The sequence below is a fragment of the Phocoena phocoena genome, chromosome 8 (genome assembly GCF_963924675.1).
Source record: "Phocoena phocoena chromosome 8, mPhoPho1.1, whole genome shotgun sequence".
Taxonomy (NCBI): Eukaryota; Metazoa; Chordata; class Mammalia; order Artiodactyla; family Phocoenidae; genus Phocoena; species Phocoena phocoena.
This window is the reverse complement of record NC_089226.1, coordinates 14,839,665-14,910,408: the sequence shown is the minus strand read 5'-3', so window position 1 is coordinate 14,910,408 and position 70,744 is coordinate 14,839,665. Positions and strand designations below refer to the sequence as shown.

Here is a 70,744-nt window from a genome sequence, read left to right as displayed (position 1 = left end):
TCATGTCCACTTCACTTCTGAAGGCAAAGTGGACTGCTCTTACCATGAAGCTCAGAGATAACACCCCGGGTCCAGGATCCCCTGCCACTGTCAACAACTGCTGATACTTACTCAGCAATTACTATGTGCCAGGCACATTTAACCTTCACATCCATGCTATGAGTGGTGTACTGTAATACCTCCCTATTACAGACACGGCAACTGACCATAGACAGGTTAGGTGACTCACCCAAGGCCAAAAAAAAAAAAAAGAGACATTTCTAGCATCCCAAAGCCCCAAAGCAAGAAAGTCCTTCCTTACATCCTTAAGCAGCAGGGTTTGCCCACCTGCTGGGTTCCAATTAGTGCTGAGAGGTCATTTCAATTAGCCTTCATTCTTTGATCAGCTCCTCTGTGCCAGGAATTGTTCTAGAGCAGTGGCTTTCAAATTCACAGAGCATCAGAATCACCTGGAGGGCAATTACAGCTAGCTCTGCTGGGGAGTTACTGATCTAGCACGTAGAATGGAGCCTGGAAATTTGCATTTCTAAGAAGGTCCCAGGGAATGCTGTGGTCAGGGATGACCCTTTGAGAACCACTGTGCAAGAGGATTGCTACCTGTTAACTCCAAGTTTTATTAGAATGCCAAAAGGTAGGTATCATTTTTCTTATTTCACAGGCAATGAAACTGAGGCTCAGAGAGGTTAAGTCACTTGCCTAGGGCCACATAATAAGTGGTGAATCTGAGTTGAGCACCTATTATAAAATAGGACAGGCATTTTACATGCACTGTCCCATTTAATCCTCATAATAATCCTATGAGGTAGTTAGTTATTATTTTTATCTCCAATATTCAAAATGAAGAAAAGAGGCTGAGAGATTAACTGCTCAAGGCCACACACTGGTGAGTGGGATAAGAAGTGTACCGACGGCACTCTGCTGTCCACCCCCTTGTGACGGTGCCTCTCCAAGAGAACAGTGCCGTCAGGGCCAAGCTCTCCTTAGCACTCTTGGTTTTCTTTTTATGTCTCCCCTCCCCCAACCCCCTGCCCCAGAGGTCTAGGGATGGGAGCCAGACATGAGATTCCACCCTCCAGCCTAGAAGATGGCCTTCTGATCGGAGACCCCAGCTTTGCTTCTCACCCCCTACCGCCCCCGCAAACCAAGGAACAGGGTGCAGAGCTGTGACAGGGAAGCTCTCGGGAGAAGGCAGCTTCCTGATGGCTACAGTGCTCCCTTGGGGCCTGAGCACGTGCTCCAAGGATCACCACACCGCCAGCCTCCAGCATTCGGGATCCTGGGGAAGGTGGCAGGGAATGCAAGTCAGGGGCCAAATCCCTCTCCCCAACCTCAGCCAGAATGGGCTCTCCAAGAGCACCAAAGATACACATCAAAAGTGAAATTATTTGACTGCTTTAAATAGAAGCAAAAAAAAAAAAAAAGTCCAGAACAGAGGAGAAAAGTATTTCTTTAAGGTCTGGCTGACGACAGTGCACATTTCTGCCTGATTAGTGTGTGCCTATGTGGATGACTTAACTCTAATACAATCGGGACTCCCCGACTCTCAGAGTGAAGCATTGCCATTTCCATCGTAGCCCGGAGGGGACAAAGGAAAGGCAGAGACGTTTCCGCGGAGAAGTTCAGAGCCCTGCCCGAGTTGCATCAGAGAGGCCAAACAAGCCTGGTTTCTCCACAGCACGCCCTCCCAGCAGGCAAAAGTCCTGCTGGCTGTGTCTGGGAGACTCCTGCACAGGAAAGCCCAGGGGCCTGCCTCTTGTACCTTCTCCCCTGTGAGCCTGCGCTGCAGGGAGAGGAGGGAGCAGGGGCAGGTATAAATCCACTAGAGGACCCCGAGAGGTACTTCAGCCAGGGTGGATGGGTCAGCAGACACAAGGCAGGCCCCACTCTGCCTGCTGACCTTGAGAAAGTCAGAGGTGCCATAGCCCCAAACCAGGGATGGCTGTCTCTCCTACCTTCTGAGCTTGGTATAAAGCTAAAACATGAGCTCATAAAACACGAGAAGGGGGCTTCCCTGGTGGCGCAGTGGTTGAGAGTCCGCCTGCCGATGCAGGGGACGCAGGTTCATGCCCCGGTCCGGGAGGATCCCACATGCCGCGGAGCGGCTGGGCCCGTGAGCCATGGCCGCTGAGCCTGCGCGTCCAGAGCCTGTGCTCCGCAACGGGAGAGGCCACAACAGTGAGAGGCCTGCGTACCGCAAAAAAAAAAAAAAAAAACACAAGAAGAGTATCAGTGAGTCCATCCTCTGGCCTGGGCACTCTGCAGGTGGAGGATAGTGTTTAAAGGGAGGGAGACAGAGGTGGCCCCCATCACAGGTCTAGATGTAACCAAGGCACCCCAACTCAATGACCAGTGTCAGTCAACAATATCTCCAGGCCATTCACACGCTGTTTTATACTTTCACCTTGTATTACTTCTTGGAGGTAATTATTTCCATGTGGTTATTTCCTTAGATAAAGAAGGGCTTCCTTTGCTTTGTCCCAAACTAAACTCTTTAGAATTTCTTGAGTATGTTTCAGATTGAGGGCCTCTTTCTGGCATCGTGGGATTGATGAACAAGTCCTCCTACTCATGATCTTGTGGAATTCAATCCTAAGCCCCTAAGCCTTGCCTTTACTCACTGAAAGACCCTAACCATGGAGCCACTCTCAGAGCAGCCATTTCCTTTGCTATTTACTGATCGGCCCCCTCCTATATCATCTGGGTGCTGCGGTTTTGTCTAAGGATTGACTCAGGCCTCCCATTTAAAGTAAAAATGTGTTGGGTACATGCAAATGTTATCATTAAATACACCAGCAGGGATCTCAGGGCTACCATCAGACCTTCCAAGGCAAATGCCAAGGCGGAAACATTCTGCCACCTTTTCCCACATCCGGGGACAGTGACACCCACCTTGGGGTGGAGGGAGGAAAGAGGGGCAGCGTGGTGCCCTCTCTAAGTTTAGCTCCCAGGGCTCTCCTGGCAGGGCAGGCGGAATCACAGCTGACTTTAATAAGGAAGCTGATACACTCTGGCCCCCAGGGGAGTCAGACAGGCTCAAAGTTAGAGCTGGGAGGCAGAAAGTGGGCCGAGGTCAGCAGGACAAGACCCCTCCTGGGGTGCAGGCCCTGGGGGCCGTGGGGGGGGCAAGGCTGAGCCAGGAAGGCCCCTGGGCCCAGAGACAGAGGAAAGATTTCAGCTCCCTCACCATAGGCAAACTGTCTCCTTCCGGCCCACACCGAGGGGCTTTGCCGAGATAGAAACATGCCCCTGAGACAACACTGGATGCTCAACAAAACCAGCTCTGCAAACAAGTCCAAGCAGAGTGCCCATCCCTCCTCTTGCAGGCCACGGAACGGGTGCATTGGTGCAGCCAGCCCGTGGCTTATGCAGAGAGCCCTACACCCACAGCAACAGGGCAAAGTGGGAGGATCTGTACCGGGGGGATCTGTACCTGGGGTCTACCTAGCATGCTGGTCCCACCAGCCACGGCAGGCATTAGGGCTTGGGAGACCCCACAGGCCTGCATCTCCAGAAGAAGAATAAATCCCCCGTTCCAGATTCAAACCTGGGGTCTTTCTCCATTTCCCCCCTTTCCCATCCTCTTCTCCATGAACTCCTTACTTACCCTTTCCTTTTCCTTCCTCTGAGTGGGACTCAGCACCCTCTCCTTAATTGCCTTCTCATCAAACAAGCCCTTAATAAACACATACCAAGGGAAAGAGGGTGGGGCAACATAGCACCCTCACAAGTGATAATTACACAGAGATCACAGTAATTAAGCAAATCAGGGAACAGGAAGGGGTGGGTAGGACACATACATTACCAGTTACATGCTTAGGAAGGGACTGGCAACCATTTTACTCTCAACTTCGCAGTTGAGGATAAAACGGCCATGGCCACAGTGGGAACTCGGGCTGATCAGGGATGGGGTGAGGGGCAGCTAGCGTAGAGTGGCACTGTGCCTGGCCCATGAAGAGGAGCCTCAGTCCTACAGAGGCCCACTTCCTAGGGTCACTGTGAAACCAGCACATCTGTGCCTAAGGTACAAGAGAGAACACCAGTGACTTCTATCCAGCTGTGGGGATGTAATAAAATCAGTGGCTCCTGGGTGCAAGACATACTCTATCCCCCTCCTCCACCAGGTGCCCACGCGACAGGTCTGCACACAGTTTACATTTGCAGAAGCAGCAGTGACCGCCCTTAAAGGCTTCTGTCTCCCTGTTTTCAGCCCAAATGCCTGCATGGTGTGCCTGACCCGATGAGGGGGGAGCTGCCAAAAGCCAAATGTGACTAATATAAACAGGAAGCGGTGCAGGTGCCGGAGATGGAGTCGGCTTACATTGAAATCCAGCTATGATTTATGAGGCGATTACATTCTGGCCTTAATAAATATCATCCCCCAATCTGTTGGAGTTTGACGCTCGAAACTATCGCGTGCATACTAATAGATAATAATCTGTTCCTTCTGTGTCCTCTGGATGTGCCCCCTCCGTCTTCATACTCATCCCAAAAATGAAGAGCCAGGAGCAGGCTAAACAGGTTCCCCCACACCCCCATGGAATCTTTACCTAAGAAGAGAGATAAGATCCTTCCTAAAAGGGGGCTTGGGGAATTCCCTGGCGGTCCAGTGGTTACAACTCCGACTCCGCGCTTTCTCTGCCGAGGGCGCGGGTTCAATCCCTGGTCCGGGAAATAAGATCCCGCAAGGAGGCGCGGGCCAGAAACAACTAAATAAATAAATAGGGGCTTGAACTGTCCTCCAAGTCCCTTCAACCCCATCCAGTCTGCAGGGAAGGCAATGGGCACTGGGGGAAGTAGAGAGTAGAGGAGTCAAACAGAAAAAGGACCAGGAGGAAGGGGAGCTCCCCCCACCCCCAACTGGTGCACGCTACTGCCTGGGCAACAAGCATCCAAGTTGCAAACGGCTCTGGGCAGAGGTAGAAATCAGCACCCGAACAATCACACGTTGGGATGCAGACCCACCTGGCGTCCCCTAACCCAAGGCAAAGACACCCTCCCCCAGCACGCTTAAACCTCCGAACTCTGGGCCCCAAGATTCAGCTTTAGAAGCCCGGGGCTGAAGGCACCACAGACAGCAAAGAGCTAATCTCGGGGCTGGCTGGCCGGATGGGGCAGGGGACGGCGCACGGTCCCCAGGGAGCTCAGCAGTCCAAGCCCGCGTCCGGCAAGAAGCGGTAGCCGCGATGCTCAGTCCGTGCCGCACTCCAAAGCCCACCCCGTCCAAGGCGCTGCTCTTCTAAGTGTCTCCTCCTCTGGGGGAAGGTGGGGGAAGGGTGGGGGAAAGAGGCAGAAGAAACCAAGCCGGGGCTGCCTTACCCAAAAGCCCAGTGCCCAGCCATCTCGCCCGGGCTGCGCCTCGGTGCCCAGCCCCGGGCATCGTGCTGTTCTCTGCCGAGCGCACCAGGGGCGCGGGGACAGGATACACAGGTCACAGCCGCGCTCGCAGCCCTCGGTCTGCAGTCGGCCCCGAGGCTGCCGGGGAGCTGTGCGCCGCCGGCCGGGGCTCGGGAAAGTTGGCGCGGAAAGGGCGAAGAGGGGGAGGGAGGGAGAGGAGGAGCCGGCTGCGGGAGCAGCCGCGGAGGGCAAGGGGAGGAGAAGGAGGGGCCCGAGGAGGAGGACCCGGAGCAAGCAGGACCTCCGAGCTAGTGCAGACGCGAGCGACGCTGCTCCTCTGCCTTGGAAGCGCTCCAGCCGCAGGAGGGGCGGTGGCCGCCGCGGAGCTCCGGGCGCCCCCGCCTCGTGGTCCCCGAGCCCCGGGAGCCAGCCGTACCGGCCCCACCACCACCACCCCTGCTTCCGCTCCGGCTCGGGCTGGGCGGCTGCGGCTTCGCACTGCAGGGCCGCCCTCAGCCGCGCGCATCATCCCGTGCGCTGAGCTGCCATTAGGAGGATAGTTTGGGGACGAGTAGAGATGGAGCTTTTCGGCTGTTGGAAGGCTGTGATGTTCTGCTTTGAGGAACACGAGTAGGGTAGCGGCTCCCTCTCCCGGGGCCGCGAAGGGACCGCTCGGATGCCCGCAGCCAGCACTGCAGCAGCCGGCGGGCGTGTGCGGGCTTGCCCGCCGCGGCCGCCGACCCGCGAGTGTGCAACCTCGCGGAGCCCCGCTGTGCAGGGTCCCGGGAACCCGGCTTCCAACTGTAAACTACCCCCGTCGCCGCCCACCATCCTCTCCCACTGCTTCATGGGCTCCTCGAAAATCATGACGCTCCTAGTTAGGGAATCGGCCAGACACCATCGGGTCCAAGCCCCGCTTCACCCTCCCGCGGCGCCCCTACTTCTCATTTCTCCCACCTAGGCCGCCCCCCTCAGACCCTCTCCTTTTACCCCCCTCCAAGGGTGTCCTGAGTCCTTCAGAATCCTGGAGGACTCCCTGGGCCTCGCCTCCCTTTTGGGGCGGGGGTCGAGGAGCCCAGGGCAGATGTCCGGGCTTGGTGGGGGTCGCAGCCAGGTCAGAGGGCTTTTTCCCAGACCCTCTTGAGTTACAAGTGACTAGTGCTACTTGGGGTGGTTTGGTGACTCCTGTCTGCTATCCTTCTCAGCAGCCCCCTCCCGCCACCACAGGGCCTGTCTGAGGTCCTGACCCTCCAACCTTTGCCTGTCTGGAGACGGGTTCAGACCTGGAAACCTGCTCCCACTTCATGGCCTGACCTCTGCTACTGCCCCCGCACCGCCCACCTTCTTAACCTGGGGTCCCTGGGGGGCTTCAGAGATCATGGACCCCTTGAGGTTGTACTGGAAATACTGGAGAGAGGCTTGCTCAGTATAGCTGTGATAGTGGTATAGGGGCTCTGGAGTTAGGCACTGGGGAATCAAGTCCCAGCTCCAGCATATGTTGTCGTATGACCTTGAGCAAGTTATGCAACCTTCTGCAGCCGCTTCATCTGTAATATGGTGAAAAGGACGATATTCACCTCATGCAATTGTTAAGAGCAATGCCACCCTTAGACCTGGGCAACAGGGGCCTCAGCCCTGGGCTCCTGAGTTTGGAGGGCCTCACTCTGGCCCTCCTCTGGCCCTACGCCTCCTCACTGGAAAAGTGGTTCCTGGGACAGAAGGGAGGGTAGTCTATACACCTCCTCTTCCAGACCACGCTCCGAACATCCGGGACCCTGGAATTCCCTGTTCACGTGACCCGATTCCAAGCAGGCCTCTTCCCCGGGTCAATCCTCTCAGGAGCTGCCCATGCCGGATATGCACCCACAGGCCGGGGCAAAGGGCAGCTGTTTACAGAGGGTGGGAAGTGGATGGAACTTGACATGCAGATGGAGGGTTCCCAGGCATGCGTGAGAGACCCTGTCCCAGCAAGACCAGGGAAGAGTGGACCAGGGAATGGCTTTTGGGCCTGGCCTTAAAGTTAAGACTGAGGAGACTTCATCAAAGGTGGAGGATAATAGATGAGTTTTAACACTTTGTTATCTTGATTCATAACTTATATTTAGACATATATGTAATTATCATTTGTGCAGTTGCCCCAGGCCTCACAAACATCAGATGTGGACCTATGAAGACTGGATGAGATATTATCATACGTAAAAGTGCTAACAGAGTTCTAGGCATAGGGTCAGCCCGCAGTACATTTTAGCTCTCATCATTCTCAAAGAGGTCTGTGGCCCTAAAAAGGCTAAGACTCTTCCTGTCTCCAAGTTTGCACGTTTACCCCCTCCTTCTCCAGGAGCTTCCAGACACTAGGTCCACAGGGCCAGACATCCACACTGCCCACTTTATTTTTACAGCAGGGGTCAAGTTTCCCAGAGCCGGAGGCTGATTTGAGACAGGAGGTGAGCCAAAGGGAAGGAAAGTGACCCCTGCCCAGAGAAAGGGGAAGGGAGGGGACAGCACTCCCTGGATATCTTTAGACCCTGGGGACACGGAAAGGTGCCAGCTTCCTCCGCGCCCTCCACCTTCTCAGCTGCCTCGCTGCTCACCAACTCTTAGAGCTGGAAGGGTCCTTACGAAACCCACACGCCTCCCAAATGAAGAAACAGGCCCGGAGAGGTAGAATGTGTGGCCCAAGGTCACAGAGAAAGTGATTCTTAAAGTCAGAATTAGAACTTGCCCCATTATTTGATTCCCTCCCTCCACACCCCCAGCTTTCCTCTAGAGAGCAGGAGGGCTCCACAACTGGGCAGAAAAAGTGCTTGAAAGATGCATTAGCGGCTAGAGGAATTTTACATTTAGAGAGCACTTTCCTCAAAAATTCTCAAAACCCTTGTGCATCCATCAGATGGATGGGCACTTTGGCCCTTTCTGTGCCTCCGGCTGCAAGTCCCTAGAGGGCAGGATAGTGGTTTGGACACAGGCCCCCGCTGTGCCCAGCAGGCTGGCTTCGTGGTGGTGGGGTCCTGCACACTCAGGTCCTGGGCAGCCTGGCTCAGAAATACCTCGAAGAGCAAGTTTTCAGGCATGCAGAGACGGACTGGACCCTGAGCCAAGGAGCTGCCAGGAAGCTGTTCTCAGGTGGGAGGAGATGGGGCGTAGATTTAAGGGGAAAGGAGATTTTTCCAGGGGCGTGGGTGTGCGGGGGAGGGCTCAGGGTCTTTGAAGCAGTTAGTCCAACAGTCCTCTCTGAGACCAGGCAAGCCTCTGGGTTCCTGCCCTCCGCCTCCACCTCAGGGCCAGGATGGGAGCTAGGAAGCAGCGCAGGTATGAGGTTCAGTGTGTGGTGGGGAAGTGACACGGGCAGAAATGCTCCGGCTCCCAGCCTCCGGGAGATGCTTTTACCCAGGCAGGTACTCGACCCTGGGGGTGGTCCCACCTCCCACCTACACTGGGGCGGGTAGGTGGAAGATTCCATCTCTGTCAATTCTCAGAAAGCTAGCCAAGACCCCGGCAGCGGAGGAAGGGAGAGCTCCAGTGAGGCCTCCAGAGCTATTTTGGGAGGAGTTCCTTCTAAGTAATAAGAGCCTGGCAGGGAGCCTCCTCCCCCTCTGGCTCCCCTATTGCCCTTGCCCTTGCCTGCCTCTCCCCCTCCCGCGTAAGCCCTCTCGGCCCCTGTCGGGGCATTGCAGGTAACGGAGCTGGACGGCAGCCACGCTGACCCGGCTCAGAGAGGCAGAGAAGAGGGAGCTCTGCAGGGATCCACCCCTCCCCCGCAATGCCCCCACCTCCCAGCCCCTCTCCCTCTGACCTCAGATCACTCAGATCGACACCAGGAGCTTATAGCCCAGTTATCAACAGGGCCCCAACCTCAGGACAGTGGAACTGCAGGAGCCGGGATGCTCTGCATACAGTAACTTAAAGTTGAATGCTCCCAAATCCTTCTGCCTCTGGGGTTGGGGCTGGGTGGATGCTACCTGGCCAGGCGTTTGGGTGTCTCCTTCTAACGCACCTACGTCTGTTCCCTGCCCATCCCGACTCACCATTCCTGCCCTCCAGCTCAGTGCTCACTTGCCTCAGCCACAGTCTCAGCATCCACTGAAGTTTGGCAGGTGCTGAAGGGGTTAACAGGACAGCAGGCACCAAACCAACCCGCAGGCACGTGGCTCAGCAGCCCAGCAAGGAACCAGTACTGGCCCCCTCGCCGCGGCTCCCCAGCCCACCTCGAATCCGACTTGGAGCAGCGATGAGCTCTTCCTGAGCTCTCCTCACCCATCTCCACTTTCTCTAAGGGCTCTGGGCGCACGCACCTCCTCCATCCCTCCCTTCCTCTTTTTCTGTTTTCTGCCAGGTTCTTTCCAAACATCCCTTCAGGCAAAGGGGGGTGGGGAGCCCCAGACAGATGAGCTCATTGAGAGGAGGAGGGCAGAGGGAGGAGGGAGCTAAAACATCCTGACCAGGGAGATGCTCACTGGACAGTCCCAAGCTGGAGAGGGGCATGTGCCCCCTTGCAGGAGCAGGCGTCTGCTTCCCTCACTGCAGCTCAGAGATGGGGTGAGTCCTGGGCATCCCTTTATTCTGGGCCACTTTGGGGTAGGGCGTGAAGCCCCATGGCAGGGTCTCAGCCACCCTACCCAGCACCCCAGAGCTGTGTTTACCTCTGTGTTTCATGGATTACCATGCCCCACTGCTTGTCCATCATGGGAGGATGGGGGGCTCAGGAGGGCTGGGGGTCGGAGGCATTGGGAAGGTTTGTCATTCATTGTAGGGGGACTGCCTAGTCAGCTGAATGGCTAGATGTCCTCCTGGAACCATAGACCTGGTCCTGCCGCTGAACTGGGCGCTGGGACAGACTGACCAAACCAGAAGCGTAAAAAGGTGCAGAGCGCCAGGCAGGGCTCCCCTAGTGTTCTGGTCCCATCTGCTATGAATATTTTAGTGTGAGAGCAGTGGATCTTGCAAAGTGAGAGGAGAGAGGATGTGGAGTAGAAGAGGAGATATGGCAGGGGCGGAAGGTCAGGAGAGATGGCCGAGAGGAAGGGAAGAAGCATGGGAGCAGGGGAGAGTCTGCCTGGAATGAAGGGGAACCGGGGGAAGTTGGAGTGAGACACAGGCCGAGGAGGAGGGGTAGGGATGGAGACAACTGGTCAGCAGGTGAAGAAAAGATTTTATAGGTTTTCAGAAACCAGGAGAGGAGAGGGTGGCCAGCGGGAGCCAGAGCTGTTTGCACAGAGCTGTGGGGTCAGGTGCCAGGCCAGGCAGGAGGTGGGATGTTAGAGACCCACTGGGAAGCCTTTGCCTCTGCTTCCAAACACTTTTGCCCATCTCTGGCTGTCCACGGTTATTTTGAGATTGGCTCCCAGTCACCCTTCCCCCACCCACTCCTAGGTCTCTGGGCTGCAAGAGGCCAGTCCACTGCCCTTTCCCAATCACAGCCTGATGTGATTGATGGCTTTGGCATCGCTCCACCCTGGGTTTGAATTCTCTGCTATTTTCTGTGTCACCTTGAGTGTACCCATAACTTAGTATAACAGGTCTCCTCATCTGTAAAAGTGAGACAAGAATGCATATTTGGGGAGTTGTCCTGAGTACTGTCAGCTGACACACATAGAATATTGAGCTCAGGGCAGGCACAGAGTAGCTACTCAGTAAATGGTGTTCATCCTGATTAGTCTAGCCAGCTGTCACTCACCCTGCTCCCACCCCGGCCCCACCCTCCAAACCCTTTGAGGCTGGATATGAGCCCGCCCATCCCACAGCCCTTCCCAAGAGCATCAGCTCCTGTGGAGAGCCCACAGGGTGTGAGCCTGCTATGGGACAAGGATGGGAAGGCTGAAGACTTTGACAAAGCTGGGAGGGTGAAGGGAGGAGAAGGCTGAAAAGATTGTCACCATTTTCTACAGTCTTGATTGAAGGACAGGGGAAGATTTGCCCCAGCTGGAGGGCCAAAGATACAAGTTAGACTTGGCCTGATCTTTGGAAAGAAGTTCCTGAGGGTTCCTAACCCCAAATTTCCACCCTCTTCCGGCCTATTTCTCACTGTGAATAGGGACTCGCCACCTGCCCTCTCCCCACCACCATTGCTAAGTCGGGTAAAGATGAATAGGGCAAGCAGGTAGAAGAGTGCAGAGGCAGCCTGGGGTAGAGCGTGACTGAGTAACAAGGCAGAGGGACAGGAGTTTGCCCATTCATGTGTCCTGTTTATCTTCAGGCAAGCAAGAGTTAATCCTACTTCTATCATTTGAATCCTAAAATGAGGGCTGCAGAGGGCCATTGTCAGTAAATTTAGACAGCGTCTAAAAGTATGCCCTGACATATGAATCTCCTCGACAACACCCCCAAGCTATGCTTGAATACCTTCCGGGATGGGGAGCTCATTACCTCAGAGAAACTCAACCCTCTGCACAGCTCTGACTTCCATTGGATCAATATCTGCCTCTGTCCGCCAGCCCTAATGTTTCGCCCTGGGGCAGAATGGGTCAAGGCGAATCCCTCTCCTTGTGGCCACAGCCCCACCCGCTGTATTAGCCATCAGCTGTGACACACACTTCCTCTCCGGGAGGAACACACCCCCTTCCTTTGCCCATTTGCCCACAGGAGGGTCTCAGCCTGCTGAGGCAAACAGTTCTAGTCCTATGCCACCTGTTTACAGGGAATGTGTCGCAGTTGAGAAGCAGAGGCAGCTGCAGTTGGGATAAAAGTGACTTTGCCAAGGCTGTAAGGGACAGCCCCTCTCATGGACTCCAAAGTAGCCAAGCTGAGCATCCAGTGTCCACTTGGCCCCCTTCCCAGCACCTCGTGGACTCTCAAAGTCATTATTGCCAGAGAAAAGGAGAAGCTGCTTTACAAGCTACCTACTCCCAACTCACCTACTCCCACCACCTCCCTCCCGCAGTCTTTCTCCCTTTTCTAGACAGAGGCCTCTTCAGCCCTGCAGAGGAGTGGGGTCCTAGGCTAATCTGTTTTAGGACCAAATTTATGGGCCATGTCACAATGCCAGGATATAGTTCTAAGATGGGCTTCCTTCCCCATGGCCCTCTGGAGCTCTCAAACACTGGGTGGCCGGAGCCTGTCCTAAAAGGTGGTTGGTACCCTGCACATCAGCATGGTAGCAGGCAGCCAGGAATGACTAGAACCTGGCAGGCTTCAGGGTCAATTTCACCATGGCCATCCGAGAAGAGTGCCCGCAGCGCCCTGCCAGCATGGACCTTCTGAGCCCCTGCAGTGCCAAAGGCGGAGGGCAGGAGACCTCAGTGGGGACCCGTGCTCCTGTGCACCCAGCTGCCCAACCCATATCCCACCAGGCACTGCCCCAGCTTCCTCTCCCCTGAAGTTTTTTAGCACAACACCTGCAACGTGGGAGGGAGACAAGTGGCCTAAGATGGACCATATACAAACCAGCATGAGGAAAGGCACTCTGCTGAGGTGTGGAGTGGGCCTTGGAATGGCGCCTAAAACCAAGCTCTGTCATTAGCCTGCTGTGTGACTTTGGGAGAATTACTTTCCCTCTCTGAACCTCAGCTTTCAAAACTGTGCCCTTACAAGAAGCATGGGGGCTCCTTTTTGTTCAACTCAAGCCCACTGGGAAGGGGCAGGCAGGAGCCTGGGCTGGTGTGGGCTGCTGTGCCGAGCTGTGCCGAGCGCTAGGCTCAGGCTGGGTGTGGGCTGTGGGAAGAACAGGCGGCCTGGAGCCAGCTGGGAGATCCTGGATTGTCCTTGACTCATCTTGTGGCCTTAAGCAAATCACTTCCCCGACCTGGTCCTCAGTTTCCCCTTCAGGATAATCAGGAGACTTGGCCAAGTAGTCCCCGGGATCCCGCCCATCTCTGATGTTGTAAAGATCTACTCTTCCCCCTCCCCCGCTCCTTTTGGGCCTCAAAACCTGTCCTAGGGACTCTGAGAGGCTCCGCATACAGACTACTATTCCGGGGCAGCCGGCCATGGGCAGGCTGATGGCTGTGCCTGAGCCCTGCAGGGGCTCCGGCGGGAAGCAAAGGAACAGCGGGAATGGAGAGGCACCAGCACCTCAGGTGGGGGACACAGGAAGCCGGTGAGCAATTCTGAGTTGCAGGGTGGGAGCTAGCCCTTCCCGCACACAGCAGCTCCCTCCTCAATCAGAACTACCTCACCAGGCCCCAAGCAGCCCGAGCCCCAAAACATCAGTTTAGGGGAGACACCTGAGCCAAACCCAGTCCTCCCAGAAGCCAGGCCCAGCTCCACAGTGTCCTCCAAGCGTTCTGGGGGAGAAGCCTTAGACTGAGTTAGATGCTGTGTCCACCCGGAAGGAACCAGCCAGAATCCCCAGCATCTGAGTCCACATCCCCTGCCTCAGTTTCCTATCTGTTAAGTAGGGAAGCATCCTCTCTGACATCCCATCCTTGGAAGGACTCAGGGGCTCCAAGGGCAGACATCCTTTTAAACCAAGGTGCCTTTGGTTCTGTCAAATACCAGCCACCTCTGTTTAACACTGCCACCTTCTATCTGGCTTCTTTCTCGGGTAGCAGCTGCCGGCATTAGGACTACGAATGTTAGGCTACTCCTAGAATATTCTAAAATGCATCTGACCACTAAACCAGTGGCGAAGGTCTCTGAGTTATCAGGGAGCAGGCAGAAATGACAAAGAAACCATGAGAAAAGTAGAAACCAAGCACTTCGGCATTCCCTTGCATTCAGAAAGCTGAGGATTTTCTTATCGGGTGAGCCTCCTTGGCGAGGGTGTGTGGGTGTGTGTGTAAGAAAGAGAAAAGTGCAAAGAGATACAAAACCAGAAGGCAAGAGAGAAAAAGACTGGGTTGTCTGGGAGAGCAGAGCCCCTGGGCCAGGTGGCTGCCTTTGGTCCTGAATTGAGGGCCGATTCAGCAGCACGTAACTAGGATAGAGCAGTTCGCAGATGGGACACGAGTGACCTGATTCTTCCCTGCAGCCACCCTCATCCGTGAAGTTGCATGAGGGCAGACTCTGCACCAGCTGTCAGCTATTCCTCTTGAGCCCAGAGCAGATGAAACAGATGTCTGCCTAGTCAGACACAGCTTAGAAACAGGGGGCAGGAAGGATGGCCCGTCCACCCATGGAAAGAATAGACAACATCGGCATGACGGTTAGCCTTGGGGGCATAAAGTGTTGTCATCTTCCAGAAATAACCAAGAGCCCTCCAAGAAGTGGGTGTTTAGCCACCCTGTCCCCAGGGTGCTTTCAAGGTGGATGGAGTCCCCCAGGATTCTGTGAAGGCAATGAGGGGAAAAGAGGAAACATCTAACAAGAGGGGAGCAGAATGATCTCATCATTGATGGGGACCCAGCAGTGTCAATGGCATCACCAGGAAAGGAACAACAGGACTCCCTGTGAAAATCCTGGCACCGCCTCAACTTGCCCCACTCTGCACCCCTGAAAAAAGTCACACTCAAGGGATGTTCAGGGGAGACCATCTGTTTATTGCAGCCAATAAATCCAAGCAACGAGACAAACTACAACAGAAACTGTCTGCTCCCCAAAGCAGACACATCACAGCAGTTGGGTCACAGAGGACCATTTCAGTTTCTCTCTCCACCACCTCTTCCATTACCACATAGCACATAAATCCTAGAAAGTGCATAAGTAGTTGTGTTTTCCCCTCCAAGTGCACAAAGAGCAATAAGAACGTTCCATAATTTGCCTTTGGTGAATCAACTCAAAACACTGAGAAATGATTGTTGCCCCCTCAACGTAACTTTCGGGGTGGATGTAGTGAGATGTTTTATATTTGTATATATAATATATCTCTACCTATATATAGACTATGTACAAACGCATCAGCAAGCTTCAATAAAGGAAGACATCAGCAAGAGGCACAGCAAGAGACACAGGCTTTCTATCCTTAAGACGTATGTAGGAAGAAAAATTTCTCCATTCATCACCCGTTCCAATTGCACCAAGCCATCCCTATGGCCTGGGACTGTCTTTTGGACCTGGCCAGCATTTTCAATTGTCCATCTGCTTAACCTGACCTTGCAAATACTTACCAGCCCAACCTCACCAAGGAGACTCACAGGGAGAAATATGGATCCAGCTTTTCCTTTTTATACATTGGGAATAACTGTGATTAGTCCAGAGCTAGAGGGCAGATAGCTATTTCCAAAGCCAGTTCCAAGGCACCTCAAGGCATTTCAGTCCTGAAAAAGTGTGCATTGTTCCTACAAGCTAAATCCCATGGGTTGGCAAGCCCACCTCTCTTTACAGGGGCCCTTAATTAGGAGAAAGGGACAGATACGGGGTTCCAAGAGAGCAGGAGAGGCAGAGGCAGTTGAGAAAACCAGCAGACTGAACCCAGCAGAGCGCAGCGATGGGAACACGCAGCCAGAAGTAGGGCTTGAGCCCCACGGTGCGGGAAGAGGTATACGCTAGAAAGCAGGGTGCTGTGGAAACATCTCACCAGTCTCCCACCTCTACTCACAGAAGCTCCATTTTGTTCCCAGCCTCATTGCCCTGGGGGAGGCAGCTCTATGAGGCCTCTGGAAGAGACTCTAAGAGGCTCGGGAAGAAAGTGCATATGAGGATGGGTACCTGAGACGAAGGTGGTTCCTGGCCCATCCCCATCTGCTTGGGCGCCTGAGGCCCCTGGAGAGGCATTGCTCTCCCTAGGACCCTCTAGGGCAGGGCAGAGAAAGGAAGGAACCCAGAAGTCTTGGGCTTCTTTATAGAGAGTTAGGACTTCTTAGAATAAACCTAGGGAATCTTGCAAACAATTTCCCTAAATGTTATGAGTCCTGGAAAAAGAAAAGTTCCCAGCATCCACACAGATCCTCACTCATCCCGGAAGAGGAGAGCACTTAAGAAGTTGCCAAAAAGTGAAATCTGCAAGCTGCAGACATGTTATTACAACCACCCTTGGTCTCAGCTGGAACGAGGGTGCCCACTACCCATCTCTCCCCTCTCAGCTGGTTGGCTCCAAGGATGGGCAATGTCCACCTACCCCAGGCATCCTGGGGGCTTAGCCCACCCCCATTGGCAGTGTGTTGATTGGCAGTTAGGTACTGATGAGCTAGAATTTCCAGGTGAGCTGGACTCATCCCACCCAGGAGCTCTCAGGCTGGTTGCCCACCCTCCACTCTGTCTGGCCTCTCACCCTCTTCCTTATTGCATCTTCCCTCTTTCCTTCCTTTCCCCCCTTCCCAGGGCCCAGATTCTGGAATCTCTTCCTTTTTCTCCTACTCCAGCCCTGGAAGCAGTGGCTGCAGAGGTGGAATTAGATGCACCGAAAAAAAAAAATTCATCTTGGTCCCCACAGTGCTGACCTAGCAGTTCCCAGCTCTGTTATGGCTTTGTGTACATCTCCAGTACCTGGCCCAGTGCCTGGCACATAGGAGATGCTCAATAAATGGATGTTGAATTGAAGTGAATTAAACTGAATCGCCCATATGCTATTACTCTCTCCCCAAAAAGGCCATCTGCTGGGCAGAGGCAGAGAGGGGTCCCAGAAGCTGTCAGAGTCCCATCTCTACCCCCTTTCCCCAGACTCCTGCCCTGGGCTCTGACCCCCTGAGCCCGGGCAGGGCCTGAGCTCTGAGAAAGGCTGGGAAGTGCTGCAGAGGGTCAGCCTGGGGTGGGCGTGGGGCATTCCAGCAGCTCTGCCCTTCCACTCCCATCACCCCATCCCTGCCTCAGTCACAGCCTGGAGGGGCTAGGCTCCAGGGAGGTGAGCAGGACTGGAGGAGCTCACCTCCCTCCCCTCATCTCCTTCATCCCTCTGTCTGCAGAGGCCCCTCCCACTGGGCAAAGCGTGGCTTTATTCATCCAACCTGGAGACTGAGGAACCAGAGGAGAAGCAGGCCCCTCGGTTGTGAGTTTGAACCTCAGTCTCCCGGTCTGTAGTATGGGTGACTTGGCTAGCTGATCTCTGAGGATCTTCCAAGGCAGTTTCTCTCTGTCTCTCTCCCGCTCCTGAGGCTTGAGCAATTCCCTCTTCATGTGAGTAAAATGGCAGTGAAAGTTGGCTCCCCACAAATGCTACTTTCCTCCCCCCCAGAGAGAACTGTCGGGGCAGAGGAGGGTGTGACATGGCTCCAGATGTGACATGGCCACAGGGTCTCAGAGGCTACAGGGCTCCCCTCAGGCTTCCCTCAGGGCCAAAAGCCAGATGAAACCCTGCTGAGGGTAACGGGGAAATTCTGAACAGAAGCCCCAGCGAGGTCCCCGCTCTGCACACCTACTCCTCTGACGTGGCTCCCACCCCCTCTCTCCTTATCTCCGCACCTCAGCTGCTCCTGGCCCAGGTGATGGTGGCCACCCTGGGGGAGGAGGCAGTCAACCTTGAACTCCATTTTACAACGGAGCCCCCAGCCCCTCGTCCCTCAGCTAACTTTGCAGTTGCCTCCTGTGAGTGGGTAACTGCGGTGAAAAATGACCACCACCTGGAGAAACACGACTCCCCGCCCCCCACGGCCTAGCTCAGCAGCCCTTTGGTACTTTTCCTGCCAAAAATCCCAAGGGCTTAAGCAAGCCCACAGAAACCCAGAGGCTTCTGTGGTAGCAGCTATTGAAGGAGAAAGGTGAGAGCAGAGCTCCCTGGGCCAAGGCTTGTCTCCAGCTGCCTCCAGCTTCCTTCCCTTCAAGGCCCAGGAAACGCACGGTCATCCCTTCAACACACCCCCAAGTTATAGGAACCCATCACCACCCCCGTGACAAGGCTGCCCAGGGCTAGGGGCATCTCTGGGAGCAGAGGCATGCCACACCCCAGGCCTTCTAGAGGCAGCCAGCAGAGCCCCGTCCCACCTGCAGGTCCCCTCTGAAACGGCCACCAGACCAGTCCACGCACTGGGCAGACTGGACAGCTGGCCTCCTCCTCCTCCACTGCCCACCCTCCCCCTTCTCTCTCTGCGCCCCTCCCACAGGCCTCCTGCCTCTTCTCAGAGGCTGGCAGTTTTGAGCCCGCTTCTCCCTCCCCCCAGGGCCCACACATCCCAGACGCCAGGGCAGGTTTCTCGAATCAAAGAGAGGTGAGTCTCTCTTGGTGCAGGGTGGCAGATACGAAGGGAGGGGTTCAGGAGGCCCCAGGTCAGCCCTGGGATCCTGGTTCGAGAGAAGCACACCAAGAGAGGGCAGGCGGGGGCACACAGTGCGGGGCGGAGAGTGGGAGGGAGACAGGACGCAAGGGAGGGGCTGCAGGGCCGGCCGCCCGCCCGTTACTTGGTGCCATCGTCCGCGTTGCCCTCTCCATCCGTCTTGCCCTCCTCCTCTGTCTTCAGGTCATCCGTGCTCAGTTTCTGCTCTTTTTTCCTCCTCACACACTTTACTACCATCAGCACCAAGATGACCACAGCCAGAAAGCCCCCGACGGAGGCGCCCACGATCACGGCCACAGTGGAATCCCGCTCAGGGGGCTCTGGAGAAGGAGAGGAAACAGACCCGCTGAGCCCTAGGGCTGGAAAAGGGAGCCTCGTCCACTGGCCCCTGCTCCCTGCAGTAGGTGTGGGGTGGTCCTGACTTTACTCTCCTCCGTGGAAAGCACTCTAGTCAAAGCAAAAATCAACCCAGGCCATGGACCTCTAAGCGCTCCACCCACCCCATAATCCCAGGACACCTAAAAGCCCCAGGGAGGGCAATATAATGCAGTATCCAAGAGGATGGACTTTGAGGTCAAATGGACCCAATTTGAGTCCTGATTGTACTATTTATTAATTGTGTGACCTTAGGTACCTTATGTAGCCTCAGTTTCCTCATCTGTAAAATGGGAATAATCATAGTACCTCCCCCATAGGGTCGTATGAGGATGAAGTGAGATATTGCATCTAGAGAGTTTAGCCCTAGCTATAACTGAGACGTAGCAAGTGTCCAATAAATGAAAGCTGCTCTTGGGATTCTTAAGATCGTGATCATGCTGGATAGCATCATCAGGGCTCCCTGAGACATAGTCCTCAAGGAAGGGAAGGAGTAAAACAGGTGCCTTCCACCCAGCACATGTTGTTGCTCCCACCCCTCAGGAGGGCACAGCCTCTCCCAAGGAGCCCCAGCTAGTCCTGCCGGAGAGTAGCTGGGTGGGAATGGGCAGGGCCCCAGCAGCCCCTCACCTTCCATGAGGACTTGCAGGTAGATCCTGCCATGGCCGCGGTGGCGGTCGGGTGGGTTCATGATGTAGCAGTTGTAGGTGCCCTCATCCTCCAGCTGCACGTTTCTCAGCGTGACTGACACGTCATACTTGCTGGGGTTCCCTGAGAACTCCACGCGGTCTCGGAACCGCTCCAGCTTCAGGTTAATGATCTTCATGCGGAACTGGAGAAACTGGGGGGGCAGGAGGCGACAGGATAGGGGGCTGCATGAGCAAGGAGCTGCAAGGACAGCAGGAAGCCCCTCCCCCCATGCCCCCTTCTACCTGGAAGACGGGCAGTCACCTCTAGATCTCTGTCACCCTCCCAGGGTCACCCAGCCATGACAGCACACCTCTGCCAATGCCCTCAGGAGCAGATAGCCCACCAGGGTATGCTAGGGTCCTGGTACGGTGCAGGGGCAGGTGGTGGGAAAGGGGAGCTTCACGCTGTGGGGCTCCTGCCTCCCCCACCCCTGCTTCCATCTGAGAACTCACCATCTCCTCGGAGCAGTTACTACACTCCTGGTAAGTCCAGTTCAGGGAGAACTGTTTGTGGTTCACGGTGTAGCAGGAGTTGAAGGTGCAGGACAGGCGGGCATCAGAGCCATTGAGGACGTTGAGGGTGGTAGGTACTGTGACTTCCATGCTCCTCCCTGGTGGCACTGTGGACAAAGCCACAAGCTGGTGAGGATTCTGACAGACAAGGCCGGGGGGGCAAGCCTCTGCATCTGGTGGGGAGCGGAGCAGAGCTAGGACAGCTGGCGGGGTCCCTTATGGCTGAAATTAGGGGGTGGGGTGCAGCGGGGTGGGCAAAGCTCCTAAGCGGTGACTGATGTGGCCCTTGGGGTGGAGAGAGAGCACATCATCTGTCAAGCCAGGGACAGACAGATGGCCTCAAGCCTTCCCTCCATCTGGCTGTCCTGCCACAGGCCTGTCATGGCCACCTGATGGCTTAGACAAGGGGCTGCACGGTGCTGGCCTCGGTTCCCCCTTCTTCCCACCACTTTCAACCGTCTCGGCTGAGCCAAAGCCCTTCCAGCTGAAGCTGCAGTGTCCCCTGGGGGCAGGCAGCCTTGAGGACAGATGCAGACACAGAAGGCCTCGCTCTCTATACCGCAGGGAAGAGTCAAGCCATATGCCCAGCCCAGCCCAGCCCAGCCCCCTTCTCTTCCTCAGGCTCCTGGCAGGGACAGCAGATGAGCAACGGGAAGGAAGAGATGCCCCAGAAGCATAGGCACAATTCGAAGGGATCAACTGATGGGTCTACAAGGACAGGAGCCCCTTTTGGAGATGCCAGGCCTGGACACACCGCGGCAAGGAGCTGATACAGGCTGCAGGGACAGCAGGGTGCAGAATCCTCTGGGGAACACTGGACCTGGTCCAGGAGCCCTGGGTGTGTGGCCTGAGAAGGCCCATCCCACTCTGACATTCTAAGCAGGGCAGAGTCTAGGGTGAGGGGAGTGAGCGGAAGCTCTCCCAGCTGAAGCTGCAGTGCCCATCCCACCCCCCCGCCCACAGTGGGGCAGAAAGCCTTGGGCACGAGATTTAAGGGGGTGCCCACCCTCAGGGTCATGCAAATACCTCCTTAAATTTTGCACCCTAGGCACTGCACTCCCCTCACCCTAGCCCTGGGCTGAATTCCAAAATTCTCTGCCAATATGGTCAAAACCTCATCCCCAAAGATGAATATTCTTTATAAAGGAGAAGCAGTAATGCTCAGTATCAATCATTCATTCACTCATTTACCAAATATTTATAAATCACCTCCTGTGCCCCAGGCACTCGGTCTAGGCCCGAGGGATTATTGCTGTGATGGAGGCAGGCAGAGGTAGTGTAACATGGAGCTTATCTCCTAGGGAGAGGGACAGACATCAACAGGGAAAAGAAATAATGTAACTTCAGCTGGTTCACAGGCAAGGGCTGTAAAACACAAAGCAAGGTGCAGGGTGTGTTTGACATCGGGTGGTCAGGGAAAGCTGCTCTGAGCGCTGCCCTGTAGGTGGCCCCCCCCTAAAGTGAAGGAGTGAGGAGCCATTTGAAATTCTGAAGGAATGCAAGGCAGCAGAACATCGAGAGGAAAGTTCCAGCGGTTGGAATGAGCATCACATATCTGAAGCACGACCAGCAGTGATCAAGGAGGCAACTGGAGAGAGCTGAGGTCCCAGTGTTAGGCCAGGACCGGGGCACTATTCTTCTGAGTGAGAGAAGAAGCCGCTAGGGGACGGCAGGGGGGCAGCTAGGAGGCACGGAGACCCCATTGGATATGGTTCAATCCCAGCTCTGCCTTCTACCGGCTGGGAGAACATGGGCAAGTTCCTCCATCTTCTGAGCCTCAGGCCCCTCCTCTATAAAACGCAGCTGATGATACCTACCTCCTGGGGTTACGGTAATAATTAAATAAGATAAAATATGTAAAGCCAAGGGTAGGGGAATTCCCTGGCGGTCCAGTGGTGAGGACTCAGCACTTTCACTGCGGTGGCCCGGGGTTCGATCCCTGATGGGGGAACTAAGATCCCGCAAGCTTCAAGGCACAGCCAAAAATAAAAATACAAAATAAAAATAAGGCAAAGGGTAGCCTAAATTCTCCTCAAGTTCTGCCCCCTAAGCAGGAAGGGCTTAGGCAGGGCCACGTTGGAGCCTGACCCCTCAGGGCAGCCCCTTGGAATTCCCCCAGATTGCACAGGGCTCGCGTTTTGCAGAAGATTTCGCTGTGCAAAGCTGCCGGGCCCCACGCCAGGAACAGCAGCACTGCAGCCTGGAAGCAGGGATAGCGAAGCCCTTCCACTCGGCTCATCCCTTCGGATGAGTGGCCAGGGCCAGCAGGCGGGACTTAAGAACAGGAGATGCTCTGAACTGCTGGCCAGGGAGGTCAGGACCCAGCCCTAGATGGAGGGACAGGCGCACGGCTCCACCTGCAAGGCCAGGTGTGCTGAAGTGCTCATCAGGGAAATATGAACTGGAGAGGCTGAGCGGCAGCCCCAGGAGAACAAAGCCCAGTTCCCATCTCCTCGTTATGAAAGCACTGAGCACAGTGCCAGGCGAGGAGGAGGTGTGCTGAAAATGCCATCTCCGCCCCCGCTCTGCAGAGGCGGAGGTATCTTCAGGGAAGGAGCCCGGCAGGGCCTTGTCCTGAGCTTACCTCACATCCCAGGAACACCTTGCTTCTCTAGCACCTTCCTTGGGAAAGTTCTGCGACCTTCCCAGGGCACCTGAGCAAAAGGAGCCTCCAAGTGGCATTAGGAAGTAGGTCCCACACATCTGGCTGACCCATCCCTGCCTCTGTCCCTCCCCAGGCCACAACATCACTCCAGAGACAGAACTTGAACCCTGCCAGGAGCTGCCTCCAACTTGAAGGAGCTAGCACTCTGCTGTGCGGGAGGGCAGGGCCCCGGGGAGTGAGGGGCCTTTTCTGGCCAGCAGGAGGGGGGCAGACTGAGAGGTGCAATGCGGCTCCTTCCCTGCATCGCTATGGCACAGCCTGCAGGAGGCACCAGGCGGACACGTGTGCCCTCTAGTGGTCAGAGAGGTCAACCGTCAAGTCCCAACTGCAGAGAGAGGAACAGGAGTCACCAAAGCAGGGGGAACCTCAGGAATTGTAGATCCAGCTCCATCATCTTACCAACGAGGAAAGTGAGGCCTGAGAGAGACACACAGCAGGTAGGGACAAGCCGGGTCCTGAATCACGGTTCCTGACTCCCAGTACAGCGCCCACTTCCGCCTGAGGTCTCCCAGCGTCCCAGCTCAGGGCAAGGGCCTTAGGCCTTTCACCAATCCAGGCCCTCATTAAAGATGAGGAAATCATCATGCAACGAGGACAGAGCTGTGAGCAAAATCCTGGGCTCCTGATGAGCTCTGCTGCTTCGGGAAATTAGCTGCATCCACGACTAGGGCCACAAAGGGACTTCATAGTAACGACAAGGTGCTTACTGTGTGCCAGGCGCTGTTTACATACCCTACAGATATCACCTCATTTAATACAGCAACCCTATTATCACCCCCACTTTCCAAGTGGGGAAATGGAGCACAAAAATGTTAAATGAATAGCCCAAGTTCACAGCTGGTAAGTGACAAAGCTAGATTGAAACCCAGGCTGCCAGGCTGCCAGGCTCTAGACAGCAGGTTGAGAGGTGGAGGCTGGGTGAGGGGGTGATTTTTGTACCAAGGGGTCCCAGTCCTCCTGCTGTCTACGTGGCAGGTCCAGCCCCCATGTCAGCCCCCAGGCAGTCAGGCTGGCCAGAGGGGAATGGTCTTCTTTAAAGGAACCTCCATACAAGGCAGGGCTCACAATCTTCCTGGTTTTCCCATTTGGGACCAGGTCTGGAGACTGAGTCTCTGATCTCCAACTCACAGAAAGGAAATGTTTCAACAAGGGTACCGTAAGGATGTGGCTTTTGAGCTCAGTTCCAAAACTTCACCAATGCCCAGGGCCCCTCACTCTCTCTAAGGTGTATCTAGGCACCTCAGGCCCCATGTCATATACTTTTCTAACTGGCCCGTCTTGCAGAGATCACAAAAATTTGCTCATCTCCTGTCAAACACTATTTCCTACACAGACTAGAAGTTAATTCTCTTCATGCCTCTTTCCAACTCTACAGCAACCTATGAGGTAGGTTAATTTTTTTCCTGGTTAAAAAAAAAAGAACAGAGTTTGTCTAAGCAGAGAAATCAGTCCCCACCCTTCTGGAGCACGCTGTGTCCCAGGGCAGCCCCTGCCACCCAGGTGACTGTGACACGCAGCCCAGCTCCTGGGCTGCCTTACCATTCAGACCCACCACCTCAGGTCTCCCTCCAAGGCCAGGCCACCTCCATGCAGCCAGGAGAGCACCTGTCCTTGTCACCCCTCATCCCCAATCGCCATTGGCTCCCTGCTGCTTTCAGGATCTCGTCCAGGCTCCTGGGTTTCTGAGCCCTTTGCCATCTGGGACCATCCAGCATCCCAGCCTCATTTCCTGTCCTACTCCCAACGCTTCACGTTTCCTCCGCTCCAGTGACCCCGGAGTTCTTACTTTCCTGAAAACGCCGCCTTCTTCCACTCCTCCGTGCCTTTGCACGTGTTTTTGCTGCAGGTTGGAAAGTTCATTCACCCTGCTGCCCCTGAGCCCTCCTGCTTACCCCGCAGATCCCAGCTAACAAGGCATCGCCCCTGTGGCAGCTTCTCCAGTGCCCGTGACCTCTCCCCAGACCGGGAGGTTTCTGTCACTTCCAGACCGGGAAGCAGAATGGCATAGTGGCCAAGACCAGCGCTCTAGCACCGTGGTCTGATCTTAGGCAAGATGGTTCACCTCCCAGCACCTCAGTTTCCTCATCCGTAAAATGGGAGACAGCATTAGGCCCTACCTCCTGGGGCCGTTGTGAGGATTGAATACTGAAACATAAAGCTCACAGCGGTGCCTGGCTCATGGTCAGCCCCCACCAAAGGTTGGCTGCTAACAGCACATGGGATGCTGCATTACTGTTTTTTTGTTTATGTTCCCTAGTCCCTCGGGAGGCTCTGGGGAGCTGATTCTTATTTATCTTGGCATCCCTGGACCCGGGACAGCATGTGACACACAGTGGGCACTCGATAAAAGTCTGGAGAGGGAAGGGAAGGCGTTTTCCCCTGTGTGTCCGTGTGCAGTGGTGTTGAGTGAGGACCGGACTCCACTTTCTAAGCCTTGCCTAACATAACCCAGACTTTGGTAACCAGGCCAGTGACCATGGAGCCAAGAGTTTTGAGAAAAACTCTAAGGAAAACCAATCATTTGGATTGCTTCTAACTGAAAACTAGTCCCATGTGCTTCTGTCGTGTGTACAGCAGGTTGGCCAGCTGTCCCCTGTCCCTTTGTCAGCTCTGTAGTCATCCTCGCAAACCCAGGCCCTGTCTCAGTCCCCTCCCTTGTCACTTGGGACATCCCTCCATCTTGGGGACTGATGCTGCTACAACCACCAAGGTTCCATTGTCCACTTGAGCCCTCAGCCTTGGAGTACCAGGGCCTGTCTCATCACAGCACCAATCAAGTTCAAGCTCAAGGTCCCTACTCCTGCACCCTCTCCCCATCCAGGTTTGCAGAGGCTTTAGCTTCCTCCCACCACCGCCTCACAGCCCGCATGCCCTGACCTCTTCACCCTAGATTCCATCTTCCTCTAAGCCACACCCTGGTCCTGGTCCCCGAGCCCCCTTGCTTTCTTCACTTAGATAAGGCTCTCCCTCCTGCAGGAAGCTCTCCCTAACTCCCCAAACAGGTTGCCTGTCCTCCATCCTCATTTCCTTGCACACTGGTCACTCACCCAACTCCCCTCTTTTGCCTGTACTTAAGATTCTTTGATCCAAATTATTGTTACTATAGCAGCATCATTTCTTAAGTATCGGGGGCAGTAGAATTCAGTGGTTAAGAATGGGGTGAAGCAAAAATAAACTCAAACCAGACACTATTAAACTCTTAGAGGAAAACATAGGCAGAACACTCTATGACATAAATCACAGCAAGATCCTTTTTGACCCACCTCCTAGAGAAATGGAAATAAAAACAAAAATAAACAAATGGGACCTAATGAAACTTAAAGCTTTTGCACAGCAAAGGAAAGCATAAAGACGAAAAGACAACCCTCAGAATGGGAGAAAATATTTGCAAATGAAGCAACTGACAAAGGATTAATCTCCAAAATTTACAAGCAGCTCATGCAGCTCAATAACAAAAAAACAAACAACCCAATCCAAAAATGGGCAGAAGACCTAAATAGACATTTCTCCAAAGAAGATGTACAGATGGGCAACAAACACATGAAAGGATGCTCAACATCACTAATCATTAGAGAAATGCAAATCAAAACCACAATGAGGTATCACCTCACACCAGTCAGAATGGCCATCATCAAAAAATCTACAAACAATAAATGCTGGAGAGGGTGTGGAGAAAAGGGAACCCTCTTGCACTGTTGATGGAAATGTAAGTTGACACAGCCACTATGGAGAACAGTATGGAGGTTCCTTAAAAAACTAAAAGTAGAACTACCATACGACCCAGCAATCCCACTACTGGGCATATACCCTGAGAAAACCATAATTCAAAAAGAGACATGTACCACAATGTTCACTGCAGCTCTATTCACAATAGCCAGGACATGGAAGCAACCTAAGTGTCCATCGACAGATGAATGGATAAAGAAGATGTGGCACATATATACAATGGAATATTACTCAGCCATAAAAAGAAACGAAATTGAGTTATTTGTAGTGAGGTGGATGGACCTAGAGTCTGTCATACAGAGCGAAGTAAGTCAGAAAGAGAAAATCAAATACCGTATGCTAACACATATACATGGAATGTAAAAAAAAAAAAAAATGGTCATGAAGAACCTAGGGGCAGGACGGGAATAAAGACACAGACCTACTAGAGAATGGACTTGAGGACACGGGGAGGGGGAAGGGTAAGCTGGGACAAAGTGAGAGAGTGGCAGGTACATATATGCACTACCAAACCGATAGCTAGTGGGAAGCAGCCGCATAGCACAGGGAGATCAGCTCGGTGCTTTGTGACCACCTAGAGGGATGGGATAGGGAGGGTGGGAGGGAGACACAAGAAGGAGGGGATATGGGGATATATGTATACGTATAGCTGACTCACTTTGTTATACAGCAGAAACTAACACACCATTGTAAAGCAATTATACTCCAATAAAGATGTTAAAAAAAAAAAAAGAATGGGGTGAAGTCAGACAACCAGGGGTTCAAATCTCAGCTCCCCTTAAACTACTGTGACCTTATTGGGCAAGTTACTTAACCTCTCTGTGCCTGTTTCCTCATCTGTAACGTGAGGATCATAATGTATCTGCCCCATGCGGTTACCAGTTGCCGTGAAGACTAAACAAGATACACAGCGCGTGGACACGTGAAAAGAGTTCATAAAGCGTAGCTATAATTAAGCACTTGCTATGTGCCAGACTCACAAAAAACCCAGGCAGTAGGTATTCTCCAGTTCACCCAGGAAAGAACTGAAGCTCAGAGGGGAGTAACTTGCTGATAGTATGAAGTAAATGACAAAGGCGGCTTTAAACCCAGATCTAGTCCAAAGCTCGTGCTGTCTCTACTGCCTGAGCTTCCCTAACACTCCTGCTCTGTTGTTAATATGTTCAGTAACTCAGCAAAGCTCACAGGCCTTATCATGCAGGCTGCCAGGGGCCCTGGGCTGTCTCTAGCACTCCAGCCCAATATCCAGCACAGCATGCCAGAGAAGGAGAGAAAAAGAGGGAGAGAAGGAGGGAGAGAGAAACTTTGTGATGGGGAATATTCCCACTGACAGCCGTTGGACTGGATCCTCAATTGCTATGCCAGCAATGAGTAAGTTTAAGAGCAAGAAGGAGACTACCTATAAAGCAGGCTTGCAAGTGACTCCCTAGCCCACCTACCCACCAGGAAGTCCCTAAGTGGCCATGTATGAAATTAGCATTTGGATGTCTTGACAGTCGGCAAGGTGGGGCTGGACAGTTCAGAGATGTGATCCAAAGGGCCACAGCCACACTCATGTGTTCCCTTTTTTTCTTTTTTTTTTTTTCTGATCCCTTCACCTGACCCCTCCTCCACTCCATCTGGCCCAAGCCAGAGAGCTTCTCCATCAGTGCCTGCTTCAGCAGTTCTCTTCCCAATGCAGAGATCACTCCTCAAGCCTGCTTCCCACCTACGCCTCCACACACTGCAACAAATCGGTGGTACAGATTTCCAGGAAGCCAGACCCAGACTCAACTTTCTGCCCCTCTACTCCCCCCGTACACTCTTTTCTGACATCCTAAATCCACCAGATTCCAAAGATCAAGGTTCACAGAAGAAGCCCCTTAAGGGAGCATTAAGTCCCAGGAGATTTGTAGCAGCTAAAAGAAAAAATCCATGAAGAGGCTCTGCACATCAGCCTACCCTCGGCCACCAGCCCCACATACGTCGATTTCAGGGAAATCCAAAGAAAAATCACCTCCCTTCACAATTGACACCTCCAAGGAACCCTCAGCTCCCCTGACCCAACGTTTCTGCGACCAAGTCGTCCCAGCGTTATGCAGTCCCCAGCCACATCTCCCCCCATCCCCGCGCCTCCCTTCCCAAGGACAATGCCGAAGGGAGGCTCAAGCGATGTCTTCTTTCCTGCCCCCGGCCCCCATCCTCCTCCTGTTGCGGCTGCACTTCTGTACCCTCAGAAGCATGCAGATGTGCCGTCTAACTTACCCAAAGAGAAAAAGAGACTGAGCCCCGCGAGACTGAAGGCAGGGCGAGGTAGCCAGGCATCTTTGTGCATTTTCAGAGACTGAGATGTTAGTCGGGTGGGATAGGGAGAGGGTGATTTGAGGGGCCGAGGGCTACAGGGGAGGAATGGTTAGATGCTAAAAGAAAAATGCACAGATGTACTTCAAAGACACATACAACATTAAGGAAGCTTTATTTCCATCTCTCTAATATGGCCGGCTTGTATGTTGCTGCTAAAAAGAGAGAGGGAGTGTGGAAGGGAGAGAGAAAAAAGTGGATGGAGTAAATTTTGTGGTTGGTGGATTTCGAAAAGCAGGTGGGAGGGCATAAAAAAATCTGTCTGCAAAGAGCAAAGTTCCTCGGAAATTTTTACCCTCCAAAACCAGAACTAAAGCATGGCCTGCCTTTCTTCTCCACTTGGGTGATTGTTGGAGTTGGAAAGTTGTTTGAGGAACCCATTTATTTCAAAGCTGCTGTGAGGGGTGAATTCTTTTTGTCATTTAAAAACACCCAAAAAAGGAGATGCTAGTTTTTGTTTTGTTTGAAAAGGGTTCAGGGAAGTGAGGTGGGAGACTTTCAGGACGTAAGAACTTCCTCATTTTTCTAGCATTTCCACTGAAAACAGAACAGCAGGTTGGTGTAAAAATACCTGAGAGCTCTTACAGTCACTTGCAACATGAACTTTTGGGGAATCCGGACTCAATCAAATCAACAGTAAAAAGACATTGTTGAGATAATTGGGAAGAAAATAAATATGAACTGGGTGTTAGATTATATTAATGAATAATTCTTGATTTGGTGGGGGGAGCGTTAAAAATTTTTTGTGGTTGGGACTTCCCTGGCCATCCAGTGGTTAAGATTCCGTGCTTCCACTGCAGGGGGCGTGAGTTCGATCCCTGGTCGGGGAACTATTATCCCACATGCCCCATGGTATGGCCAAAAAAAAAAATTTGTGGTTATGTCCTTTAACATCTTTATCTATTATACACATTGGAGTGCTTATAGGTGAAATGATACGATGGTTGAAACTTGCTTTAAAATATTCCAAGAAAAAAAGTCGGGGGGAGGTAGGTGACACAAGACCAGATGTTGAAACTGGTTGTTTCAACAGATGTTGAAAAAGGGAGAAAACAATAGGCTAGTGTCACAAGTAGGAGAACTTGGGGTGGAGTACCCACGTGGCCCTAAGCAGATAAGGTGACCCCCACTCCTCTGGGACGACATTTGAGGAGAACACAGGTTCTCGTGTAGCCACTACATGCACTTGCGATGGGCCACTGATGCAGCAAGGAGGGAGCCACCCACATCTTAGAGCATTAACTCTGTGCCAAGTCTTTAAAAGTTTGTACTTAACTGTAAGCCTGGAAGAGGTGATTTCTTCTCTTTTTTTTTAAATTGCAATGAGGAAACAGAGGTCGACAGGGACTAACCCACTCAAGTTACCTAGGATAGTTAAGGGCAGAGTCAGAGCCAGGACTCAAACTGAGGTCTGTGTGAAACACTGGGTATGTCCAGTATTCCGCAACGCCTGTTGCCAAGGGGAGGAGACACGACACCTTCCCTTGGGGTGTTTAGAGACACAGGGAAGAGAAGACTGGACTAGATGAAGCAAGGGGCCTCTGCATGTGTGTGTGTGTGTGTGTGTGTGTGTGTGTGTGTGTGTAAAAGAAGGCGCTAAGAGGCAGGGCATGGAGGAACCAAATGAGAGGCCAGCACAGTGCTTGGTTCAAAGCAGACACTCAATAAACAGGTGCTGCATGGCTGCACGGGGGCACCCTGAATGAGTGAATGAATGAATGAATGAATGAATTTGGAGAGGAGTGAGACATCGTCCACATCATCGTGAAGGCAGTAAAATCCAGCTGAGGCCGCTGAGGCTGTCCTAGGCTGGGGGGGAGTGAAGTGGGCCAAATTTGGGTTGCAGTTGCTAAAGGCAGAAAGGCGGAGAGGAGGCCTCTGTGCTTCTCCACACCAGAGGTGGTTGTCCGTGCCTGCATCTTGCACAGACTCTGTCGCCAGAGTTCCTCTGTCACTTCCCCAGAGTCTGGCTGCCTCTGGCTCATGCATTCACAGAGCTCACAGCCCAAGGGAAGGAAAATCAGAGAAGAAGAGATGGGGCAGCCTAGGGAGAAAAGTGTCTTCCGGTGGCCACAACCCTCAGGCCCCAGGCCTCCTCCGCTGTCAGCAGTGGCCTGGCTCGCAGGTGTGCCCGGAGAGATAGATTGGTACCAGCCCGTGCCCTGGCTCCCGCACAGCCCCTCGGCCAGGTCTGCAGCACCATGTCAGCCCGAGAGTTTTGGTTTGACATAGCCGGCCTCCTCCTTTTTCTTAATGCAGCTGAGCCTGCCTGCGAGGCCCAGGGAAGCTGATTACCGGGCTCACTTGGTCTCACACTGGGTCCAGATGCTTCTGTTTTGGGGACATCTGAGACAAGAAGGGGATCCAGAAGTTCCTTTGCCTCAATCCAGAATTTGGCTAAGAGAAACCAAGTATATGACTTTATAGACTTTGTCCAACTCAGCCCTCCAGGACCAAGGGTCAGAAGGCGCCAGATCAGGGGAGAGACACCCTGGCAGGGTGAGTCGGGAGGAGAGCTATCCCAGAACCTCCCCTCAACTCACGTGGGCCTCCAGATGCCCATTTGCTCCAAAAGAATACGCTTTCCCCAGGAGCCAATAAAAGTCTGGGAAGCAGAAACTTGAAGAGGTATTTTGCAGAATGAAGACACCACTGTTGAAGACTGGCCATTTGGGAAATGAAGCCCTATTTTCGGCATTTCTATCCAGTGCCATTCATCCGTGAAGATTTTATTAGACAACACTCAATTACCTACCCTGCTGGGGAAGACTGTTACAAATAATCTAAAGGAAGGTAGCTTCCTTTTGCCTTTGGAATTCGTGGTTGAAGCTACAAAGAGGCTCCCTAGGTACCACTGCCTTACTGGACCAGCAACCTCAGCATCACCTGGGATCTCCTTCGAAATGTACAGCCACAGGCCCCACCTCAGACCCAAAGAATCAGAATGTGCATTTTTAACAAGATCTTTAGGTGTTTCTTGAGCACAGTAAAGTTTGAGAAGTAACACCTTCAGCTAATACTAAAAGGTTCGCATCCCAGGAGCAAGGGGCAATGCAGAGGCCAGGTTTGCGGGGTTGGGGAGAAGGCACCGGCAAGCAAGAACAAACTTAGGGGTAAATGGGCAGAGCAACCGGCGGCCTGCTCAGGGATAACAATCTCACTCACCTCTCTCCTCTGCCCGGGCCCTTCCCAAGCCATTCCACACCAGGCGAGGTTTCTCTTACCCCGCATAGGGCTTTACATCATGGTGTCTCTGCCTTTGCAGTTTCCTCTTCTAGGAATGCCCTTCCTCCCTTGTCTACTCAGCCAGCTCCTAGCCCTTCTTCAAAAATCTGCTACAAAGTAACCCCTTCTTTGTCGTACCTACATACCTCTCCTCTCTCTGCTGCTGTGACCCTGGGTCCATTCACTCATTTATCAATTCCCTCAGCCAACAAACTCAAATATCTATTTGATGTCCCCTATGTGCCAGACACTAGGCTAGAAACCAGAGACCCAGAAACGAGTGATATACAGCTCACCCTTTGAGAGCTTACCTTCTAAATAGAGAGACAAATGTATCAATTCCCATCTGCAGTACACCTGGGTTGCCCGAGTCAGGGAGTATTGTCATTTTTTGTTTATACATCTTATCTCCCCAACTAGACTGTAGCTTCTTAAAGACAGGGGTTGTGTCTTATTCTTTTTAGTTTGTGTTGGGCCACTACTGGTCCCTGAGCAGATGAAAATGAATGAATGAATGTCTATTTTACATCTGGGGAAACAGCAGAAACTCTAACAGCCTGACCTTTCACAGCCAAAGTGTGGTAGAACCAGGACTGGGAGCCAGGTCCAGCCACTCCACACCCTAGGAATTCCATTCAACAAGGGACTGTCCCACATTGAGTCAGATGCTGCAAAGCTCACAGAAAAGACCTAAACAGGATCTCTAAGAGTTTAAGATCTCTTGCAGAAAAGAAAGCCTCACACCCATGAAACAATTAGAGAACATCAGAAGATAAAATCTGGTAAGTGTAGAGACATCTAGGAAGATGTGAGAAATAGGAGATCACCCAGGCGAGACTCAAGCAGGGCCTTGAAGGAATGTTGACTTGGGCAGGCAAGAAGGAAAAGGGAATTCCAGGCAGGGGAACACCAAGAGCAAAGGCTCAGAAGCACAAAAGACAAAGGTATATGGAGCAGAGGGTTCCTGTCACGGAAAAAAAAAAAAAATGAGAGACGTGGATGGGTAGACAAGATGGCACCCAACCTCAGAAGGCCATGAATATATGATGTGGAGTTCAGACAAGGGCTTTGAAAGTTCTGGGACAAGTAAATCACTATTGCTCTCACCACCTATGAAATAAGAAAGGGTTTAGCTTTCTGTGAAAACTCCAAGTTCCCTTATTTTTTGATAAAGAAGGGGTGTTTCGAAAGTTGGGCTTTATAGATGTGGTAATGGATCGCCTGATCTCCCTTGAGGAAGACCAAACCACATTTGCAAACCAGCTGGCCAGGACAGAAGGTCAGGAGTCTTGAGAAACTTTGTTTATTCTTAAGTAAGAAGATAACTGGTCTGTGTTGGGATAAAACTTGCAACCTAAGGTTCTTTGGGTCTAAGCAACTGAGCCAAATCAGTGGCAGTGTGACCCCTTCCACACACACACACACACACACACACACACACACACAGAGCTAGCGTTTTATAAAAGATGATTGCCAGTATAGACATGCAAGCATATGGGCTAGCCAGAAGGAGAAAGAGTGGGGTGGCAAAGAGAAATAAAAGACCAAAGGGCTGGCGGAAGGCTGCAGCCTTTAATAGGAGGCACATCTTCTGCAGGTCCACAGTGGACAGACAGGCTGAATTGTTTTCAATTCCAATAGCCAAACTCTGACGGTGCCAGATTATCCATTATTCTTGGGTGGCCCCACCCCCTCTACCCTTATGCTGCTTTCTGTTGGCAAAAGCCTGCTTGCTTCTGGAAGCCTTTGAATATGGGAGCATCTGGTGTCCTAGAGACTTAAAATACTACAAATTTGAGTAACAAAACTGCTTGGATCTACCAGGAGATCCAGCTTGCTCCATCTCCATCAGGTTTCATACCCTTCAGAACGTCACCCCTTGGAGCTATGCAAAGCCCTTCCCTGAGCTCAGCTTCCTAACTCTTTCTTCGAATGGGAAGAGGGACTTAGGTATTTAGGGTTGCAAGGGCTTCCTGCCCATAGAAATAAAAATTAATGGGAGTTGGGGACTGAATCATCAGAAGACAAATCAACTGGGGGAAACACACTGGAAGAGGATGGAGGGCCCAGACCAGGCTCTAGCCCCTAACTGACCTCATTTAGTCCCCACAATGTATTTTATATCTGGGAAATAGCCTCAAAGAATTGACATAAACTTTGCAATACTGAAGAGAGAGGCAGAGGCAAGATATAAACCAGGCCTATTTGACCTTGAAGCCATTCCCTACGCCATATGCCTTCATGGCCCTGGATTTAGTAGACAACCACCCCTAGGCGAAGGGCATGAGGGAGCAAGCAGGTCTTTTCCATGGTCCCTTGCAGGGCTATTTTCGTTTGGGGCAAAATTATATTTGACAGCTGTGGACTTGGACTCTCAACTTTGACTCCATGCCTGTGTATAAGAGGAAGATTTGTGGAGAGGTAGGCTCGTGGGAGAGAGGTGGGCTTCCTCTTCCTCCTCCTTAGAATGGAAGCCAAACCTTGGATGAATTGAATTCAGATTTGATGTGGGCAAGTCAAACTCTGGAGGGGCATGCCCACACTTCCCGGGGGAAAGCACCCTCTGCAGGAAGGAACGTATGGAGAAGCTGCCCAGCCCACCCTCCAGCTCTTAGCCCAAGTATCCCCTTCCACCCAGAGCAACAGATGTACAGTCACCATCCATCCATCTCACTCGGTATCCTGAAGGTCATCATCCTATGAAAACAATAATTGAGGAAATGGAAAAGGGCCCCTTAGCCCAGGACAGCATGTTACCTTATAGCCCAGAAATGAAACTACTTCCTTCCCATGAACTCTTAGTATATGAAAGACTCCTCCTCCCCCCTCTCCTTATCATGTCAACACGTGTCCCCTCTCTGGTATGTCTTGGACAGGCTATTGCCTTCAATTCACATACTATAAATTACTGACATACTCCTTATTGAGAGCTGACAGGTGAGAAGGAGACATTTAATGACTCTTAGCCATGGCTGAACAAAAAGAGGCTCCAGGCCTCCAAGTGGAGACCTGAGAGCCTTTGGTAAAAGAGAAAGATAATGATGACTGTGTTATAGAGGGTTCTTGATATTTGCAGAATTAAGGAAACCCTTCAAAAATGTAGCTCCACTTACAGCTACATGTAAAAGAATGAAATTAGAACACTCTCTAACACTATACACAAAAATAAACTCAAAATGGATTAAAGACCTAAATGTAAGGCTAGACACTATAAAACTCTTAGAGGGGGCTTCCCTGGTGGCGCAGTGGTTGAGAGTCCGCCTGCCGATGCAGGGGACGTGGGTTCGTGCCCCGGTCCGGGAGGATCCCGCGTGCCGCGGAGCGGCTGGGCCCGCGAGCCATGGCCGCTGAGCCTGCGCGTCTGGAGCCTGTGCTCCACAACGGGAGAGGCCGCAGCAGTGAGAGGCCCGCGTACCACAAAAAAAAAAAAAAAAAAACTCTTAGAGGAAAAAATAGGCAGAACACTCTATAACATAAATCACAGCAAGATCCTTTTTGACCCACCTCCTAGAGAAATGGAAATAAAAACAAACATCAACAAATGGGACCTAATGAAACTTAAAAGCTTTTGCACAGCAAAGGAAACCATAAACAAGACAAAAAGACAACCCTCAGAATGGGAGAAAATATTTGCAAATGAAGCAACTGACAAAGGATTAATCTCCAAAATTTACATGCAGCTCAATATCAAAAAAACAAACAACCCAATCCAAAAATGGGCAGAAGACCTAAATAGACATTTCTCCAAAGAAGATATACAGATGGCCAACAAACACGTGAAAGGATGCTCAACATCACTAATCATTAGAGAAATGCAAATCAAAACTACAGTGAGGTATCATCTCACACCAGTCAGAATGGCCATCATCAAAAAATCTGCAAACAATAAATGCTGGAGAGGGTGTGAAGAAAAGGGAACCCTCTTGCACTGTTGGTGGGAATGTAAACTGATACAGCCACTATGGAGGACAGTATGGAAGTTCCTTAAAAAACTAAAAATAGAATACCATATGACCCAGCAATCCCAGTCCTGGGCATATACCCTGAGAAAACCATAATTCAAAAAGAGACATGTACCACAATGTTCACTGCAGCTCTATTTACAATAGCCAGGACATGGAAGCAACCTAAGTGTCCATCGACAGATGAATGGATAAAGAAGATGTGGCACATATATACAATGGAATATTACTCAGCCATAAAAAGAAACGAAATTGAGTTATTTGTAGTGAGGTGGATGGACCTAGAGTCTGTCATACAGAGTGAAGTAAGTCAGAAAGAGAAAATCAAATACCGTATGCTAACACATATATATGGAGTGTAAAAAAAAAAAAATGGTCATGAAGAACCTAGAGGCAGGATGGGAATAAAGACACAGACCTACTAGAGAATGGACTTGAGGACACGGGGAGGGGGAAGGGTAAGCTGGGACAAAGTGAGAGAGTGGCATGTACATATATACACTACCAAATGTAAAACCGATAGCTAGTGGGAAGAAGCCACATAGCACAGGGAGATCATCTTGGTGCTTTGTGACCACCTAGAGGGGTGGGATAGGGAGGGTGGGAGGGAGGGAGACGCAAGAGGGAAGAGATATGGGAACATATGTATATGTATAGCTGATTCACTTTGTTATAAAGCAGAAACTAACATACCACTGTAAAGCAATTATACTCCAATAAAGATGTTTTTAAAAAATCTAAATTTAGAAAACCCATTATAAAAAATAAATAAATAAATAAACAAACTCAAAATGGATTAAAGACCTAAAGCTAAGGCCTGACACTATAAATCCCTTAGAGGAAAACACAGGCGGACCACCCTTTGACGTAAATCGTGGCAAGATCTTTTTTGACCCACCTCCTAGGGTAACAAAAATAAAAAGAAAAATAAACAAAGGGGACCTAATGAAACTTCAAAGCTTTTGCACAACAAAGACAACCACAAACAAGACGAAAAGACAACTCTCAGAAAGGGAGAAAATATTTTCAAACTAAATAGACATTGCTCCAAAGAAGACATACAGATGGGCAACAAACATGTTAAAAAATGCTCAACATCACTAATTATTAGGGAAATGCAAATCAAAACTACAATGAGGTATCACCTCACACCGGTCAGAATGGCCATCATCAAAAAATCTGCAGGGGCTTCCCTGGTGGCGCAGTGGTTGAGAGTCTGCCTGCCAATGCAGGGGACACGGGTTTGAGCCCTGGTCTGGGAGGATCCCACACGCCGCGGAGGAACTAGGCTCGTGAGCCACAACTACTGAGCCTGCGCGTCTGGAGCCTGTGCTCCACAACAGGGGAGGCCATGATAGTGAGAGGCCTGCGCAACGCGATGAAGAGTGGCCCCCGCTTGCCGCAACTAGAGAGAGACCTCACACAGAAACGAAGACCCAACACAGCCAAAAATAAATAAATAAATTTTTTTTTAAAAAAAAATCTGCAAACAATAAATGCTGGAGAGGGTGTGGAGAAACGGGAACCCTCTTACACTGATGGTGGTTATATAAATTGATACAGCCACTATGGAGAACAGTATGGAGGTTCCTTAAAAAACTAAAAATTGAACTACCATATGACCCAACAATCCCACTCCTGGGCATATATCTGGAGAAAACCATAATTCAAAAAGATACATGCACCCCAATGTTCATTGCAGCACTATTTACAATAGCCAGGACATGGAAACAACCTAAATGTCCATCAATAGAGATATGGATAAAGAGGATGTGGTGCATATATACAATGGAATACTACTCAGCCATAAAATGGAACGAAACTGGGTCACTTGTAGAGACGTGTATGGACCTAGAGACTGTCATACAGGGTGAAGTAAGTCAGAAAGAGAAAAACAAATATTGTGTATTAATGCATATATGTGGAGTCTAGAAAAATGGTATAGATGAACTTATTTGCAAAGCAGAAATAGAGATGTAAATGTAGAGAATAAACGTATGGATACCAAGGCGGGAAACGAGGGTGGGCTGGATTGGGAGAGTGGGGTTGACATATATACACTACCATGTGTAAAATAGATAACTAATGAGAACAGAATGTATAGCACGGGGAGCTCTACTCAATGCTCTGTGGTGACATAAATGAGAAGGAAATCCAAGAGGGGATATAGGTATACATGTGGCTTATTCACTTTGCTGTACAGCAGAAACTAACACAACATTGTAAAGCAACTATACTCCAATTTTAAAAAATGCAGCTCACTTAAGATTGGATCAGAAATCAGAGACCCACAAAAGACCTGCTCTTTATCCAGGCCCTGAATGGCTAAGAGGGAAAAGTGGGATGCAGAGAATGAGGAAGGCCCCGTGGGAATAAAGACGAGGAGATCTGAGCTGGGCCCAGACTAGAAATAGGAGTTCAGAACCAAAGGATTTTAAAAACTAACCTCATTAAATCTTACAATAGTAACCCAAAGGTAAGGGAGCCTCACATTTCAGACCAAGAGTTAAATCAGCGGCTGTCCACTTTGGCGACGCATGAGTGTCACTTTTGTAAAAGGCAAGTGCCCCAGCTCCACCCAAGAATTCCAAACCAGAACACCTCTGGTGGAGCCCAGCAAAGAGCCACCAGCCACTCTGAAACCCAGCCAGAATCAAGAAGCAGTGCGTTAAATCAAAGAGCTGTATTCATACCCCACTTCCAACCCCATTCACCCCCTCAAAACCCCAGTGTGTAAGTCACAGCAGGTCTTTCCTCCAGTCACTTCAATTGTTTCAGGAGTTCCAGACCATAGAGTCCTCACCAAGACTCCACTTGCCCCTCAGCCAGGGTAGAAACACAGGATGATTTCCACAAACTGCATTTATTTAGGGATAATTGGCCAAAGAAATCATTTGGGTTGGTTTTTATCTCTGTGATTCTTCCCTGTAACCATCCACAAAGAGCACCGTCCAAGCAGAGGGTCTGACCTGATGGGATGCTTGCGGCCTCTGGGGCAGCTCAGTCAGGGTCCCCAGGGCCAGTGTCCTGCTCCAGAGGGACCAAGTCCGTGCTCCCCCTAATCAGGGCCTGTTCCTCCAGAGCTGTCCCATCTCTCTGCCAAGCTTCAAGCCCTCCATCTTCAGTCCTTTGCCCAAGCAATGAGGCCGGAGGAGGACTTGGAGGGCAGGGGGTCTGACATGGACTCAGGACACAAGGAAGAGAGAGTCTGTGCCACGGCCAAGGGCAAAGGGAACTCCCCCTTCTTTTCAAAAGGCTTGCTCTGTCCTTGGCATTCCCCCATCTGACTTTTTGTCAGATGGGCTAGTTGGTGCTGACCTCAGAGAAGGCCAAACTGGGTGCTGTGGGGAGAGAGAAACAAAGCACATTTGTAAGAAGCATTTCAATCATAATAGTTAACCATTTATTGAGCTCCTTCCATCTGTCCAGCCCAATTCTAATTTCACATGCACTGTCTCATTTGATCCTTACCACCTGAGAGACAGGTTTTATCGTTCCCATTAAGGATTAGGAAACTGAAGTTCAGAGAAGCTAAGTTGCCTGTCTAAGACTGAGCTAGCTTCTGAGTCAGGGTAAAGATTTGGACCCTGGTGTGTCCAACTCCAAAGCCTGCGATCTTACCATTGTGCTCTACAGCCTCAGAAAGGGGACACGGCGTGGTGCCCCCTTCATTTAAGTAAATTTAATCAAGAAGCAAAGGTTCTTTGTTACCCTGCTCTCTTTCAGATAACACCTCCCTACCTGAGGTCTCAAACAAGTGGTACGCAGGCCAGAGTTCACCCACGGGCTTGTTTAATTTGGTACATAGTGTTTTAAAATAACTTGACAACCCCTGAAGGGCTTTGAGTTTGTGGCCCTGGCCTCTCATCACACTCGCTTTATTGAAACCGTTTCAAGGGGACAGGGCTGCCATTTTCTGCAAAGTTTAAATCGCAAGCACCTGGCAGTGAACGTGGGGAAGCTGGCTTTGAAGCTGGCTTTCCCTCCTCCATCATCTCTGCCCCACAGACTATCTGCAAACAGTACCACCCAGGTGGCTGACACACTCCCCAGCAGCCACTGTGCAGCTAGCTGTATCAGCAGGTCTCTAAGATGAGGCTCTGGCAGTCACTGTAGCACCACATGTCCATAACAGGAGAAGGATGGGGGGAGGGGAATGACTATATTCAACTTCAGAGGGGAGCTTATGTTTCCCTTGGTGGAGCCAGGCCAGGGCTCTGATCTCACACTTCCCTGGCAGAACCTTTCTCTGCTGTAATTATCTGGAAGTCATGTGTCCTTAGCGCTGGTGTGACAGGAACAAACACAAGCCGTCATCCTATAAACAGAGGAGGCCAGCCTTCCTGAACCCAGCAGAACACGGCTCCCTCCATGGCTGGGGTGCCTATCGTTAGTCTACAAATAGCATCATATCTCTCGCCAGCTCAGTCCTTTTGTCCTTACCCCTACTCACTACACAGCAAGTGTCTTTTTTAGGTGCTGGACTTCCCTGGACAGTTGAGCAAAGAGAAAGTAGGAATCAGACTCTGTATTATTCCATGAAATTCAGCATGAAGCCTTGCCGGCAATTAGATTATGTCAAGGTATAATAAGTCACAGAATTTAAAAATCTAAGAGTTGGAAGGCACCTTTTGAAAGGAAGGAAAACCATCCCTTGTGCCACGATGCTTGTGCAAGGATCTTACAGCCCTTTACTATGCTGTGTTAAACCAGTATTGTACCGATGAGGCAGAGATCTTGCCTACCCTCATGAAGGCACTTCCTTTTGCCTCTAAGATCAATCCTCTCCAGCCCTAGAGATACTCATAATACTCGAAATTGGGTACAAGGACAAGTTTGATATTACTTTTCTATCCAGCAGAGCTTCAGCTTCTCACCCTTTCCTACTACCTAGAAAAATCTCTGCCCTCAGCAGAGTGGCCTCCCCAGGGGACCTAGCAATGTGCATCCCCCATGAGTTTGCCATATCCTTCCCAGCTCCTTTTTCTGCCTCCAGATGCCTGGCTTGGGTGGACCCAGAATATTCCTCACCATGGTCATGTAGGTGGCCTCTGACTTCCCACTTGATTCTTCATCAGTCACCTCTTGCATGGTTATTGAGGAGTAGATATGTTTCTAGAGGGGAGAAAATCATGTAAATATTCCTAAAACTCAACAAGTCTTACACGCCAGAGAAAAGGCTATCTACCACTCTTCAAGGGGACAGGGGTTCTCCAGGGCATCAACCACCAAAATCAGTAGGTCAGAGGGTTACTAAGAGCTAGAGAATTATCATAGGTCACAATACTCCAGTCCTCAGACTTCCTGGAAATTAAGAAAATTAGCTCATCAGCAAAGAGCACTATCTTAAGAACCAAATTCTTTGGTTCAAAAGTCAAACATCTAGGACCTCACTGGCGTCCAGTGGTTAAGACTGCACGCTCCTAATGCAGGGGGCACGGGTTCGCTCCCTGGTCAGGGAACTAAGATCCCACGTGCTGCATGCCGTGGCCAAAAAAAAAAAAATCAAACACCTTTGTTTGGATGGGCATTGAGGTAGCAGCAGAAAATTCTTATCTTGCCAAATTATTTGTACTTTGTGATTATTTCCTCCTAATTAGAGTCATGGCAGGACGGCATCCATCAGCAGCTAACTGTCATCATCTCTTCCAGATGGTTTATATGCCAGGAACAGCCCTCACTGAACTTCACATCTGTGAGGACAGAGGTACTTTGTGATTCCCATTCCTGTCACTATTTGGAGAAGTGATATCATCCACTGACAAAGTCTTGGACTTCTGGAGTCCCCTGCATTATGTTGTGAGAAAATCCTACTCTTGGGTCACAAACAGCCCAAAAGATGGAAAGGTAAATATGATAAGAGGAGTTTTTCAAAGGAAAGAAAGAGAGAGAGAGAAAGAAAGAGAGAGGGAGGGAGGGAGGGAGGAAGGAAGGAAGGAAGGGGGGAAGAAAGGAGGGAGGGAGGGGGAAAAAGGGAAGGAGGAGGGAAGAAAAGAAAGAACAAAAGGGGAAAAAAAGAGTTCAAGGAAACTAATCCATTTCTCAGTCCCTGGTAGCAATTATTTATCACAACTAATATGGTTGGAAAAGTTCTTGATCCTCTCTTTCTAAAGGTCCCCGAATATTTAATCTGAACAATTAACTCCTTCACTTAACTCTGGAATGGATCATAATCATCCTTTATATTGATACCATGCCTCATAGATTACAAAGCACTTGCCTATCATCATGTTATTTGAACCTTACAACGGGGCAAATACGTTTGTCCTTAAACTCATTTTACTGATGAGAAAACTGAGGCTCAGGGAGGTGGCAGGGCTGGGCTTGAACTGGGACTTTCCCAGGGTCCTCCAAGGATGTACTGGGCTGCTGGACTGGCCCTGTCCGCCCCACGCCACTCACTCTCCCAGGGACTCATTGCAGTGATGGAGATTTTCTGAGCCGCTGCTCTGTGCCAGGCACTGGATGCGCCGAGACATAACGATGAGTGAGACACAGTTCACACCACCTGAATCCTGGAGCAGCCTCCACCTTGCCCTCACTGAGCACGGCAGCAAAATGGCAGAGTTCTTCTCTTACCTCTGGATTTGCCTTCGTTGTGTTCTCCAGGCTTTTGACCAAGGTCGTGGAAGTTACTGAACTGCAAAGGCATGAAAAGCATGTGGAATTACCCAGCCAGCACCGTATATCCAAGGCTGACAACATGAGACCACACAGAGTTTTATGAAGAGAGAGACCCCAGGTTAGGAACTACTCCCAGACACCTACAGCCCACGCTACCCAGCTCCGCTTGAGATCTGAGAGATGCATGTCTTTCACCGAGAGCAGAAAGGCATCTGGAGATAGTTTAGGCTGAACGACAGCTTCAACCTCTCTATTGTCACACTAACAAGTTTTCTGCCCATAACAATTTTAAGTGAATTAATAGAGAGGGGCCATGGGATTCGATTTTAACATTTCCGAGGACTGGGGAGATGGAGCTGAGCCAGCAGGAAGCAGCAGAAGCTCAGCGAGACACCGGTTCAAAGGCTTCCGGCTTCTTTCTCCCAGGGAGGAGGCCAAGCAGAATTATCCCCTCAAACACCCAGGGCTGGGAGCTCCGGCCCCTTCCCTGCCCTTGGCCTTTGATCGCTCGACCACCTGCCTTCTGCATTTGCCACTAAATAGGCTTCCTTTCTTTCCTATTTTGGCCTAAGGTGGAGCGAGAAAAGAAAAATAACAACAACCAGGGTTAAAGCTAGAAAGGAATGTATATTTTTTGGACTCAGAGTAGAAATATTTTAATCGTATTTTCTGATTATAAAGTTGTATGCTCTGATTGTAAAATAACTCAAATAATACAGAAATGTAGACAGTCTGAAATTGAAGCCTCAGTACACTCCCTACCCTCCTAGCACCCACCTTTTCTTTTATCTCAAATAGCACTATTAACATTTTAGAATTATCCTTCCAAACCTCTCTCAATGCAAGCATAAGTATACTCACACAAAATATATTTAGTATATATGCTGCTGAAGAGAGAATTACATAATATGCTTTTTTATTAAAATGAGATCATTCTATATATTGTATAATACTACTCCTCGGACATCTTTCTGCATCATTACATACAGAGCCATGCGGTATTTCATTGAATGGAATACCAATTCATTGAATCATTACCTTTCTGACAGGCACTGAGAATGATTTCAGTTTTTAATTATAATCTTTGCTACAGCAACCACGTTTATGCACAAGTCTCGGCACATCCGTCCGACTATTTCTTTAGAATAAACTAGTAGACAGACATGGAAATGCTGCTCTTCATTTTGAGGGAAACTGAGGCCCAGAGCAGGGAAGTGAGCTGATAGGGAAAGCCAGGTTGTCTAACTCTTGGTTCAGTGCTGCCCACATGCCCAAAGCAAAGACCTTCAAGCTCAAAACCAAGTCAGAGAGCCCCCGGGGAGTCAAGTGCAAACCTAGCAGGCAGCAGCAGTTTCTGGATAATACATGTCCCACGGGGAAAGGAGTCCCAAAAGTCAGCACTCCTCAGTCTTAATGGGGGTTCTTGCCCATTGACACTATTTCAAAAAGAGAGTCAATTTGCCCTAGCGACATAGTTCATCAATAGTTGGATAAACGGAAGGATATGAGCCTGCCAACAGCCAGTGAAACACTAGTGCCCGTGCCCAGAGCATCGGTGTATTTCTGAGGTACTGGTAGAATTTCAAGCCTTTAAAAACACATTTCAACAATAAATAATTTAGGACCTGAGGCCATTCATTCAAAAGTAGCTTCTCATAATTAAAATGTGGTCCTTCAGATAAAGCCACTGACAACCCTCAAAGTCTGAGCTTCTCTACGAAGTATATACATACTGTGGACAATCCAAAAATCGTTTCAGGCATTGAACAGCACCATTACGGTTCTTGCATAAGATTTACACTCTTAATTGTGCTCTACTTGGACCAACATTTGTAAGTCTTTGTAATCTTTGTAAAATGAGGATGGTGTGGGAATGTGCAAGGCCTTTCAGGATAACAGTGAGCAAAGGGGGTGGGGTCGCTATACGATGACGTCTAATGTGGTAACCACAGATGATTCTGGTTTAAAACACCCCCTTCTGTGAAAATGGCACACTTAGAGCCTTATCACTCTCTTCCACTTCAGGCTAGAGGCACCTCCAGCCCCCCAGCCCAAGAGATGGGAGCAGCCCTGTACCTCTTATCCCCATAGGTCCTCTTCACAACCAATATCAGAACCGGAAGCAGCAGGATAGTGGCGCAGATAACTCCCACAATGATCACCAGCTGATTACCGCCCAGGATCTCAGGTCTGAGGGTTACTGAGGTCACCAATGCTTGGGAAAGGAGAGAAGTAATGACAGGGCCTCAATATTCCAGAAAAGAGCTGGGAGCCTCACCAGTTCTAGGCCAAGTAGCAACAGCCACGTCAGAAGTGGGAGGAGAAGGTCAGACTCCACTCCATGTTGAAACACTAGGACTCCAGCTGTCCCCATCAGATTGAGAACCAAAGTCCGCTGACACACACACACACACACACACCCGCCCCCGCTTACCGTTAAAATGTAGACTAAGGTCGGTGGGAAAAGAGAATATCACCTCACCTACAGTAGAGTTTCCTTTCACATTAATAATTCTATCTTAAAATGTGGTTTACCAAATGACAGAAATGACAGACATGTTAGAGCCTGCTCTACAACACTCAGCCCCATAGTCATGATACAAAGTAAAGCACTTCCACCCTTATGGCACCCTTCACTCATTTCTTCAGTTCACTCTGAACATACACATCAAACACCCCCTGGGTGCCAGATATCACTGGGCACAGAAGATACAAAGACTAATAGTGCACGGTCCCTGCCTTCAAGGAGAGAGACAATGTAAACAGAAAACCACAGACTGCTTATAGATGCTTTGAGAGCTGTCCATATAGAGTACAGAGCAGCATAGAGAAAAGGGTACCCAATTCTATGGGAGCAGAACCTGAGAATTTGTCAGCAAAAGTTTAAGAGTTTAAGCTGAGTCTTAAAGGAAACATCAAGGTTTTTTTGGCAAACAGTATGGGGAAGGATGGTAGGGACTTTATACCCAAGGTCTGGAGCTCTTAGGTGCTTTTTTTGTTTGTTTGTTTTGTTTTGTTTTGTGGTACGCGGGCCTCTCACTGTTGTGGCCTCTCCCGTTGCGGAGCAACAGGCTCCGGACGCGCAGGCTCGGCGGCCATGGCTCGCCGGCACAGCCGCTCCGCGGCATGTGGGATCTTCCCGGACCGGGGCACGAACCCGTGTCCCCTGCATCGGCAGGCGGACTCTCAACCACTGCGCCACCAGGGAGGCCCTCTTAGGTGCTTTTAGGTGACAGGATGGTGCTTTTAGAAACTAGCAAGAGTTCCATGGGTCTGGTTCAAAGGTTGTGTTTGTCGGTGTGGTGGGGACTGAGGCTGGATAAATAACAGGAGCTAAGTCATGCAGGACCTTGATTATCTCAATGAGGAGTTTGGATTTTTTTCTTTGGCAACGGAGAAGACATTGAGAGATTATAAGCAGTTGAGATTTGTTACTGAGAAAGATGGCACTCAGAGCTGCATGAAGAATGAGGGGTAGTGACTGAGAATGAAAGCAGAGACTTGTTAGAGGCCTACAGTCCAAGACGGGGATGAGACAGCCAGAATAAGGCGGCGGTGACAGATGGGAGAGGAGGCAGATCCAGTCAGTAGTAGACAGCCATAAAAAGGAACGAAACTGAATTATCTGTAATGAGGTGGATGGACCTAGAGTCTGTCATACAGAGTGAAGTAAGTCAGAAAGCGAAAAGCAAATACGGGTTGCTGATGCACATATATGGGATCTAAAAAAAAAGGTATGATGAACCTAGCGGCAGGGCAGAAATAAAGACGCAGACGTAGGGAACAGATTTGAAGACACAGTGGAGGAAGGGGAAGCTGGGATGAAGTGAGAGAGTAGCATCGACATATATACACTACCAAATGCAAAATGCGTCGCTAGTGGGAAGCAGCCGCATGGCACAGGGAGATCAGCTCTGTGCTTTGTGACCACCTAGAGGGGAGGGATAGGGAGGGTGGGAGGGAGGCTCAAGAGGGAGGGGATATGGGGATATATGTATACGTATAGCTGATTCACTTTGTTGTACAGCAGAAACTAACACAACATTATAAAGCAGTTATACTCCAATAAAGATATATATATTTTTTAAAGTCAGTAGTAGAAATGACAGGACTTGTCAACTTGTTAGACTGGGGGTCATGGGAAAGGGAAGAATCAAGTACAACTCCCAGGCATCCAGTTGGATAACCGTGTAGATGGTGGTGGCATTAACTGAGGTTGAAGAGATGGGCTGGGGAGAGGTGAGAGGGGTAGGTTTGGATATATTGTATTTGAGTATTTGTGGAATATTTGGGTGGAGCTCATATAATACATAGAGATAGATAGATAGATAGGCAGACAGATAAAGTTGTATCTAACAGAGAATATATTGAATGTATATAGAACATGGTATTCAATACTACTGAGGTAGAGAAGGTCAAGGATGTGCCTTTAGAGTACCATTGGTGATCTACGCTAGAGCAGAGGTAGAAGCAGAAGACTGAATGCAGTGTGCTATCAATTAATGGGAGATGAGATAGGAGACACCATGTCCAGCCCTTTAGCAAGCTATCTGGCTGTGTAAAGAAAGAAATACATAACGTATTGTGGGGAAGGTTGCACAACTCGGAATATACTAAAAACCATCAAGGTGTACACTTTAAACGGGTAAATTGTAAGGTATGTGAGTTGTATCTCAATAAAGCTGTTTCAAGAAAAATAAAGATATAGGATGAGAGCTAAAGGAGACAAGGACACAGGTAAGAGGAAGAGTGGAGCGTATGTTTGTGCTGAGTGGTAGAAGCCCTTGGAAAGTACGGGCTTAAAGAGCCATGTTGTGGGATCCTGAGAAAGAAGAAAGAGCACCACCTGAGCACAGGGGCTCAGATAAGCCCTGGGTGGAAGGGAGCTCAGGATGGCAGGGCAGGGATGACGATGGGAGCAGATGTAGGTCCGTTTGTGGGCGGGGAGGGCTCCAAAGTTGAATGAGCTCCCGTTAATGGCTTCTATTTTCTCTGTGAAGTGGAGCTAAGACTTCTGAGAGTGAAGAAAGCCATCTGTCTGCTTCCCTCTCCAGCTGGGATTCTTTGCTATTGGCAAGAAGGCGCCTCCATAGACTTAAGTCTCTGGCCAGAGGTACTGGGGTGCGTTGCACCCTCACCTCTATCCCTGCCCCCAACCAACCACGGCCAAGCCCTGGGTCCCTAGCAAAAGGCAAAGTCCACAGGCCACATCCTGACTGCTAACTGGGTTATGGTTTAACTTGAACTCCTTACTTATCAACCTCTATCAGTCAACACAATTTAGTCTTTACTCTCCTACACACCAATGGCCTTAATACACAGTGTTTCGCCAGAATACAGAATCTTTGATCAGAAAACCCCTCTATTTTTGGTTCTGATCCCTTCCTGTTTTCTCTCTGTTCTTTGCTGTCTCTCACCAGCTCGAGATCATCTTCCTTTCCACTACAGAGCAGAGAGCATCTCCCTTGAAGCCAAGTCAAAACAACTCCAATCCATCTCTGAGCTCCTGTACTTTTAACTTAGTATATTACACTAATGAGTGAGGTCTGGCAGAGGGGTGGTGTTCACTCAATATTAGCTTTTTTTTCCTTGACCTGCCAGCAGGGAAGAATTAGGGTGAGGCAAGTAAGGTGCATAGGGCACCAGATTTAAGGAGGCATCACGCTCAAGGTCATGCAAGTACAGGGTACAAGTGCCTGATAAGTGCTGGGCTTCTCAGGTTCGGGCAAGTACAGCGCCTGGGAGTGATGCCTCCTTAAATTTTGCACCCTAGGGGCTTCCCTGGTGGCGCAGTGGTTGAGAGTCCGCCTGCCGATGCAGGAGACACGGGTTCGTGCCCCGGTCCGGGAAGATCCCACACGCCGTGGGGCGGCTGGGCCCGTGAGCCATGGCCGCTGAGCCTGCGCGTCCGGAGCCTGTGCTCCGCAACGGGAGAGGCCACAACAGTGAGAGGCCCGCGTACCGCAAAAACAAAACAAAACAAAAAAAAAAATTTTGCACCCTAGAAGCCTCTCCAGCCTCACCCTAGTCCTGGCCCTGCCTACCAGCTATGAGGCCCCTCCTCCCTCTCCAACCAAATGTTAGATACTCCGAGGCTCTTTCAGGATCACATGCAGCACAGTGGTTTTCCTGACTGTCAGGTTCCCCAGGTGGACGCTGCAGGTGTAACTTCCTCCATCAGACTCCTTCACTCTGTGAAGCATAATGGAGCCATCGTTGTGGGAAGTGTCCCCCACCAGGTTTACACGGTTCTGGAAGCGGCCCCAGTTCTGGGGGTATCCCATGGTTGCCTTGAGTTTGGGGTAATAGCGCAACACAATCTCCTCCTAGAAGGGAAAGGTAAAACGTATGAGATTGAAGGGCTGGGGTCGAGGGGCGCGGGGAAGGTTGAGAGGGGGAGCTCTCAGGACTCACAGACTCTGTGTGTGGAAACAGTAAAGGTATTATCAGAAGGTATTAAGTAACACAAATCCATGGACACACGTGTCTGCAGGCACATAGTTGTGCAGGATGCCACCAAACCACAAACAACTCTTCCATCTCAAGAGAGGGATGAGGAAAGTGGGAATGAGAGACTTTCAGTTTTTTGCATTTCTCCAGTAAAAAAAGTAAAAGTACACCTTTACGTTTTATGACATATCCAGTTGGATTTCCAATAGGCACCTGAAACATGTCTAAAGCTGAACTCCAAAATTCTCCCCCAAACCAGTTCCTTCTTATCCATCCCATTTTGGTAAATGGCAACGTCTTCTTCCTTAAGCTCTGTTTAAGAATCTTGCAGTCATCCTTAACTCCTCTATTTCTTGAACAACTCACATCTAATCCCACAACAAATCCTCTACCCTCGAAATACATCCCAAATCTAGCCACTTCTCACCTCTTCCACAGTCTGGTCCAAGCCACCATCTCTCACCTGGATTTCTACAAGAGCTTCTCAACTTGTATCCCTCTATACTTCCCACTACAGTCTATTCTCAGCAGATGAACCTTTAGAAATATAAGTTAAATTGTATCACTCCTCTGCTCAAAACCCTCTAATAGCCCTCCATTTCTCCTAAAAGTACAAAGTCCTCCATGAGCTGCCCCACCCCCATCTCCTCTCTGATTTCATCTTCTACTGGCTTTTTCCTCACCTACTTGGGTCACTTCACTCCAACGACACCAGTCTCCTTGCTGCTCCTTGAGTACTGGCCTCAGGGCCTTTGCACTTGCTGCTTCCTTTGCCTGGAACACTCTTCCCCCCTAGACAGATGCACGGTTGCCTCCTTCACTTCCTTGAGACCTCTGCTCAAATGTTACCTTTTTGGTGAGGTCTCCCTGACCACCTACATAAAATAACAACCACAAAACCCTGCTTTCTTGCTCTCCATAGCTCTTACTATTACCTGACATATCATGTATTTATTTCTTCATTGTTTTACTATGTATATCCCTCCATCTTTTTTTTTAACATCTTTATTGGAGTATAATTGCTTTACAGTGGTATGTTAGTTTCAGCTTCATAACAAAGTGAATCAGCTATACACATACATATATCCCCATAACCCCTCCCTCTTGCGTCTCCCTCCCACCCTCCCTATCCCACCCCTCTGGGTGGTCACAAAGCACCGAGCTGATCTCCCTGTGCTACGCGGCTGCTTCCCACTAGCTATCTGTTTTACATTTGGTAGTGTATATATGTCCATGCCACTCTCTCACTTTGTCCCAGCTTCCCCTTCCCCCTCCCCGTGTCCTCAAGTCCATTCTCTATGTCTGCGTCTTTATTCCTGTCCTGCCCCTCGGTTCTGTCCCTCCATCTTGACTGTAAGTCCCCCATCAGGGCAGGAGCTTTGAGTATTCACTGCATAGCAGATGCTTTAAAAACACTTGTTAAATAAATGTGTTGGAATTTTTTATAAAGTTATATAAATATTATTATTTTTTAAAAGCTTTTAAGAAAAGGAAATGGGCAAACAGAAACATGAATGAAAAGACCTGGCTTGTCTCTTGTGATTCAAATTCACAACCCAAAACGTCAACTCTCATCCTATTTTCTGCAGTGTCTCAATTGGTGGATGACATATAAATGCATGACGAGTTTCCAGAAGTGAATCTGGAACTACATGTAATTCACCAGACCCCACCATGATGCCATCATTTCTTTTTTTTTTTTTTGAATTTTATTTTATTTATTTTTTATATGGCAGGTTCTTATTAGTTATGTATTTTATACATATTAGTGTATACATGTCAATTCCAATCTCCCAATTCATCCCACCACCACCCCCCACCACTTTCCCCCTTGGTGTCCATACGTTTGTTCTCTACATCTGGATGCCACCATTTCTGACCCACTCAGCATATAGGAATCAAGTGAGTATAAATGACTTTTTGTAGGGATGACCTGGAATATGTCTTCATTTATAAAAGTTAAATCTTTTCTAAACTTTGTACCTTAACTTTTACTAACAATAAGTTACCCGAAATGTCTCTTACAACACACTTTGACTCATCAGGATATCACTATGCCATAGTTGACATCTACTGGTCTAATGAACTAACTTGCTGTTTACTACTTCAGAGTTCCCATGAAGTACTCCTCAACCTGGCCCCCAGGACCTACTAATCCCAACATTCGAAGCATCCATGAAGATAAAGAAAATTCCCTCCATCACATAAATGGGGCAATGGGGCACAGAAGAAAACTCACAAAAATAACCCAAATAAGAATAAGAGGGCTTCCCTGGTGGTGCAGTGGTTAAGAATCCGCCTGCCATTGCAGGGGACACAGGTTCGAGCCTTGGTCCGGGGAGATCCCACATGCCGTGGAGCAACTAAGCCCGTGTGCCACAACTACTGAAGCCCACGCGCCACAACTACTGAAGCCTGTGTGCCTAGAGCCCGTGCTCGGCAACAAGAGAAGCCACCTCGGTGAGAAGCCCGCACACCACAACAAAGAGTAGCCCCCACTCGCCGCAATTAGAGAAAGCCCACGCACAGCAACGAAGACCCAGCGCAGCCAAAAATAAATAAATTAAATAAATAAATTTTTTTAAAAAAAGAATAAGAATGCAAAATGGTATAGACGATCTTATTTGCAAAGCAGAAATAGAGACACAGATGTAGAAAACAAACGCATGGATACCAAGGGGGAAGGGGGGATGGGATGAACTGGGAGATTGGGATTGACATATATACACTATTGATACTATGTATAAAATAGATAACTAATGAGAACCTACTGTATAGCACAGGAACTCTACTCAATGCTCTGTGGTGACCTAAATGGGAAGGAAATCCCAAAAAGAGGGGTTATATGTATACATACAGCTGATTCACTTTGCTGTACAGTAGAAACTAACACAACATTGTAAAGCAACTCTACTCCAATCAAAATTAATTAAAAATAAAAATCAAAAACATTTTTTTAATTTTAAAAAAAGAATACGAATGCAATTGCGCTTATGCCTAGCCCATTGCTTTCCTGGCTAGGCCACCAAAATCATCCCCCTTGCTATCCCATGGACTCTACGAAAAGGGGAAGGGAGAAGAGGAATTCAACTAAAATGCAGTGGCCAAGTCCTGTACAAATGCTTTACACCAGCTGTCTCCTGTATGCGTCCTGACAACCTGAAAAGCTGAGCAGCAACAGCATCTACTTCTTCATCTTCATCAGAGTCATTTTTCCCAACCGGAAGCTGAAATTGCCCAGCCAAGTGGCTGAGCTGAGAGGCCCAGCTTTGCCAAGGTCCAAAGCCCAAGCCCTCACAATACCACCACATGGCACCTGATGCCTGCATTCTTGATCTCCCCGCTCTGTCCTGACAGCATCGGCCAGGGGCTTCTTATACACAATGAGGGTTTCTCCTCCTTACCTTGGTGTGCTCTCTTGATGAGAACATCCAGTCTACCCTGGTCATGTGTTTCTCTTCTGTGCTGTGGAAAACACATCCCATCTGAGTCGAATCACCCACATGAGCCATGAGCTCTGGGGATAAAATGATAAATCAAGTCAAACTCAAGGTATAATCTATAGAAGCCAAAGAACTTCTAGAAGAGATAATATTTAGCCAAAGATCCTCAACAGTAAAATCAATGTCACCACCAAACACTGCACACTTTCCTTCCACAGACGATCCTGATTATTCTGTGTGGTCAAAATACTCAGAGGTCTCTCACTCAAATCCACACAATACCCCAAGGATAAGACAATACCCTCTAGCTACCAACATTGGGGTCCCACTGACTTCAGTAAACACTTTCTGGTTCTCTTAATTCCTTTCTCCTTCTCCTTTTCTAGAACCTCTCCCACAAGCCCCAACTCCACTTCAAGCTTGTAATAAAGAAAGTACAGAAAACCTTGAAGCCCCCCACTTTCTGTTCACCAACTTAGATACCCACATCTGCTTAACATAAACAGGAAGTGGAAAGTTATATAACTCTCATTCTTATAAATAATCCACTGGCTCTCCTAGCTGAAAAACTGAATCACGGGTAACCCTCTTCAACTTCTTTTATTCTTCTACAAGTTGTCTTAGGACTTGCTTAGGACAATTCTGGCTAGAGTACAGGTCACAGGACTGCTTGCTAATTAGGCCTAGACAACAGACAGTTTTCCTCTTGGCTTTTCTTTCTGTTTTAATCCCTGCCCCCACTTCCCCATCTGCTCCCCCTTCCCCTGCTCCTGGCTTTCCAACAAATAGTCTCTTCCTCCTGCTTATTTGTATAAGCAACTGACCCCATCATATGTTTACTGCTTTAGTCATTTCAACAAGTCCCTGAAAAAGAAAACAATTGGAACGATGCTTCTGATTTTTCAATAGTGCTCTATACAAATCGACCACAAAGTCAATTAAGAAAAGAAAGGCAGGATGATATTTAAGGGAGATACAAGCCTAGGTCTTAACTGGACAGAGTTCCTTCAAGAGAGCATTAAGCGGAGCTCATAAAGGAACACAGTACATCAGCTAACCTTTTCATCCAAATTGTGTCCCTGGGAGAACATTAACTTCCCACCCAGGAGGAAAGACGCACAATGGGAGGAAAGCAAAAGAAAATATTATGAACTCAAAACTCTATGGAGGGAATTATTTTGGAAGTAATAAAAATTTACTGCAAAGAATACCAATAGGGAAGGAAACACCTTCTAAATCTATGAGTATATTAAGAATTGAACCCTATTTTTTAAATGCAATAATAAGAACTGAACATTCTGAGTTCCTTCAACACACCAGGCATGTGCTAGACACCTAGGATACCACCTAGTCATTACAATCTTTTGAGATATGCGCTATTACTCTCCCATTTCACAGAGGAAGAAAGTGAAAGAGCCCAGAGCTTCATGGCCAGTAAAAGGCAGAGCCAGCACTCAAACCCAGGCCTGAGTGAAAACAAAGCCCACACTTTCTCACTCCCTTTACTGTTACCACCTCACATAAGTGGAAGGATGGCTGATTCTAGAGCAAAACTATGGGAAGTTAATATTATTTTTATTTGTAAGAAAATTGTCTATACCACTGAAATTTTGTTTTCCAAATATTAGGAACTTTCTCTAAATTAGGATTTAAAGCACTGCTAGGTGTGATTCCAAAAAATGGGCTTTTAATTATTTCATTAGATTGCCTCCCTTCTAGAATCATAGACCTTTATAAATTGAAAAGAGATTAGAATAGAATAAAAATAATAGAGTAATGAAGTTAGGGATCCAGAGGCCACCTAAAGCTCACATACTATTCTACCTACCATGTGCACGAATCCCATCAATAAGAATATTATCTCTCCTTGAACAACATATTTTCCAAAATGTTAAACCAAACTCAAAACACTGTTCAAGCAATTCATCTGATATGAAAACTTTAATTCAATTTTGAATCTTAAAAATGAAGATCATCTGACTGAAATTATATGCACAAGTTTGAATAAAAATTACTTTTTGTTCTCTTTATACTTTTCATGAACTATTATACAATATATCTATACAGTATAATTATATAATCTGAGGACACACACATTCAGATGCCTTAAAATCCTTTCACAGAATAAAATGGAAGCAAATTCCTAAGAAAGAAAGAAAGAGAAAAAAAGAAAATTGCCTATAGTGTTTAAAATAAGAACTATGAATAAAAGAGTTGAAGTAATAGAAACACAGAAAAATTACAAACTGAAGGATAAACTTTGTGGAGGAAATCTAGATGAGTTTTCACATGGAAGGAGATGGCCACCAGGCAAATGGTCAGGAGTTAGAGCTATTCCCACGCCGGCTGGAAAGGAAAAGTAAATACAAGTTGCTCCACTGGCTACTGGGAAATCTGACTACCCCTAAAATTGCTCTAGCCTGCTCCCATGGACTCAGTTCTTAAAACTGCCTCCTTTGGGCTCCTTCCCTCTGTGTCTCTTCTAAGCAGGAATAGGCACCGGTTTTGTAGGACATGCTTGTAGTCCTCAGGCCCAGTATCAGAGAACAAAGTAGAAAGGGGTAACTCAAAGATAATCCTTGGGGGACACAGACAGTTGGTTCATTTCTTCTTCCCGGAGAGCCATAGATTTAAAATCGAAAGAAAAATGCAATTGAAAAAAGTAGAAAAAATTAGGAGAGAGGCCAGAGGCCACCTTCTACAATTCCTTCTACCCTTCCATTTTTTAGAAGTCAGATTCAAGTGAGGGATGCTAATTTAAGAATTTCCTTCATTTGACAAATGTTTACTGAATGTTTACTCTATGCCAGGCATTGTGTCTAGGGCTGGTCATGGGACCAAGAACACAGATCCAGGTGAGCAGGGGAGACACAACTGAACAGGTGTGTTGAATATCACCAGAGACGGGGACAGGGTGCTCCAAAGGAGCTCATTGAAAGAATGGACCTAAACTAGCTGGCAGGGAGCAGGGCGTCCAGATTCTAGTTCACTCACTAAACAGCAAGCTCTCCTGAAGCCAAAGACTGTTCCTTGTATCTCACACTTTTAAAGAATGTATCTAATTCTGTGGTTTTCAAACTTTTTAAAGCAGCAGAATTCTTTCTTCAAACGAAATCTTACCCGGCAGCCCAATGAATACAACAGGAAAAAGGAAAAGGCCTTTGGTTGTAGTGGAGGTGGAAGCCTGAGGTCCTGCCCAACTAGATCCTCTATCAATCCCCTGCCCTGTTCTCATGCTTTGTGTGGCCCACCAGGTTCCTTGGATCTTGAGTGTTCTATAGAACGTGTTTTTTAAAACCAACAATCTACTGAAGCCATTTATAAATGGGAACATGAGGTCCTAGGAAGTTACAGAGATCTGCTCATTTCTTTTATATCCCCCAGCACACCTAACATAGTTACCTACAAAACATGGACACAGCATCAACGTGGATAACTGATGGGAAGCATCAGGGTATAGTGAAAAAAACACGGACTTTGTTGACAGAGGTACCAGGGTCCAAGTACTGGATATGCCATTTAATAAATATATGTCCTTAGGCAAGTCACTTAATCTCTCTAAGCCTCAGTTAACTCACCTGTAAGATGAAAAGGAGAATACAGTACTTCCTTCACAGCATTTTCATGAGGTTGAAACATGATACAGTAATAATAAAATAATGATCATCATTATTTTTATTTTATTGAGGACTCACTCCGTGGTAAGTACATAGCACAATGGCTGTCACTTGCTCAACAAAATCAGTTCCCTTCCCTCACTGCACGCCAAATCTCTTGCCCCTTCACCCTTCTCTGAGTAAGCATTTATGTACCTTTGGGCTCCTCTGGTAGTACATGCAGGACCACTGCTTTTTTGAACACCAGGCTCTCCATTTTGAAGCGGATTTCACAGGTATAGTTTCCCTGGTCAGCCTCTTCCACATTTTGCAGCAGGAGAGAACCATCATGGTGTAAGATGTCCCCCACCAAGCTCACACGATTCTGGAAACGCCCCACAGGCACACTGATATTGGCATAATAGAAGAGCACGTAATCATCCTGGAGGGCAATACAGCATCAGAGAAAATGTAAAGTCCGTGGCACCAGACCCAGGAGTCTGGATTCGAAAGCCCCTGTTCTGTGGAGGCAGCATAGTCATCATCACCACTGTGATCAAAAAGTACTTGGGGGCTTCCCTGGTGGCGCAGTGGTTGAGGGCCCGCCTGCCGATGCAGGGGACGCGGGTTCATGCCCCGGTCCGGGAAGATCCCACATGCCGCGGAGCGGCTGGGCCCGTGAGCCATGGCCACTGAGCCTGCGCGTCCGGAGCCTGTGCTCCGCAACGGGAGAGGCCACAACAGTGAGAGGCCCGCGTACCGCAAAAAAAAAATAGTACTTGGTACCCAATTCATCATCAACAACATCATCATCACCATCACCATCATCGTGTGCCTGGCAATCCACTAGCTTGCACGAGGCTCTGTGGCTCATTTTATACAAAGACAACTGGAGAAACAGGGTCAACACATTTCCATTTCTTACGGTTTAAGGTAAAATGTAACACCCACTCTGAAGATCACACTGGGGATTCAAACTCACAACTTTTGAAAAGCATCTCCCATCTTCACCCTGTGTTCTGCCATGGCCTCCGCATTTGATGGCATCCAAATGTAATCCCACAGACAGGCTGTTGTGAGAATGCCCAGCATGTTGGCTGTTACCGCTGTCCTTTCTGCCCTCCTCCAGGCAGCTTATCATAAGGCATGAGAAGGAGTCGTCAACAGGGAATGGTTTACAGACTGGGAGGGGGAGCCATGGGGAATTCTTATTTTCACTTAGACCATGGGTATTTCCCTCTTATAACAATAAATAGTAATAAAAATTTGAGTGACAGTAGCATGATAGGGATAACATGCTCTGAGCTACAAAAGCAATATTTCATTTGCAAACATTGGGACTTTATTGTTAATAATATATTACTTAGGACATATTTCGCAAATGATCCTGACATACAAGTATCTCCACAGAATCTCAGATGAGGCTTAATACACTCTGTTTCCTAATCCAAAGAGCTCCCATGAAAGGCCTTCACTCAGCCATGCTGAATCTGCTAATGCCAAAACTTTAAGCAGCCATGAAGGAGGAAGAGATGATTCCCCAGCAAATAAATGGGTCAGTGGAGCGCTGAAAGAATCTGCCCCCTCCCCAAAGAAACGATTACTGTGACACCATTCCTGTGCCTAGCCCATAACTCTTTTTGTCTAGACCAATGTGTTTTCGCTCTTCTCACCCTCCCACCCACCTATGCTACTCTACAAATGGGAGAAATAGAGGAAAGGAACTAAAGAACTTTATGTGCATGTCTCCCATTAGCTTCTCAAGGTCCTAAAAAGTAAGCATTACCATTATTATAATCACCTTCATCTTCACAGATGGGGAAGTTGAATGTCAGAGAGTTTGAGTCATTTACCCAGCTGATTACACAGCCAAGAGGCCAGACTAGGAGGAGGCTCAGTTCTGGCAAGCTCCAGAGCCCAAGCTCCTGCAACCCCATCTCATGGCACTGGATGACCTGATTCTCCCTCTCCCCACCTTCTGACACCATTGGTCAGGGACTTTTAATACACAGCAGTGTTTCCTCCTTCTTACCTTGAAGTGCTCTCCTGATGAGAACATCCAGTCTACCTTGGTCACAAGTTTCTCTTCTGTGCTCTGGAAAATACATCCCAACAGGGCTGAATCACCCACGTGGACTGTTAGCTCCATGGAGGAAACAATCAAGTCATTCAGGCCCAAGAAATAACCTACAGAAGCCGAAAAGGCAAGAGGAGGCATTATTCAGACAAATACACTCAGCAACAAAAACTAGTATTCATCTCCAAGTATATGCACCTTTCCACCTCAGATGACCCAACGTGGACAAAGTATTCAGAGGCCCTTCATTCAAACCAGTATGGCATTCCCAAGGGTAAGAGAAATACTCTGTAGTTCCACCCACGTAGCTCAAGTCAGAGGGGTTCTACAATCTTCATGCTATATAGATGCTAACTGGTCCTGTGCTCCTAGCCAGTCCCTTCCCCTTTTCTAGAATTCATCCCTGCAATCTCCTTTCTAAAGAAAGAAGAGAGGGAATTCCCTGGTGGTCCAGTGGTGAGGACTCTGCGTTTTCACTGCCAAGGGAGCAGGTTCGATCCCTGGTCGGGGAACTAAGATCCTGCAAGCATGGCCAGAGAAACAAAACAAAAACAAAAACAAAACAAGAAGAAAAGAGGAGAAACCCTGAAGTCTCTCCTTTCAGGTCATGAATTTAGACATCCATAAACAGGAAATGGGATGTCTCTGGCTCCTAGTTTCAGTTAGAGAACTGAAAAGCCAGTTAACAGGTACTTTTGCTTCCCTCTGCCTTTCTCCTTCTTTAGTTCCTTTACAAAAGCTTATCTCTGAATTTGCTGGCTGATTCTGGCTGTAGTGCAGGTTCTTGTAATCAGGCCAGGACAGAGCACAGCTCCTCCCTTGAATTTCCTTTGTTTGCCTCCTCCCCACCTCCCTCCTCCAGCTCTGCCTTCAGCCCTGGCTTTCCAGTCTCTAGGGTTAGCCCATGCAGTACCCCTCCACTATCTGTCCATTGATCAAGTAATTTCTCTTTTCCCTTAAAGAGAAAACCATTACATGGATATTTCTGTTTTCACAGGACATGCTCTATGCAAAGAGATAACCATGGCAAGAAAGACACATTTAGATGCTGGCCAGTTCCTATCAAAGAAGAGCCAAGTGAACGAATTTTGGAATAAACAGAAAATGTGCCAACCTCTCCGTCCAAGCTGTTGCCCCGAGAGAAGAGTGTTAACTTCCTGCCCACAGCAGGCAACACGCAGTGGGGAGGATGTGAAAGAAAACATGAACTCTCCACTCTCTGGAGGGAATTATTTTTTGAAAGAAATCAAAAGTACCTGCAAAAGCGACCTGGAATTTTCCTGTAAGGAAGAACTGAGCAACTTTAAGTGTGGTTAAAGGTATAAGAAGCTTATTTAATATAATATGAAGAGCACTGTCTGTAGAATTAAATGAGTTTGCTAGAAAGCAAGAGCAACAACCAAAGCAAAGAGAAACTTATACCTGATAGGTAACCTTTGTACAGAAATGGCTGAAGAAATTGAGACTTTCTACAGAGGAGGAAAACCTCTCCACCAAGAAGTACAATACCCCCTGATGTCACCAGGCCGCTCCACACGGGGTTGGATTGTTAAGTCTCTGGATGGAAGGGCAAAAACTTGCAGGCTGCTTCACCCAGGAAATGTCTAAATAGCCTCTGAGATTTTTATAACCCTGATTCCATGGGGAAAATAATTCCCTAATACATACCAGTTTCATGTGTGTGTGTATGTCTGACTGCATGTTTGTGCACATGCTATGTTGCCTGGAATTAGAGCAAAGACAATTCTTTTGTGCACTTTGCTGAGTCAGTGTTTAGGTCACCATACAAAGTTTAAAAAACTAATAATAAAGAGAAAAATAGAATAGATAAACAACAAGGTCCTACTGCATATTACAGGGAACTATAGTCAATATCCTGTGATAAACCATAATGGAATATAAAAAAGAATGTATGTATATGTATAACTGAATCTCTTTGCTGTACAGCAGAAATTAACACAACATTGTAAATCAACCATACTTTAACCATACTTTAAAAAGACAAAAAAATAGGGACTTCCCTGATGGCACAGTGGTTAAGACTCCATGCTCCCAATGCAGGGGGCCCGGGTTCAATCCCTGGTCAGGGAACTAGATCCCACACGCATGCCACAACTAAGAGTTCACATGCCACAACTAAGGAGCCCGCCTGCCACAACTAAGACCCAGAGCAACCAAATAATTTTTTTAAGTTTTTTAAAAAAGAGAAAAAAATAAAAAGCTATGAGAGCAAAGCATCTCATTAATTTATTCTTCCAACAGAGCTATATCCATGGGATAAAGAGAAAACAAGGGGACAAAAGGATGAAAAAGTTAGAAAGAGATGGGATTAGCAAGAAGAAGCAGCCCTGAGCACTGTAGGAACAGGAGACTCCAGAGCAGCCTTTTTAAAAGTGGAGCTTAAGGAGAAACCTGAAGGATAAGGAAGGCTTAGGCATGCTTGCTAGGGTGAGGTGGGGAGAGAAGGTTCCAGGCCAAAGAAACCATCCAAAATTGGGAAAGAGCTCAGTGCATTTGAGGAACTGCAAGAAGACTAGTGTAGCTAAAGCACGAAAACAATTACAGGGATTCTGGGACTCCCTTTGGTAATTTCATTTCCTGATCTGAGACTAGCTGTGGTTTTAAAGATACAAATTTAAAGTGCAGGAATACCAGCGAGAAACTTTCTTTGTATCCCATAGGAAGGTCCTAAAACACCCAGTCAGGACCCAAAGGCATTCTGTTTCTAATAGCATCAGAGGAATATTCAGCTTTCCAAGGAAGAGTCTCCTGCCTGGCTTCTAAAATAGCTGTTGCAGCAAAACTATGAAGTTCCAGGTTGGGGTTTCCATTTTCAGCAAAGCAAGGGGAAATGAAAATATATAAAACTGGCTTCTGAACATGCATGAGACTTACAAGAAATCAAATACCCTCCTTGGTCCCTTGGCTTCTACTTACTGAGTAACACCTGCACCAGGATGAGTTTCGGTGGGTAAAACATGCTGCTCTCAATTTTTCAACCTTAAAAGAAAAAAAAAGTCAGAAAATAGTGTCAAGAGAGGTTCATTAATTTAACACATCAATGGAGAGTTCTTCTGTGAGTCAGCCTCTGTCTGAGGCACTGGGCTGCAGCATGTAGCAAGGAAGACAAGGACGTGGAGGGGAGATGGAGAGGGGAAAAAAGCAGCAAATGAATGAATAAGAAACAGTGGATGCTGGTAACTGCTATGATGAAACAAAACAGAGTGGTGTTTGGAGAGTCACTTGCGGGCTGCCTCAGACCAGCTATAAGGGAAGATTAGATGAAAGTTGCTTTTAAAGAGAAAAAAAGCAAACAATTCCAGGATAGCCTTGAGATGACAACCCTAGACAATCTACAACCTGAGAGTTTCACATAAACAAAAGATTACAGGATACTCAGCTTGAAATTTTTACCTATCTCTCCAACTAAATTAAAATGACTACCTTTAAATATATAAAGAATGTTCTGGACATGTAAGAAAAGAGATACACAAATACGAGGAAATTTTTTAAACTCAGTTATGACATAAAGAAGCCACATGAAAAGTCCACAGTGAGATTTTTTTACTTTTTTAGGCAGGATAGCATGGATAGAATGCGAATTGGGTTGTGCATGGGCAAAAGTACTTTTAAAACATCTATATTATCTCTGTGGTATTAATTTCACTGCATCCACCAGCTCCTGGGAAAGAATTCACTGTCTGCACAATGCCCTGCAATTTGCTTAACAAAACAGAAGAACCCTAACTCCCAGGAGTTACAATTCAACAAGCCTTGGCTTCCTACCTACTACTGTGGCTGGTCTCAGTCATGATCCCTGCACCCCTAACATCTTGGAGTAATTCCACCTCAGAATATGCTAGGAGGAAAGGTCTTCTTTGTGTATTAACATCATAGTACCCTACCCGGCTCTGCTGGAAGTCCAGCACGTATGGTGGCCATTTTAATGTATAAAAAATGATGACCTAAGAGATTTTGTTTTTTAATAATTTGTCTGTTTGCTGTTTGCTGTCTTGTCTGTCTTTCTTTCTTTCTTTCTGGCTGCATTGGGTATTCGTTGCTGTGCACGGGCTTTCTCTAGTCGTGGCGAGCGGGGGCTACTCTTCGTTGCGGTGCGCGGGCTTCTTATTGCGGTGGCTTCTCTTGTTGCGGAGCATGGGCTCTAGGTGTGCGGACTTCAGTAGTTGTGGTGCACAGGCTCAGTGGCTGTGGTTTGCAGGCTCTACAGCACAGTAAGAGATTTCTTACCTGTATTCTAATCAACAAAGTCCTCCATCTAGAAAATCAGGGTCAAACTGTTTAAGGTGGCCCTACCTAGGTCTCACTTATGCAGAAAGTCCATTGACCTTGCTGAACCTCAGTTTCCTCACCTATAACATGGGGATAACGACACAAGGATCAAATGTGATAATGCAGATAACAGTGCTTTGAAAAACAGAAAGCATTACCACATGAGATCCTATTTTTAGAGCCTAAAAGTCAGATAGGAAACAGAGTTTGTAGCCTTAGAGGAGATTTGGGGTTCTGAGAATCTACCTTTACAAGAATGGCAAATGATGAATCAGAATGAACTGGAAACTTCTTAAGTTTCAGTTCTTGAATTCCACTACAACAATATAGATAACAATTACACTGACTCAGATATACCAAAAGTCACATTGAATTTCCCCAAATATGAGTACTTCTAATGAAAATACAAGCTCTCAGGATAGCCACAGCTTTATTCTTGCTGCATGAAACATACCTTACCCTACGCATACATGGGTGAGCATGACAAAGGGCTTCCTTTATGTCATAACTTTAATTCATCATGTCTCAGATATCTAAGATCCCTGTTGTGTTCTGGATGAATTCTTCTCCAGGGAGTTGGTTGTGCTCCCTTCACTGCCCAGCAAACAGCTCTCATATATTCCCCAAAGCAGGGCACCATTTGCATGGAGGAGTAATCATTGATTACAGCGTAGAGTTATCTATACTCTCAGGGGCAGGACCATATGCGTCTCATTTATGAGTGTCCCGCGCCCATGTTACAGTATTGGTCAAGTGCCTGGCATATACTGGACAAGTGCTGATAGCTGCCAATACAACCATCAAACCGAAATCAACTTAGACATCGTGCAAATGCACCACTCTATTCTAAGAGGAAACCGGTGACCCCAAAAAGACTGAATCTAGTCACCAGCCTCAAGACACACAGAGCCACACCCAAACCATTTTCAAACAAATTCTAAGAAGTGTGCAAAGCTCTGATAAATAGAAGATACCCATTTTCAGTCTTAAGTACTCGAGTGCACCACTAGAACTCTGTGTGAATGAAAAGAGAAGCAATGATTTAACATAAAAAGCATTACGTTTTTAAAAAATTATCTTCCCAGATCAGACATTCCATTAACTAATTCTTTGATATTTGGGAAACCACTCAGTCTCCCCAAACCTCATTTTTAACATTAAAGGGTCAGACATTTTCCCCCTAGTTAATATAGCACCACACTAGAAATCGGTAGTGGATACTCAATAAACTAGAGAAGGTTATATGCCAGCCACTGTCTGAGCACTCTGCACGTTAACCAATTTAATTCTCACAACCCCCTATGAGGTTTTACAAATGAGGAAACTGAGGCACGGATTGGTGAAGTGACTTGCCTAATAACACAGAGCAAGTGATGGGCCAGGATTCAAACCCGGGCATTCTGGATGGATCAGAGCCTGTCTCTTTACTAGCCTGTACTGCTCTTCCATGTGTGTGAAAGTAATCAATGTTTTACAGCAAAGCTTCCCTGAACTTCATTTACCAAAACAAGATTAATCTGCTCCCCCTGACTGAATGCTCTTCCCACCCCCTTCCCCGAGTTAACTCCTGTTCATCTTTCAGATCTCAAATTAAATGTAATTTCCTCAGGAAAACCTCTCCTGAACCACCCTTCCGAGGGCAGACCCTAGCCACATGTTTTAATAGTACCATTCTCTTTCCTTTAGGGCATTTGTCACAACTTCTAATTATCTATTTGCTTATATGCTTGTTTGATTAAAGTCTTGCTCTCCACCCTCACCCCCACGAGGCCAAGAGCTGTGGCTATGGGCCAGTGCATCTCCAACACCAGCGCAGAGTAAGACCCAGAGTGGGAGCCCAGGGACCACTCATCAGATGAACTAATAACACCTAACCAGGCCAAGAACACTAGTCAAATTTGAAGATTCCTAGTTAGTTGGCAAATATTCAGAGATTCCTACCATATAATACAGATAGATAGATATTACACACACATATATATATAGTTCAGAATTTTATCATTCAGATATATAATTCAGAATATATATATATTAATCTCAGTCTCTAAAAATCTAACCAAAGCATTCAGATGCACCTTCAGCACCTTGATAGACTCCAATTGAATCCTCAACTTAGCCTGCTTCCTTTCTGAGATACTGACTTATCTCTTCACCAGCATGTTCTTGAGATAATTCTGCATAGTAAATTACCTCACATGTTGGGCAAATGTTTGGACCTGAGCTTATGGCTCTTTCACAATATAACTCTTGGCAAATACTTTCTATCACTCCTGGGGAGTTGTAAGTAACAGGACCCCCTTTTCCCCAGTGTAGGGGAATTGTTGTCCTTGGCACAATTATAACAGAAAAAAAGATCCTCAGAAAAGAGACTCATGACAATGAGACTACAACACAGGATGTGGAAATGACCCCCAAATATTACAATATTACAAGACAAAATAAAGGAGAGGCATTCTCTCTCTCAGTCAAATCATTTTCCCCTAGTGAGGACAAGCAACCACTGAGCACACAGACAACCTCACTGCCCTCCCTCACTCAGGCAGCTGCTCTACCTGTAAGGCTAAGTCCCCTCAATTTACACATCACTGTGTACCTCCAGGATTTTGGATGTTTTTAGGTATACGAGTCCACATAACCACTCTGAGGCATGAACCTCTTAAAATGCATCCTTGTTTTTCCTTCCAAGACCATTTCCTTCCAAGACTGGTAGGTTACATGGCTTCTTATAATACAGTCTCAGTTACATCGGTCAACCCTGTACTTGAAGGGGACCTTGAGAGTCATTACTCCTGCTCTCTCCTTTAGAATGGGTTCTATCTAAACCAACCTACTTCATCTTTCCTGAGATCAGGGCTATGCAGAAGGTGTGGCAACAGCCTAGCTCTCTAGGGAGGTTTAACTTCCTGACTTCTTAAGGTTAAATATTGGCCTGTCTAGGACTGGGAGAAGAGAAACAGTGCAAGAAGAGTTCTGCCATGAGTCCAAGGACAGCTAGTCACAGCTCTACCCAAAGCCACAAGCAACTTAAAAGCTAAAGCCTTGAAGAAGGAGTAGGAACCATTTAAAGATGCATAGAGCAGGTGATAAACAAAGATGTGATGTGAGAAAACGTGTAAGAAGGAGGAAGCAACATAGTTGAGTTTGAGAGTCTTCTGCTGACCAAGGACAAATCTGATGTGAGTTCATTTTGAGATTTGAATGAAGATCCAGAAGGGAGTAGCACGACATATTTAAAGTGATAAAAGAGAAAAACCTACACCCAAGATTACTCTACTCAGCAAGGATCTCATTCAGATTTGATGGAGAAATTAAAATCTTTACAGACAAGCAAAAGCTAAGAGAATTCAGCACCACCAAACCAGCTCTACAACAAATGCTAAAGGAACTACTCTAGGCAGGAAACACAAGATAAGGAAAAGACCTACAATAACAAACCCAAAACAATTAAGAAAATGGTAATAGGAACATACATATCGATAATTACCTTAAATGTAAATGGATTAAATGCTCCAACCAAAAGACTGGCTGAATGGATACAAAAACAAGACCTGTATATATGCTGTCTACAAGAGACCCACTTCAGACCTAGGGACACATACAGACTGAAAGTGAGGGGATAGAAAAAGATATTCCATGCAAATGGAAATCAAAAGAAAGCTGGAGTAGCAAATTTCGTATCAGACAAAATAGTCTTTACAAGGGACAAAGAAGGACACTACATAATGATCAAGGGATCAATCCAAGAAGAAGATATAACAATTGTAAATATTTATGCACCCAACATAGGAGCACCTCAATACTTAAGGCAAGTGCTAACAGCCATAAAAGGGGAAACTGACAGTAACACAATCATAGGAGGGGACTTTAACACCCGACTTTCACCAATGGACAGATCATCCAAAATGAAAACAAATAAGGAAACACAAGCTTTAAATGATACATTAAACAAGATGGGCTTAATTGATATTTAAAGGACATTCCATCCAAAAACAACAGAATACACTTTCTTCTCAGGTGCTCATGGAACATTCTCCAGGATAGATCATATCTTGGGTCACAAATCAAGCCTTGGTAAATTTAAGAAAATGGAAATTGTATCAAGTATCTTTTCCGACCACAATGCTATGAGACTAAACATCAATTACAGGAAAAAAATCTGTAAAAAATACAAAACATATGGAGGCTAAACAATACACTAGTAAGTAACCAAGAGATCACTGAAGAAATCAAAGGGGAAATCAAAAAATACCTAGAAACAAATGACAATGAAAACACGATGACCCAAAAGCTTTGGGATGCAGCAAAAGTAGTTCTAAGAGGGAAGTTTATAGCAATACAATACTACCTCAAGAAACAACAAACATCTCAAATAAACAACCTAGCCTTACACCTAAAGCAATTAGAGAAAGAAGAACAAAAAAACCCAAAGTTAGCAAAAGGAAAGAAATCATAAGATCAGATCAGAAATAAATGAAAAAGAAATGAAGGAAACAATAGCTATGATCAATAAAACTAAAAGTTGGTTCTTTGAGAAGATAAACAAAATTGATAAATCACTAGCCAGACTCATCAAGAAAAAAAGGAAGAAGACTCAAATCAATAGAACTAGAAATGAAAAAGGAGAAGTAACACTGACACTGCAGAAATACAAAGGATCATGAGAGATTACTACAAGCAGCTATATGCCAATAAAATGGACAACCTGGAAGAAATGGACAAATTCTTAGACAGGCACAACCTTCCGAGACTGAACCAGGAAGAAATAGAAAATATAAACAGACCAATCATAAGCCCTGAAATTGAGGCTGTGAATAAAAATCTTCCAAAAAACAAAAGTTCAGGACCAGATGGCTTCACAGGCAAATTCTATCAAACAGTTAGAGAAGAGCTAACACCTATCCTTCTCAAACTCTTCCAAAATATAGCAGAGGGAGGAATGCTCCAAAACTCATTCTACGAGGTCACCATCACCCTGATACCAAAGCCAGACAAAGATGTCACAAAGAGAGAAAACTACAGGCCAATATCACTGATGAACATAGATGCAAAGATCCTCAACAAAATACTAGCAAACAGAATCCAACAGCACATTAAAAGGATCATACACCATGATCAAGTGAGGTTTATCCCAGGAACACAAGGATTCTTCAATATACACAAATCAATCAATGTGATAAGCCATATTAACAAATTGAAGGAGAAAAACCATATAATCATCTCAATAGATGCAGAAAAAGCTTTTGACAAAATTCAACACCCATTTATGATAAAAACCCTCCAGGAAGTAGGCATAGAGGGAACTTACCTCAACATAATAAAGGCCATATATGACAAACCCACAGCAAACATCGATCTCAATGGTGAAAAACTGAAACCATTTCCTCTAAGATCAGGAACAAGACAAGGATGTCCACTCTCACCACTATTATTCAACATAGTTTTGGAAGTTTTAGCCACAGCAATCAGAGAAGAAAAAGAAACAAAAGGAATCCAAATCAGAAAAGAAGAAGCAAACCTGCCACTGTTCACAGATGACATGATACTATGCATAGAGAATCCTAAAGATGCTACCAGGAAACTACTAGAGCTAATCAATGAATTTGGTAAAGTAGCAGGACACAAAATTAATGCACAGAAATCTCTTGCATCCCTATAAACTAATGACGAAAAATCTGACAGATAAATTAAGGAAACACTCCCATTTACCACTACAACAAAAAGAATAAAATACCTAGGAATAAACCTACCTAAGGAGACAAAAAACCTATCTGCAGAAAACTATAAGACACTGATGAAAGAAATTAAAGATGATACATACAGATGGAGAGATATACCACTTTCCTGGATTGGAAGAATCAACATTGTGAAAATGACTGTACTGCCCAAAGCAATCTACAGATTCAATGCAATCCCTATCAAACTACCACTGGCTTTTTTCACAGAACTAAAACAAAAAAATTCACAATTTGTACGGAAACACAAAAGACCCCAAATAGCCAAAGCAATCTTGAGAAAGAAAAACGGAGCTGGAGGAATCAGGCTTCTGGACTTCAGACTATGCTACAAAGCTACAGTAATCAAGACAGTATGGTACTGGCACAAAAACAGAAATATAGATCAATGGAACAGGATAGAAAGCACAGAGGTAAACCCATGCACATATAGTCACCTTATTTTTGATAAAGGAGGCAAAAATATACAATGGAGAAAAGACAGCCTCTTCAATAAGTGGTGCTGGGAAAACTGGACAGCTACATGTAAAAGAATGAAATTAGAACACTCCTTAACACCATACACAAAAATAAACTCAAAATGGATTAAAGTCCTAAGTGTAGGGCCAGAGACTATGAAACTCTTAGAGGAAAACATAGGCAGAACACTCTATGACATAAAGCACAGCAAGATCCTTTTTGACCCACCTCCTAGAGAAATGGAAATAAAAACAAAAATAAACAAATGGGGCCTAATGAAACTTAAAAGCTTTTGCACAACAAAGGCAACCATAAACAAGACAAAAAGACAACCCTCAGAATGGGAGAAAATATTTGCAAATGAAGCAACTGACAAAGGATTAATCTCCAAAATATACAAGCAGCTCATGCAGCTCAATAGCAAAAAAACAAACAACCCAATCCAAAAATGGGCAGAAGACCTAAATAGACATTTCTCCAAAGAAGATATACAGATGGCCAACAAACACATGAAAGGATGCTCAACATCACTAATCATTAGAGAAATGCAAATCAAAACTACAATGAGGTATCACCTCACACCAGTCAGAATGGCCATCATCAAAAAATCTGCAAACAATAAATGCTGGAGAGGGTGTGAAGAAAAGGGAACCCTCTTGCACTGTTGGTGGGAATGTAAACTGATACAGCCACTATGGAGGACAGTATGGAAGTTCCTTAAAAAACTAAAAATAGAATACCATATGACCCAGCAATCCCAGTCCTGGGCATATACCCTGAGAAAACCATAATTCAAAAAGAGACATGTACCACAATGTTCACTGCAGCTTTATTTACAATAGCCAGGACATGGAAGCAACCTAAGTGTCCATCGACAGATGAATGGATAAAGAAGATGTGGCACATATATACAATGGAATATTACTCAGCCATAAGAAGAAATTAAATTGAGTTATTTGTAGTGAGGTGGATGGACCTAGAGTCTGTCATACAGAGTGAAGTAAGTCAGAAAGAGAAAAACAAATACTGTATGCTAACACATATATATGGAATCTAAAAAAAAAAAAAATTGTTCTGAAGAACCTAGGGGCAGGACAGGAATAAAGACGCAGACATAGAGAATGGAATTGAGGACACAGGGAGGGGGAAGGATAAGCTAGGACGAAGTGAGAGAGTGGCATGGACATATATACACTACCAAACGTAAAATAGAAAGCTAGTGGGAAGCAGACACATAGCACAGGGAGATCAGCTCGGTGCTTTGTGACCACCTAGAGGGGTGGGATAGGGAGGATGGGAGGGAGACAGAAGAGGGAGGAGATATGGGGATATATGTATATGTATAGCTGATTCACTTTGTTATAAAGCAGAAACTAACACACCATTGTAAAGCAATTATACTCTAATAAAGATGTTTAAAAAAAAATGCTAAAGCCTTGTCACCGTCATCATCATTATCATTTACTCTTTTATTAAGAGCAAATCTTACTCCTTTTTTCTCTGAGCATCTTAACACAAGTTACTCTACACTACAGAAAGGAAACGTGTCCCCATTAGACTACCTTATGGCAGTCCTCCTGCAGAAATTGACTGCTCTGTGATTGTGGCCTCACGATCCAAAAGGGTTGCCATTAAATGAACACTTTTAGAACCAGCCTTCTTCCGAGTGAGAAAAGTTCAAGTCACTGTTTAAGAAATACAAAGAAACTGCTTACCCAAGATGAGGAATGCCAGGAGAAGCAATGCACTGAGCTCTCCCACAACTGCAATTGCCGAGTCCAACTGAAGACACTTCTGCCTGCACAGAAGTTCAAGCTCAGAGCAAACCAATGCGTGCATTCTGAGTTGGCTGCAGAGACACAAACAGGAACCTTTAAATCAAGGTTCTTGTTTCAGTCATCTGGCCTATTACCCACTTTTTATTTACACTTTCATTCTAAAATGAGGTAACAAATTCACCTTACTGAGGAGAGCCTCATGTTCCAGACCTCTGCAGGTGTCATCTCCCCTTCTAGATTACAAACTCTCCAAGGGTGGGATCTCAAATGGTCCCAGGCAAACATGCTGAGAAAGAAATCAGCCTCTTGCAAACAAAATAAGTTTAAGATTAACACAAAACATTTCGCTCTGTATCTAAAATATAGCAACCCTTCATTTTTTTTCTCTCAACACAGAGGGGCAATATAGCCAATCACTCAATCCCTGCTTCCAAAGATGTGCCTGCC

General features: G+C 47.8%; 3 protein-coding genes across 5 annotated transcripts in view; all 3 read right to left on the bottom strand.

Annotated features, from left to right (window-relative positions):
- Positions 1–5,377, bottom strand: part of SCN4B (sodium voltage-gated channel beta subunit 4) — a 15,347-nt gene extending 9,970 nt beyond the window's left edge. Inside the window, exon 1 of the mRNA XM_065883175.1 lies at positions 5,317–5,377. Coding sequence (XP_065739247.1) covers positions 5,317–5,377 — 61 coding nt within the window. The remainder of the gene's footprint in view (positions 1–5,316) is intronic.
- A 12,857-nt stretch (positions 5,378–18,234) lies between these two features.
- SCN2B (sodium voltage-gated channel beta subunit 2) lies at positions 18,235–28,731 on the bottom strand. The gene is made up of 4 exons (XM_065882685.1): positions 28,566–28,731; positions 19,871–20,037; positions 19,359–19,569; positions 18,235–18,673 (listed from the first exon to the last, which is right to left on the bottom strand). Exons 1-4 carry the CDS (start codon positions 28,633–28,635, stop codon positions 18,474–18,476), a joined length of 648 nt encoding a protein of 215 aa, XP_065738757.1. The 5' UTR covers positions 28,636–28,731; the 3' UTR covers positions 18,235–18,473.
- Positions 28,732–38,692: 9,961 nt separating this feature from the next.
- Positions 38,693–70,337, bottom strand: JAML (junction adhesion molecule like). 3 transcript variants are annotated; one of them, XM_065881731.1, is made up of 11 exons: positions 63,761–63,846; positions 63,525–63,528; positions 60,976–61,038; positions 57,994–58,148; positions 56,178–56,403; positions 52,327–52,439; positions 48,561–48,798; positions 44,549–44,687; positions 42,428–42,488; positions 40,880–40,963; positions 38,693–39,189 (listed from the first exon to the last, which is right to left on the bottom strand). In XM_065881731.1, exons 3-11 carry the CDS (start codon positions 61,016–61,018, stop codon positions 39,097–39,099), a joined length of 1,152 nt encoding a protein of 383 aa, XP_065737803.1. In that variant the 5' UTR covers positions 61,019–61,038; positions 63,525–63,528; positions 63,761–63,846; the 3' UTR covers positions 38,693–39,096. The 3 variants fall into 3 exon arrangements, with proteins under 3 accessions (XP_065737803.1, XP_065737804.1, XP_065737801.1); XM_065881732.1 differs by lacking the exons at positions 63,525–63,528; positions 63,761–63,846 and adding an exon at positions 70,235–70,337; XM_065881729.1 differs by lacking the exons at positions 63,525–63,528; positions 63,761–63,846 and having other exon boundaries at positions 39,097–39,189; positions 42,380–42,488; positions 60,976–61,018.
- Between the last annotated feature and the right edge of the window lie 407 nt (positions 70,338–70,744).

Bases quoted from the DNA above. Each gene is read 5' to 3' on its own strand.
- SCN2B (XM_065882685.1), bottom strand. From the start codon at position 28,635: ATGCACAAAGATGCCTGGCTACCTCGCCCTGCCTTCAGTCTCGCGGGG. The intron at 20,038-28,565 runs GTAAGTTAGACG...CTTTGTCCACAG, and splicing joins CAGTCTCTTTTTCTCTTTGG to TGCCACCAGGGAGGAGCATG. The intron at 19,570-19,870 runs GTGAGTTCTCAG...CTGCCCCCCCAG, and splicing joins GTAACTGCTCCGAGGAGATG to TTTCTCCAGTTCCGCATGAA.
- JAML (XM_065881729.1), bottom strand. From the start codon at position 61,018: ATGTTTTACCCACCGAAACTCATCCTGGTGCAGGTGTTACTCA. The intron at 58,149-60,975 runs GTAAGTAGAAGC...CGGCTTCTGTAG, and splicing joins CCTGGTGCAGGTGTTACTCA to GTTATTTCTTGGGCCTGAAT. The intron at 42,489-44,548 runs GTACAGGGCTGC...ATGCCTTTGCAG, and splicing joins AGGACCTATGGGGATAAGAG to TTCAGTAACTTCCACGACCT.